Source organism: Oryza glaberrima, chromosome 9, assembly GCF_000147395.1.
Source record: "Oryza glaberrima chromosome 9, OglaRS2, whole genome shotgun sequence".
Lineage (NCBI taxonomy): Eukaryota > Viridiplantae > Streptophyta > Magnoliopsida > Poales > Poaceae > Oryza > Oryza glaberrima.
Window position 1 is genome coordinate 14,007,988 of NC_068334.1, and position 72,089 is coordinate 14,080,076.

The 72,089-nt window shown below is 43.1% G+C and overlaps 5 protein-coding genes across 5 annotated transcripts; 2 read left to right on the forward strand and 3 right to left on the reverse strand.

Moving 5' to 3' along the window:
- Positions 1–6,364: 6,364 nt before the first annotated feature.
- On the forward strand, positions 6,365–10,379 carry LOC127783955 (pentatricopeptide repeat-containing protein At5g61400-like). Its single transcript, XM_052311111.1, has 4 exons — positions 6,365–8,349; positions 8,454–8,556; positions 9,768–10,026; positions 10,122–10,379. Exon 1 carries the CDS (start codon positions 6,386–6,388, stop codon positions 8,219–8,221), a length of 1,836 nt encoding a protein of 611 aa, XP_052167071.1. The 5' UTR covers positions 6,365–6,385; the 3' UTR covers positions 8,222–8,349; positions 8,454–8,556; positions 9,768–10,026; positions 10,122–10,379.
- Positions 10,380–11,175: 796 nt separating this feature from the next.
- LOC127784166 (WRKY transcription factor WRKY76) lies at positions 11,176–12,751 on the reverse strand. The gene is made up of 2 exons (XM_052311361.1): positions 12,377–12,751; positions 11,176–12,265 (listed from the first exon to the last, which is right to left on the reverse strand). The coding sequence occupies exons 1-2, from the start codon at positions 12,539–12,541 to the stop codon at positions 11,447–11,449; spliced, it is 984 nt and encodes a 327-aa protein (XP_052167321.1). The 5' UTR covers positions 12,542–12,751; the 3' UTR covers positions 11,176–11,446.
- A 15,044-nt stretch (positions 12,752–27,795) lies between these two features.
- LOC127784876 (WRKY transcription factor WRKY62) lies at positions 27,796–29,864 on the reverse strand. The gene is made up of 4 exons (XM_052312283.1): positions 29,656–29,864; positions 29,190–29,522; positions 28,973–29,095; positions 27,796–28,445 (listed from the first exon to the last, which is right to left on the reverse strand). The coding sequence occupies exons 1-4, from the start codon at positions 29,737–29,739 to the stop codon at positions 28,029–28,031; spliced, it is 957 nt and encodes a 318-aa protein (XP_052168243.1). The 5' UTR covers positions 29,740–29,864; the 3' UTR covers positions 27,796–28,028.
- Positions 29,865–44,053: 14,189 nt separating this feature from the next.
- LOC127783588 (CBL-interacting protein kinase 16) lies at positions 44,054–45,766 on the reverse strand. The gene has a single exon (XM_052310775.1). The coding sequence runs from the start codon at positions 45,595–45,597 to the stop codon at positions 44,227–44,229; it is 1,371 nt and encodes a 456-aa protein (XP_052166735.1). The 5' UTR covers positions 45,598–45,766; the 3' UTR covers positions 44,054–44,226.
- A 13,525-nt stretch (positions 45,767–59,291) lies between these two features.
- On the forward strand, positions 59,292–62,450 carry LOC127785139 (putative CBL-interacting protein kinase 27). The gene has a single exon (XM_052312560.1). The coding sequence runs from the start codon at positions 60,864–60,866 to the stop codon at positions 62,076–62,078; it is 1,215 nt and encodes a 404-aa protein (XP_052168520.1). The 5' UTR covers positions 59,292–60,863; the 3' UTR covers positions 62,079–62,450.
- Positions 62,451–72,089: the final 9,639 nt, after the last annotated feature.

The following is a 72,089-nucleotide window of genomic DNA, read 5'->3' on the forward strand; positions in this document are numbered from 1 at the left end:
GGGATCTTTTCATGACTAGCATAGGATTTATTCTCTATATGACCATTCCCTTCTGATCTAGAATATTTACTAGTTTTAAATCAAGAAATATATGTTAGAATATTTTGAGACTAGTTTCCATCCTCTCTAACAATTTTTAGTTGAGAAATTGTATATATTAGTGTTATTGACATGAAATTGAAAGCCAACTCGGATGTCACCACCTTTCTCCTTCCTTTCTTTTTGATCATTTACATCTATCAAGTATCACTCCCTACTATATCCCATCGCTGTTCCTCTCGAATTATAATAGGACGAAAAATATGATGATAACATAAATTAATTCTACTTGATGTTAGGCATATGTGAATAGATCGATATATAAACCCACTTAGCCGGCCTTCTCCACATGCGTCGTCAACTGTTTGTAGAACCTAGGAGCTGATCAAGTCAGCTTGTCAAGTGTGGAGACTATAAAGGGAACCTACTAGCTTCTCTTTGTTTTTCTTATTTGGTGCCTAGAATCTTTGCCGTTAAGCATCTCAAAGTTTGATCACAAAATATTTAGAACTGTATACTACCAGACTTCGGAGCTTTCTTGAGGGTAAGAAACCGTCAGAAAATATATTCTCGTACAAAGGTTAACTGTCAGAAATACTCGAAAATAAAAACTCACAGAAAAATGCAATTTTTTCATCAGTTTCCCGACATTAGATGTATCTAATGTTTTTCAGAAAAAAAAGCTTTTATAACATTATAACTATCTATTATTATGTATTTTTGAAAGATTATATCATAATGTATTAATCTATGAAAAGTAAGGGTCAAAATGACGTTGCGAAAACAATAAAATTTTTAAGCTGAATATACATTGTTGTTGCGAAACATGCAAAACCTTTGTCGAATGTACATTATTGACCAGAAAAAGGGTACTCTAACTCTCGTTAAGATCCTACTCTGTATGTGTGGATCTTTTATGGGTAATTTTTACCATTTTTGAGAAGTGCCTAGAGGTACCATATTTTTTAGTATAAAACTTGGTACCTCTAGGCACTAAGTACCTCAAGGTACTAAGTAAAATTCTTAAGGTAATATCTTAAGGACTGTAAAATTTATCATTTAATATCTTAAGAACCGTAAAATTTCTCTTTTTTTATAGTGTTGTTCCATGGTTCAAAGGTCTAAATGATAGGCCAATACAACACTATAAAAGATGTACTGGCCAATACAACACTATAATGTGAAGATCACTGCTCTACAACCCAAACATCCATCCAATCTGCAACCTGCCTCAAGATCACCTTGTCCACTGTTGAAAAAATGGATCGACTTGTTCCAACACTACTGATCCAAGATTTAATTAGATGTGCTGGTTTGATGATGCAGATTGTGACGGAGGTGGAGGTTAACAATTTTTCAGGCCATGGCATTGATCAGATCGTCAGCAGTTGCCAGCTCGGACTGAAAAGCGAACTTGTAAAAAGAGGGGCTCTTTGCTATAGCTGCAGGAACATCACCGAGAGATGGGATGAAATAAAGCACATTTATGCGTGTCCGAGCCAGAACTGAAGATGTAGGGCCTATTTAGATCCCTGGTAAAATTTTTCACCCGGTCATATCGAATATTTAACACATACATGAAGTATTAAATATAAACGCAAAAATAATTAATTACACAGATTATGAATCTTTTAAGTCTAATTACTCTATGATTTGACAATGTGGTGTTACAGTAAATATTTTCTAATGACGAAATAATTAGGCTTAATAAATTCATCTAGCATTAGTTTACGTTTAATACTTTAAATGTGTGTCCATATATATAATGTGACACGCAAAAACTTTACACCTATGGATCTAAACACTCCCTAAGAGCAAGTATAATAGTAGGCTATAAACCGGCTAAATGCTGAGGTGGAGGAGAGAAGAGAGGAGAGAGAGGAGAAGCGAGCTGTAAACTTACAGCCGGTTTGGACACAATAACCAAGAAACTCTGTGAGAGTGACAAGTGGGCCCTGTATTAATTGTGAAGAGCTAACTATTATATGGATAGGCTAAGAGAAGACTACAAATAACCTTATAGTCAACAAATCGGCTATATTAGGGCACCCACAATGGTTATCTATAGGCTCTCTACAAGAGAACCATATCAGCATATTTTCCTACTTGGAAGAGATTAAATGAAGAGAGAGAGCAAAGCTATCTACTAATCTGGAGATAGTCTATAGAGAAAAACGAGGCAATAGATTAAAGAGCTATAGATAACCATGTAGACATACCATTGAAGTGGTTTACTATTAATTTAGTCTATTGCTGAGATGTACATGTTTTATAGATAGCACGTTACTTTACCATTGCGGGTGCTCTTATTAGCCTTGTTCTAAGTAGTAGTATAGCTTCCCGAGATGGAACAGTAACACTTCGTTTTGAGGGCTGAGATAACTTGCACATACACTACACATGGATATGCCAATGGTCTTTTTCCGGTCAACTTCCAAGACCCCCTCTGATTCCCTGCAGCCACTGTAGGCTTTGTAGTTTCAGGAAAGCTGCAGTCTCAAAAGACTAATTAAGTGACAGACCCAAGTGACACTGTGACAGTCTCCTAATTAAGTATTCTGAGTCCAGGTGATCAAGTGACCCATCCATGTCATAGTTTGATTCTTGTTCAGAGCTGTCAGGCTATGATCTTCAGATCACCCAAAAAAAAAAACTTCAACAGAGGTTAATTTAATTAGTTCGCACCCACCCTTGATTTGTTTTTGCCGTTGGCATAATGGTTAGGCCGATCGAATTAGCTATTGCAACCGTCCAAATTAAGGTTTCTTCGCCATCGTAAAGTCAACATCTTTTCTCATGCATGCGATGCGCGAGCCTGCAGTCAATCTATCGTCTCTGATCGAGTCAGAATGATTGGATCGCTGATGTGGAAATTCTGCGGCTGAAAGCGTCGTCACTCGTCAGAGGTCAACTGATCCATCCATCGATCGCTCTGTGTTTGTTTATGCAGCAGGGACGCCAAAAAAAAAAAATGTATAAACGCGATGCAAGAAACGAACGATTCATGTGTTGAATGTTGATCGGCTGATCATCATCAGGTCTAGCTCTATCTCGCTAGCCTGTCGGCACATTCCCGTCCAAATTAATCACGCACGCTGCTGCAATGCTGGTCAATTCAAGTGCCTGATTAGGATACCAAAATTTGTTGTGTTGCAAAAATGAACTCGGTTTGGCCGTCGTCGTCGTGCTGTTTGGTATGCGATTTTTGGAGTTACGCGTCTGAGACGAAAGGAGTACAGAGATTAGTACAGAGAAAGGTTTGACCGGCCGACCTGCCGTCGCAGAGCAAATGGAAAAACTCCAGCCAGTTTTACTCGGTTCGTTCTTGCTACTGTAGTATATTCTTGTTGAATTTGGCGTGAAATAGCAGCGCCTAGAACGTCCATTAGTTACAGTACTACTGGCAAACATGCAGGAATTCCACGCAACAAATTTCGTCCCATATGTAAATATTTTTCCACATTTCTGAAATGTCATTTCATATAAGAGGGGGGTTTTTTTAGAAAAAGAAAATCGTTGGCTTCAGGACTTCTTTGGAACACATTTACAGAAATTAAAATCCATTTTAGGGCTCTTGAAAGGCAGGATTGAAAAAAGAGAGGAAAACATTAGATTTTGATAAAAAAAAGTACAAAATTGATGATTCACTACTACAAACCATCACAATCGTACTGCTGTATCTGTGCCGATTAAGGAAAACCTAGCACTTATAAGTGTTCCGTCCACCCACCTAGCCTGCACCCTCTACACGCAAGAACCAGCACTACTACCACTATCAGTGTTGATTCATTAAAATAATAGACACTACTAATATTAGCATGGTTTATTTAAAAATCGACAAGGATATGTGGGACACATATGCATGTCTTTCAAATAAACCGTCACTGATGGGAATGAGCTGATGTGACTGAAGAGAATTTTTAGGTTGTCCGACCCCATCTCTAGGCAAAGCTATCTATCCCCTCCTGCGTGCTATGCCAATTTCTCTTCTTCATTCGGCTCTCTCCGTCTCACATGTTAGAGCTCTCCCTACCTCCACTGTCTCAGTTGCCGCACCTCCCAACCCTCCTCCGCTCTCTCCCTCTCTATCCCCCCTCCCCCCTTTTCTCTCCATCTCTTCCTTCAGATTGAGTGGGAGGCCAACGACGACTCCGGTCGCTAGGAGATCAGTGATTCCACAACAAGCAACGGCGATGGCCTCAACCTCTCCTCTCACACGGCTTGTAGTGGTTCCATAGCAAGTAGTGGCGATGACAACAACCTTGAGGGTGACAACGATGACAAAGGAGATCGGCCACATCAATGCTTCCAATTTTGTGCTGATGTTCTTCATTTGTTGAATGTATAATATGGCAATGATGGAAGGATTTCGATCTGTAATGTGGTTGCTCTGGTGTTATTGATGATGGTTATTGAATAATTGAATCGATGTGAATAGCTTGTTCTGACGTGGGAAGGACCTTGATGTGTAATGTTGTTAGTTGTTCTTAGAATCGAGTTGATTCTTTAGGTTGACCATTTGTTTTTGGCTTGGGGGAACACATCAGTGCAAGTTTAGTGCTGGTTAGAGAACCACCAGGGATAAGGCTTCCCAATCGGCAATGATGACGTATACTATAGTGGTAATTGCAAAACACATGAAAAATAAAAGGAGTGGTCATTTGAATAGACCGAAGAAAAAGGGGAATCGGATGATATAGATAGATTCAAAGGAAACTTTTGAAAAGTTGGAGCTCCTATAAACTTTCCTTTAAAATTTCTATAGGATTATCCTTTTATATGTGAAATTCAATCACTGGTTTTAAAAGCATTTTTATTAATTTTTTCTATAGGATTAAAATCCTCCAAGTTTTTTTTACATTTTTTCTATAAATCAAAAGGGCCTTAACTTCATTTCATATGAGGTAACAATAAAAATCCTTATATCACTGTTTAACTATTTAGGGATCCAACCCAATAAAAGTCCCTTCCTCTATATTCCAGCGATGAACGTCCTATTTGTTATAACTATGTGCATAGAAACAATTAAGACTGTGAAATAAAGTGAAGGACATGCGAACCTATGACAGGAGGTTATCTGGTATTAGTAAGAGGTGGACAAGGGTGAATATCGTTCCTAGAGAGGAGGTGAACGAGAGTGGAGGCATGTCTTAGAGAGAAGGCAAAGACGAAGTCTACTTACAAGGTGTGGCTATGTAGGAATGCCGTTTGTACTGACATAATGAGATGGCCAGGAAGAGGAGGTGGGCTGCCGAGCGGTGGTTAGGGCAGAGGCGATCCACCGGCTAGGCGGGCCATAATAACAGGCGACATTCGCATAGTAATATCTTGCGAGTAACACATATATGAGTAAGGGATGAAATTTTTTCATGAAGAAAAATTTAAGGCTAATTAGAAAGTCAGATAAACACAACTATATTAAGAATATTATCTTAAGAAGTCGGATTATATGAACCTAGATTGAAAATGCTCACGACACTTCAATAGTACCCCCTCATTCCGAAATGGCTAGTGGGCGAACGTTCGCCGACTAATTATCTAGCGAATCACTCGGATAAGGAGGTTTAGACAAGGCGCGATGGAGCGGTATCCGTTCTTTCTTTTATATTTTTCTTTATTTTTATGCGATTTTCTTGGTAGGTATCAAGCATATATATTCTTCTCTTTCCAATTTTTCCATTTTCCTTTATTTACGTGGTCTTCATTCTACATATCAAGATTTCTTGTTTTTGCTTCTTTTTAGATTCCCTAGTTTTATTAGCGGAAATATTTTTATATGAATTATTCACGTGGAAACTTTCTACATATAAATTTTACATATATAATTAAAATTTCTATATATAGCCTTTTTTATACATGAAGTTTCTTTATATAGACTTTATATATATAAAGTTTATATGCAGAAAGTTTGTTTATATATATAGAAAGTTTTCACGGAAATAATTTGTAAAAACTTTTCTGCTTATAAATTTTATATAGATTTATATATGCAATTAGGAAGTTTAGTTTATAAATTTCAACGGAAATAAAAATATGCTAATCAACACGGGATATTTTTGAAAAAAAAATATAATGTTATTATCAAAACAAACCTAATACCCGAATAAACGCTAATCATGATAGGTATGAGTAGATTTGATTTTTTAACCGAAGATTAAGTGCTAATCATCATTAGACGCGTAATTAGGCGGATAATTAGGATGGAAGCCCCCATCATTCTCCACTATCACGACCGTTTGACCAAATCTAATGAGGTTTTGACTTTTGAGGTTTTGCCCTTCTGATCCGACCGCACTACCCTCTGCCGTTTTGCGTGCGGCGGCCTTCCCTCCCGAAGGCGAACCCTATGCCGCCCTCCCCGCCGCTCCGCCACCTCCTCTCCTTCCGCCGCCGCCCCCTCGCCCCGCGCTTCCTCCTCCTCCCCCGCCGCTTCTCCGCCTCCGCATCCGCCTCGGCGCTGCAGGCCGCCACCCCGCCCCCCTCATCCTCCTCCGCCGCTCGCCTCGCCGCCGCCGTGCACGGTTCCGCCGCGTCCGGGGACTTCGCGCACGCCATCCGTTTGACGAAACACCTCGTCCGTGCCTCCTCCTCCCCAAGCCATCGCCCCGGCGCCGCCGGCGCCGCCGCCGCCGCGGTGCTCGCCTCCACCTCCGCGTCGCCGGCCCCCGCGCTCGGCGTGCTCGTCATCGCGCTCTCCCAGATGGCGCTCCCCGACGAGGCGCTCTCCGTCTTCGGCCGCCTCCGAGAGCTGCCGGCATTGCCGGCCTGCAACGCGATCCTCGGCGGCCTCGTGAAGGCGCACATGCTCGCCCGCGTATGGGAGCTGTTCGACGAAATGCTTGGTCGGGGGATGGTGCCGAGTGTGGTGACTTACAACACGCTCATCAACGCGTGTCGGCATCAGGGCGATGTGGCGAAGGCTTGGGAGGTCTGGGATCAGATGGTAGCTAGACGGATTGATCCAAATGTGGTCACATATACGACAATGATATGTGCACTCTGTGAGGAGGACTGCATTGGTGACGCTGAGGGGCTTTTCCTTGAGATGAAGGAAGCAGGGATGCGGCCTAATCTATACACATACAATGCATTGATGAGCAGCCACTTCAAGAGAGACAACATCAAGCATGCGCTTGTGTTTTATTACGACTTGCTGAAGTGTGGTCTTGTTCCAAATGATGTGATCTTTACCACTCTAATTGACGGTCTCTGTCAGGCGAACAGGATAACCGAAGCAAAGAATATATTTCTGGACATGCCCAGGTATGAGGTTGCTCCAACTGTGCCTGTGTACAACAGTTTGATCCACGGAGCTTTTAGGTCTGGATACGCACAAGAAGCATTAGCATTTTTCCAGGAGATTATTCGCAAAGGGTTGCGCCCGGATGAGTTCACCTGCAGCATAGTTGTAAGAGGCCTCTGTGATGGTGGGCAAATGCAGGTTGCCACCAGGTTTCTTGAAGTAATGCAACAATCTGGTATTGCACTGAATGCGGCTGCTTACAATGTGCTGATTGATGAGTACTGCAAGAGTGGAAATTTGGATGAAGCTCTCGTGACATGCACAAGAATGAGCGAGGTTGGAGTAGAGCCCAATGTGGTGACATACTCCTCCTTGATAGATGGGCACTCGAAGAATGGGGAAATGGAAATAGCAATGGCTATATACACAGAGATGGTAGCTAAAGGGGTCGAACCTAATGTCGTGACATACACTGCTCTGATTCATGGCCATGCCAAGAATGGTGACATGGATGCTGCTTTTTGGTTACAGAAGGAGATGGAAGAGAAAGGCATTTATTCAAACGCAATAACTGTGTCAGTTCTTGTAGATGGTCTGTGCCGAGAAAATAGGGTACAAGATGCAGTCAGATTCATCATGGAATACTCAGGGCAGAAGAAATCTGAGAAAAACCCTTCAATTGCAAACAGTGTGACATATATGACCTTGATATATGGTCTCTATATAGATGGTCAATACAACGAAGCCTGTCACTTCTTCTCTTGTATGAGAGATTCTGGTATGGTGCCTGATAGATTCACTTACACACTCGTGATTCGTGGACTGTGCATGCTTGGCTATGTCTTGAATGCGATGATGCTCTATGCTGATATGGTTAAGGTTGGTGTTAAACCCACAAAATGCGCCATGGTCTGCCCTGATATTTGGTCAAGAGAATAAGTTGACCACCGCATGACCTGAAACTCCGTCACTAATGAAATCCATATGGGAAATAAAGTGTAGATAATATTGAACTCACTGATGACAGATCACAGCCTACAGAAAGTCAACTCAATTATTAGCTTGAGGTTATTGCTATACTATCGATCAATTACCATTTTCATATTTATTCCAATTCTTTTAGCTTATCATATTTTGCTACTTACTGCTGTTTGCTGTTTTGTTTTTGCAGCTAGACATGCGTTGTGTGAGAAGCTGGGAGATGGGAGGAGTTGCCGAACGCGAACAGTTGGTCGGACAAACAGTAGATTGTCCCTCCTGCTGAGTTTTCCAGGGTAAGTGGCCTATTGAAGATATTAATTAGCCATCTCAGCTTGATATTTGCATGTTGTGCTCGATTTGTATGTTAGCCTTTGCCTATTCTTATTCATGAGATTAGGTGCATTGGTTGTTGGCGCTGTTGGATCTTTTTTTTATTTTACCAAAAAAAAACGCTTTAGAATATCTGGACTAGAGGAGTTGACCATCTTCAATTTGCATGTTATAGTCTTTGCCAATTCTTATTCATGAGATATGGTTTATAACATTATGATCCTCATTGTATTTTGTGATGTTTGTTTTATGCGATTGAATGAGCTTTGGGTTGACAGCGTTTAGATAACACAATTCAAAAATTTTGTTGCATATATTTTGCTGCAATTGATGTTTCAACTTCCAATGAGTTCCATCAATCATGTCACTTGAGAGTTAAATGCATGCTCAGTTTAATATTTCTGTTAAATTTACATGCCATGTCTGCTGTAACTATGGTATTCTTTTGGAAATTTAGTCAAGGTAGGATGACTTCTTGCTGGTATACTATGTTGAATGATCTTTAAGTATTTGAGTTATAATTGATGGGGCAAAATGTACTGCATGTAAAACTGGTCCAGAAAACTGGTAGTTGTTCTCTTACTGCTTGGTTAGACTCAAATAGAGCTAGATGATTATCTAGTAAAGAAGAGATAGAGGTCAGATTAGTTAGAGATTAGTTCCTTGATGCCAATTTAGTCCTCCCTATATATAAAGGGACCATATTGGGAATTAACCGATAAAGAATCATGAAGTTAGGTTTAACTTGATCAGAGTTTCCTGGTGATCAGGACAAGCCTTGGGGCTGTGGGGCCGAGTGCTGACAAGTGATCTTCCCTTTGTCCCTGTCTTCTACCCTTACCCGTTCCCTTTGTCCCTGCCTATAACAGAAGTTACAAGCCTGGGGTTTGGGAACATATGCCTGTGATTGCTAGTAATTAGTGTGGTGTGCCTAGCACCAAATGTAAAAGTTCTTTCGTTCATGTTTCATCATGTCACTACTCAGTGCAGTACAACCATTTAAACATGTTGCCTGTAGACTATACATAAATTCCACACTAGGACACTCCACAACTAAAACTTTCGAATTGGATAACTGTGGTTTTTATAGTGCACCCCTGGAATATTCTGAATGGCATTTTAAGATAGATGCATGTCTTCATTTGCTCACAGAGCTGCTGTTTTAAAACTGCAGAAGTGCAGATAGCCAAGATTTTCCCAACTGCCCATCAGAAAAGATATATCATGGATGGTTCGCAGATGATGCCCTTTTCAGGATGTTGCATTTGGTGCAGATCGAAATCTGTGTATATGTATTGTATCTGTCAGTATCTGTCCATACTTGGCCTATTGATCATGCAAGTATGTCTGTGGCATGAGTTCTGGCCTGTTCAAAACTTCAATATGTTTCTTTGGACTATCAGCCAGGCTATTAAAATATTTGATATGCTCTCGTAAGTTTTCACTGTTGCCATTGCTCCTTAGTTTATCAAGTTCTTCACTAATCTTTTGCCTGATATTTACTATGATGCCCTTGGTTTATACGCAGGCTGTGATACACTATCTTCTGCAGAAGGAGTAAGAACTGATCCCATAGTCTGCTGCTGGCAGGCGACACCTCAGGGTTTATATCTGCAAAATTGCAAATGGCTCATGTCTTTTCGAATGACTCTAGCCAGATGTATTCCGTGGCGGCACCTCAGTTTATATGTGCAAAATTGCAAATGGCTCATGCCACATGTATTACCGTGTATTTAACCACTTTATGTTGTCCCAAAAGAAGTGGTAGAAATTCGTGTTTACAGATAGTAAGGGGGTGTTTAGATCCAGGAGTAGAAAGTTTTGGCGTGTCACATCGGATATTATATAGGGTGTCTTATTATATAGGATGTCGCAAGGGGTGTTCGGGCACGAATAAAAAAACTAATTACAGAATCTGTCAGTAAACAGCGAAACGAATTTATTAAACCTAATTAATCTGTCATTAGTAAATATTTACTGTCATTAGCAAATATTTATTGTAGTATCACATTGTCAAATCATGGGGCAATTAGGTTTAAAAGATTCATCTCGCAAATTAGTCGTAATCTGTATAATTAATTATTTTTTAGCCTATATTTAATACTTCATGTAGATGTTCAAACGTTCGATGTGACAGGGTGAAAAATTTTGGGGTGAAGATCTAAAAACTTTGATGTCTAATATATGTAGCTGTCTGGTGTATGCTCAAGCATTTATTGTCTTTTCGATGCTTATGTCTGTTTGTCGAGCATTTGTGCTGCCCTTGCCCTTAGAATTTTACTGATTGGCTGCTCTGGTGATTGAAATCCGATCTGCTGTGCAGGACTAGGGTATTTATCATGGTATTTTATTTAAATTAAACTACTATGAATACTGAATCTGGTACTTTCTTCGGTTTGTGAAATGCTAACCAGGCATTTAGATTTTGGTGGTCACGCTTTGGACATAATGGTTTTAAGTTGGGCCGGGTGGGCTGAGCTCCCACATAAGGAGTGTTCGGCCCAACAATCCCTCCGATGACATTGCGGCCCAATAAGCCCACAAGCGCATAACGAGGACCTTGCAGCCCAAAGAGATAAAGAAGAACATGAGGCCTAATAAGCTCAAGGAGCCTCGCAATTGGGCTCAGGATCGTGAGGCCCGATAGAAGCCCGCAATCTTCTTCCGACGGCCCAAGGACCAACAGGTTATTATGAGAGAGTACAATTCACATCCTAAAAGCAGCAGAAAAGCATTCGGAATTCTTACCCTGTATAAAATTTTCAAATTTGGGGGGAGATTAAGCTCTAATCTCTATTGAAATGCGCCTCTATGTTTTTTCCTGTAAGAAGAATTGGAGAATTGTAAAGGAAGCTAGAATTCGGGCAGCTTCTGGAGGATCGCCGCGGCGAGCGCGCCGGTGAACTTGGGGTCGCTGGTGAGCGCGCTGGCCATCTGCTCCACCAGCGCGGTCCGGAACTCCGGCGACGCGACCTCCCGGCACACCTCCTTGAGGTCCGGCGGCGGCGGCGGATGCGCCGCCTCGACCACCTGCACGGCTCCCCCGTTCTTGGTGAGGTCGAGCGTGATGGTCGGGCCGGAGGAGTTGATGGAGATGGAGCACGGCAGCGAGCCACCGGCCCCCCCCGCCGCCGCCGGGAGCTCGCCGGCGCGCGGAGACGGGTGCGGGTGGTTGTGCTCGCCCTCGTACGTCGCCACCAGCAGCGAGCTGTCCTCCGCGCTCCGCTGCACCTTCTTCTTCACCGGGCACGACGGCGCGAAGGCGCACCGGAAGTAGGCCCTCGGCGACGGGTTGTCGCGCGTCACCTTCTGCCCGTACTTCCGCCATTGGTACCCGTCCTTGACCACCAGGGAGGTGTCCGACGGGTCGATCCGCCTGCACACCCGGCTGACCTTGATCCTCCGGCAGGTGCCATCGTCGGCGGCGAAGCTCTCGGCGTGGTCGGCGTCGCCGCCCTGATGCCTGTTGCTGTTGGCGTCGCAGGAATTCGCCGTCTCCATGCTCTCCCTGCTCCTCTTCTTGCCCGATAACGGCGACACCGGCCGCGGCGGCGAGGCCGAGCCGTCGAGGCCGAGCCGCGCGATTTGGCCGCCGTACAGGCGGGCGATCACCTCGGTCAGCCGCCGATTCTCCTCGCTCATCTGAGTGACCTTCGCCTCGAGGATCATCGCCTGAAGGAATCCCCCCACATTTCCAACGATCAAAACCAAGCAAGAACCGAATCCGCGGGAGCAATCAACCGATCAATCAATCAATCAATCAATCAATCAAGAACACCTCACCTCGTCATTGGTCATCGACTTGGAATCCCCACCGCCGCGGCAGCCGGCCGGCCGGTCAAGCAGCTCGTGCCTCGCCGCCGACGGCTCCCGCACCGGCGACAGCCCGACGCAGAGGTCGAGGCAGACCGGCGAGCAGCCAACGCCGCCGCGCCACGCCGCGTCCATCGACGACGACGACGACCACGAACAGCTCGCGTCTCTCTGCTGCTGTGCTCTGGAGCTCGAGTAATCAAAACAGAAACAGGCCAGCAAAGCCAAGTACAAACACTTGAATGGTTCATGGGGAATCGGTGGCGCTACATATAGGCGGCGAGAACGAGACCGTGTGATCTTTAATTTGCATGGATCTGTGGGAGAAAACTGTAACGCAATTGAGTGGGAAAAACGGGGGCGCGCGCGAGCTGGCTGTCGACGCCCGCCATGACACGGACGCGCCACGCGCGCGTGGCGTCGTCCCGCCCCGGTCAAGACGACGTCACGGAGCGCACGTCACGAATCGCGTATAGGGCATGAGGCCTTACGTCACGAAGCGTACGTCATGCGTAGACGTGTGTATGCTGTGGACGAGATTGGGAGGTGTGAGGAGGTTAGTCACTGGTTAGCAGTTTCAGTTCAGTTCAGCTAATGGACTGTTGATAGTTTTTCCACTTGGGTTGATTCAGGGGTCTACGTCAAGGCCTCAAGGGTATGTGGAGGAGAGATTGGCTAGGTGAGATTGTGAGAATTACCAGGGCCGTACTTAATTACTTATAAATTGAAGACCGCAGTGTTAGAGCAAGTTTGATAATATAGCCAAGTAACCCACTGCTACCTTTCAAAATTAATACATCATCTACAGTCACTTTAATAGTCTACTATACAATAGTTTATATAAACATACATTGAATCATTAATACTTGGCTCATCTCTCACACTACAAATTTATGGTCTGTTTTTTTCTCCCTTTTTCATATGTGCTTGTAGCTAAGCTATATCTTTGCAATTGTACTTGCTCTTAATACCCACGGATGGTTTTGTTGTCTTTACTAAGTAAAAAAAATGATAGTTTTACGTTCGGCACGCGTGTTCACATCATCGCCATGATTATCACAAATACTTACCAAAGTAAAAAAAAAAAAGCATGTTCTTGTTTAGATCGATAAAGGAAGATGAGTGAAACTTTTAAAACAAATTATAATATTCTAAGACATATTAAAATGCCTTTCATGGAATTGAAATCTAAAATTTAGGCCCCTAAATTTTGAGAGCCTAGTATGGTCGAACACGCTACACCTGTCGATATACGGAACTGTAGTACAACTGTACAAGACATTTTTTACCATAGTCTTCTATTTCTGTTATCGCAAAATTACCTATAAGACACTTAAGTATGTGGTATTTCCTCCTAAACATTAAAAAAAACAGGACACAACTCCAAAACTGATAATTTACTTACATGACATTAAAGATATTATTTTATAGCCAAATCGAGGCAGAAACTATATAGAAAAGGACAAGTTTGCTACTCGGACCAACAACATGTAACTCGGCTAGGGCATCGCCCATTTGAATGACATAAGACCATGCACCACACGTGATCCTGGCCTGTGATCTCAAACCTCCACGTCGGAGCCGAGCCGAGATGGCACGGGATTGGGTGGTCTCGCAGGCTGTCAGCGAGCTTGAAGAGGAACCGGTGCAAGCGTCGCGCCTGGGCTCAGGAGCCGCGAAGCCTCGGTTGGAGGAGTCAAAGCCCCGCGCGTCGCCTCGTCCGGTCACCCCGTGCACCTACCCCAAATCTCCATCTCGCTGTGGTCGTCGTCGCCTCGCCAGATCCGCCGCAGTCGTTGTCGCTACTCCCCGCCGCCGCTTCGCCGTCTTTCTTGTCGTCGTCAGATCCGTCGCCACCATTGTTCCCCGCCGTAGGATCCGGCGAGCCCGCGCCCGGATCCGGCGAGCCTGCCGCCGCCAAGCTCGCCACGCCGTCGGCGAGCTCGTCCGTGCTGTCGTGGGGGGAGCAGGACGGCGGCGTCGAGGCCGCATCCGGATCCACTGCGTTGTGGCCCCCATCGCCAGATTCGGCGAGCCCGCCGCCGCCAAGCTCGCCATGCCGTTGGCGAGCTTGTCCGCACCGTCGTGGGGGGAGGAGGACGGCGGCATCGAGCCTGCGTCCGGATCCGCTGCCGAGAACCCGGATCCGCCGCCGAGATGGAGAGCTCGCCGGAGAATGAGAGAGGGGGGAGAGAGAGGTGGCTCGGGTGAGAGGGGGAGAGAAATGGCTCGGGAGATAGAGGGGAGAGAGGGAGAGAGTAAAAAAGTGAGGGGAAGAGGCTGATAGTGAGTCCGCATAGTGTCTAGGGTGCATATGTATTTATTTTGGTTGTTGTAAGGTCCAAAATATAAAGTTTTAATAGGTTTGATAATAACATACAACACAAGGGCTGACATATAAATAGATAGGAGCTGAAATGTAAAATACATTTTGGTGTGGTTTTCACTGTGGGTTGTGTGACCTTTGTGTGGTTCTATCCTACTTGACGTCTTAAGACCACTGTTGCTTGTGGCTTGCATTGTATATGATCTAAAAGAGAAAAGCCACGTGGGAGGGAGAGGGAGAGGGAGAGTGCGCTGTCAGTTACCGGAAAGGGCAAGTTTCAAAGAAATTTCAAAATTCATCAAAATATGTATCGCCTCGCTTTTGTTATCCGTGACCGTCGATAACACCCATTATCATGATAAATGACCAATAATTACTAACAATAATCATGATATAACAAATTTCGCATTTAAACTACACAGTAACATAGCTGGCTCATGCTCATGTGACCTATGAAAACTATTCCGAGTTTACAAAGCTAAGCTATATGATATTACCTGTTAGAGTGCGCAGTTCAACCCACCAATCATAGGCCACCAAGATTATATTGAGCACGTGTTTTATACCACTCGTTATAGCGTGCAACCTAGCCCAGCAACCATGAACACTAGTTACATTGGGTCTGCTGCACAATATGTTTAACTGAGAATACACAACTTTAATTCTCGAGACTACGTAAAACAAAATATTAGTCTACCTTTTAACTTTTTTTTCCCTGTGTAGCATCGCGCTATATTTTAAGTTGTATTTCTGTAAGTTCAAGTATCATTGTGGGGTTAAACGGAACAGACAATTTCTCAATACTATTATAACTATCCAACGTTTTCAATCACCATGAGTCCCTGTCTTTAAATAACGTTGGATAGATGTGTACTTTACCTTTGTTATTAAGAAACAGCTGGATACATATGGACTTGACTCAAAGAAGAACAGATCCTAGATCATTAATCTGTGTACCAGTACCGGTGGGTAAAGAAGGATATATAAAACAAATTCCCTCCCACTTCACCTCTCGACCGGCAAATTAGAAAACTCTGTATTGAAAACCACAAGTTTTTCCACGATTTCGCTTGCCTTTTCTCTTTGATTTGCACGCGCGCGACCACACAAAGAACGCACATGGCACCTATCACCGTGGGCTCCCCCGGCGGTGGCGGCATGTGCCGCATCACAGTCTTTGGCTGGCGTTTTTACATACAGAAAAGGACGCGTTGTTGCTCGTCAATTCGCCATAGAAGTCGTTGTGAATGTTGTTGACAACTAGGGTGTACTATTCTTCTCTGGAATAAATATATTTGAATGTACTTAAAAGTCGAAAGTTTTATTAGTGTACTGGTTCTAGAACTTGGATTGTAGGCTTAAAATCTAGAAGGGTTCGTACACGGTTGGTTAAATTGCCTTGCTCAGCAGATACTATGTGCTTGGTACTATGTGTTTGGTTTCATCTCTTTTTAAGATGATCGATCTACGTTAATACTCTAGGATAATACTCTTCCGTTACAAAATAAGTTTATCTTTACTAATTCCTATCTGTTCTGAAATAAATTCACTTTTTAAGTAATTATTATATTAGAGTTCACAAAAATGGTGGATAAATACATTAGAAATATAGAAATAGATAAAGTAAGGACAACTATATTAAGATCTGATAGAATCAAGGGTATTCTAATTATTTTGTTTTTTTTATATATGTGGTATAGGTGAAAAATGAACATAGACGGAGGTAGTAAATATTTAAATCTTAGCTAGATATTTTCTTTTGAAGATTAAATATTTTGGAAACCACGTGTACCGTGCGAGGAGGCGAAGTAACGACCGAAGACTTAATTAACTGAAGTCATGAGACTAGTAAACACTGTACCGATCAGACCATTAACTAATTGGATGACATCAACGTGATGTCACCCCTCTTGCATCATACTCGTACTACCATACTACTGTGATATCATACAAAAGTCAAGAAGTCGTTTGGTACTCAAAGGACCAAGAAGCATCTTCAATTGCCAAGTCATGACAATTAATCATTGGGGCCAATGGCAAGCTAGGGGTGACATGAATATACTGTAAGTTATTACTAGCAGGAAGAAAATCAGTACTGCCCTTTGCCTGCCCCGTACGCCGTCACCTTTTTTTCGCCGCTTTTTCGTTGGTTTCCTTGTCAGGTGTACACATATATACCGACTGCATTTTTGGGAGCAAGCTCACATGGCGTGGCTGCATGACGTTTCTACCATGGCGTCATCTGCTTGCAGGGGCGGACAGAGGGTGCTCACCAATCTGAGGAGAAAATATTTTAGTTATAATTTATCTATTTTCATCATACATATATGTCTTTAGTGTAAGCTTAGATATTTAACTCGGTTAAAAGTAAAATAAAGACATATATATGATGAAAATAAACGAGTGGTACCCTTAATTTTGTTATAGCTCCACCTCTATCATTATGAGCTGATCATGGCTCGCAACTCACATGTTATCTCCATGGGTCGGCTGGATTTAGTTGTATGATTTGGAAATTTTAAACTTCAAAAATCATAGGAAAATATTTATATATGTACAGAACTATTTTCTACAGAATTTTTACGAACGCTGATGCGTCAAACTGTAACTGAATTTTGATTTTCTATAACTTCCAACTAATTAAATCAAATATTTTTAGATCTCTGTTAATAAAATTGATTTTCAAGTACATGTATCACGGCTTAGCTCATACTCCTTTGCCTTTTATTTAAAAAACAGCAATCTAGGTTTATATACTAATAAAGCAGAAAAAAGTAACAGTTACGGGAAAAAAAGTTAAAGCGGCTAATCCAAAGGTTAAAGCTGCCTAAGTACATATATATACTCCGTCTGTCCCATTGAACAAGGCGTACGCACACACACATTATAAAGTTAAGCTATCGGAATATTTAACCAACAGTTAGTCTAATATAAATTAAATTTTATTTGATGGAAATAATATCATTAAGTGATATTAAGTTAGTATAATTTTGTTGCTACAAATATCGCAGTATACAAGAAATTATATATTAAATAGTTCTCATGTAGTTAAAAAAAACATGGGTTTTGTGTCCATCCGCGTGCATGTAGTTGTAACGTAAAATTAGAAAAAAAAATCGTCATTGAAGCATTCGTAAACATAGTTACGTTTTCTAGTGAGGAAGAATTGAAACCACCGAGATGAAAACCGGCTAATTGATCAAACTGGATAATTAATGGCTACTTGATCACACATGCGCGGTCAAGTCAATAACATTATCACCAACCAACTGATAGAAAGGTCAATAATGACAGGACTTGATTACCTTACCCAATAAACGTTAATGTCATCACCTCTGTGCAAGGATATATATGCAACAATTAAGAATCATTGAAAGTGAGTATAATAGCAGACTATAAGTCAGCTGTAAGCACACGTGAAAAAGAGAAGAGAAGAGAGAAGAAAAGCGAGCTATACAGATTTGTAGCCAGCTATAGTACGGACTTCAATATGTTATGTGTGTATGAGAGATGAGATCATATATTAATGGTTTAGTATATGTTTATAGATAACTATTGTATGAATAAACTATTAGATTAGCTATAAATAATTTGGAGCCAGTAGTTGGCTATACTATTAAACTTGCTCTATGCACCAACTAATTTAAACCAACAAGGACATCTAGATATATAATGAAAAGTTGTTACATTTTAGTACTAAGGTAATTGTAAATTAATATGTTTAACTAGTCTACTTAAGAATTAGTACCATTTTCATAAAAAAATTAGTATCTCTACCTACATGGTATGGATACACATAATAAACCATTTTAATTATGGGCACTAGCATTTGAACCTTTAAATTGGGTAATTGAAGTTATATAGCACAACTCCCATTCACGAATGAATTATTTACCTAAATTGTGGGCGCGCTATGTAAAAGTTAATATTTGTAGTACCTAATTATAAGGGGGAAAATGAGAACTTGAATTCAATTTAATATGCAGCATTATGGGAAATTAGTATCAGGCCCTCATTGAAAGCGGGTCATATATATTGATATTTTTTTATGTGATCCGAATAAAATGGGGTTGCAAGGCTACATAATATTTAAGAAAATAGTTTTAGTAAAACCAAAAGATCTAGACAAACCAGATATCCGTTGCAAACTCATAGAGGTGTACAGAACTAGAAGAAAAACCGCAGAAAGAAAGACATGCAGATTAGTTGTGCACAAAATAATTAATATAATACTCCCTTCGTCCCCAAATTAATTTAAGTATTTTTCAGACTAATAATGAAAAATTGTTATATTTTATAACAGAGATATTAATAAATAACTATGCGCGGATGTCTAGCACACGCAAAGAACCTCGAGAATAAGAAAATAGATAGAAGTATGACTATTATTTATTATTATGAGATTTCCAACTTAATTAGTTCAATATCACCAGAGTCTCGATTGGCCGGATACAGCCAGGATGTAGAGGCCTATATTGTTTTCCATTATCCAAAAAATGGGTATATTTGATAATTTGTTATTATATTGGAGGGTGCAAATTCTCCCTCTTCCAGTGACATATATAGGAGTACCAAATCACCTGACACTGGTGGAGAAACCGTTTATACTCCCGGTTGGTAACCCCCTTTACCGGAACTAAACTGAGGTAGCGGCTGTCCCAGTGTTACCAACGGGACTAGAGAGAAGGTATATTTAGTCCCGGTTGATGTTACCAACCGGGACTAAAGAAAGGTAGTGGCAATCCTAATAGGTCTCCTTTTTTTTTTCATTGTTTTTTTAGCTAGAGTTTAATTCCTGTATTTTCTCCCAAATCGAGTGGGATGCATATCCCAAATCAAAGTAATATCCCAAAACATTCACATCACAAATCTTAAGTTACTTATACACACAAATCAAATACATCACAAATCTTAAAAAATTACACACAAATCAAATATATCACAGATTATACATCTCAGATCCATGCAACGAATTACAAAATTATACATCTCAATGAATCACAAATTGTAAAAAAATAAAGAGAGAGAAAGGATGTAGGCAGCGGCTGCCGCCTGCCGCGCGGCCCTGTCGGCCGCTTGCCATGTGCGGCTCCACCGGGCGCGGACCCGCTGGCCGCCGGCCGCCGGATGGGAGGGGAGGAGGGGGAGGAGAGGGCTAGGGATGGGAGGAGGAAGGGGAGGAGGGGGGAGAGAAGGAGAGGAGAGGAGGAAGGGATCGATCTGTGAGGAGAGGAGAAGATAAGATGCCGGCTGTAGAGGAGAGGATAAGTGTGAGGAGGCTGGTTGTGGTGGAGAGGATAAGGGAGAGGAATTATATACTACGTGTTCAATTTTAGTCCCGGTTGGTAATCGGGACTAAAATGGTGATCTTTATTTCCGGTTTGTGACACCAACCAGAACTAAAGATCCTCGGCCTTCTGACAGGCTACTGACAGGGGTTGGTGTTACCAATCAAGACTAAAGATCATAGAATGGCTGTAAAAAGAACCGGGACTATTGTGGTTTTGGGTCGACCCAGCAAAGATCAGTTTTCCAGTAGCTAGTGTGAGTCACTGAAGTGCGCTAGGATGTCAAATTATATGCTACTCTCAAATTTAATGCCCCAATAAATTCAGCATCTCACTTACACTCCAAGGACTAATTGAAGGCCCATATATAAGTTCTCTTATCTTGATCAAAATTTTCTTAGTACACATAATTTAGTTAGTACTCCGTCCGTTTCATATTATAAGTTGTTTGACTTTTTTTGTCAAATTTTGTTAAGTTTAAATAAGTTTGTAGAAAAATTAGCAACATCTAAAATATCAAATTAATTTCATTATCTTTTCATACTATGTTCGTTTTGTACTATTCCCTCTATCCCATTTTAAGTGTAGCCATGATTTTTCGTGCCCAACTTTGATCGTCCGTTTAATTTAATTTTTTTTAAAAAAAGAATAAAAATATAAGTCACACATAAAGTGTCATTCATGTTTTATCATGTAATAACAATAAAAATACTAATTATAAATTTTTTTTAAATAAGACAGACACTCAAAGTTTAACATGAAAACTCATGATTGTATTTAAAATGGGACGGAGAGAGTATTATATTTTTCTATAAACTTGTTAAATGACTTGTCATATGAAAGGAAGGGAGTACAATAATTGATTGATGAAGATGTCGCCATCTGAGCGTACCGCCGCATGTTTTGACTTATAAAATAAGCACTCAATTTTAACTATATTTATATAGTTTGGTCTTCTCGTTTGCCTCACGTTGATTCCACCTCTGATGCGCGCGATAGAAGATAATTATAAATGGAAATGGTTGTAGCTAGTTTAGTTTTCCCTTCCAGTCTCCCAGATGGTTGGATTAGGATATGGATATATAGGGAATTAATAATGTGAAGACTTCAAAGCTGATTCTACGAAGACTCAATACCACTCTCTCATAATGTCACAAAGTCGCTGAGTAATTTAACCATTTATAAGCTTCGTAGCAAGTTCCTTATTATTCAATTAGCTTAAGGAGAGGAACTCTACCATATTAATATGACGTACGTATCACAATTATTTATGAATGACGTCGTCACCCTTCCGCAGCCATGCGAATAAGATTAGTCAAGGTCAATGTGTAGAGGTAGTATATTTTTTTAACGGTTTCATCACTCATGACAGATCGCCAATTAATAAAAAAGTAAAATTCACAGGCCTTTTGTGGCACCATACTTTTTAATAAAAAACAATCAGGATTTTCACTACGTATATTAAATTGTAATTCCCATATCTTACATTGTAAATTCTATATATTTACACTGTAATTTTTAAATCTTACATATTGTAATTATCAAATTTTCACTGTAATTGTACACAATAAAAAAAATCGAAGTTCAAGTAGTGCATATCTTCCCTTTTTCAGTAATATGCGTAATCAACGAATGACTAAATAAATAGAATTGAACTAAAAGTACCTCTTTTAATTTAGTGTGCTTTAAATTATTCTCACCATCTAGGTGTTTTTTCAGCTAATAACATTGTAATAAATGGTTGTAGATTATGATGAAGTAAATGCTAGATTTTTCATTATCTTAAAAAAACATGTGTAGTTGGTTTTGTTGGTCTTGCCGACACTGACGAATCACGCACAAGCATTAGGGAGAAACTAAAACAAATTAAAGAACATGACACAATATGGATGGTTTGAAATTTTAAATTATTATTTCACCATCTAGGTGTTTTTTAGCTAATAACATTGTAATAAGTAGTTATAGCTTTTGGTGAAGTAAATGCCAGATTTTCAATTATCTAAAAGAACTAAATGTATAGTACTTTGGTTTTGTTGGTCTAGCCGATACTTTGACGAATCAAGCACAAGCATTAGGGAGAAACTAAAACAATTTAAAGCACATGACACAATGGATGGATAGAAATTTGACTGATTTTGGGGAGAAATGTGTCGCTAAAAGTATAGCAAAGCCGAAGAGAAAATGCTGAGTAATAAGCAATAGAATGGAACATTTTTAGTTTTTTTTTTATTTCACAATCCATTAGCAGTCAAATTTTCCAAGTATCATATGGTCATAACTTAGCTAGCTATGAGTACACCCTATTTTCCAAAGGAAATTGTGAGGAGGAATTTAATTACTCTTGCATGTGCACAAAAGTTGCAAGAAAAAAGGATGTCTCCAATATGGTTTTATGTAGCCTAGCTAGTAGGTATGTTTTTCAGAAAGAGACAACTAGGATGATGGTGATGCTCTTAGCTTGTGGAAGAGACGGCCAAGACCAGTCCACGAAGATAGCTCCGTCAACTGGCAAATGAAGTCTTAAAAGGAAAACAAAAGGATGTGTCTCCACTTGGCTCAAAACGATGTTAATCTCCCAACTCTAAAAATGACCTCATCTTGATTTGTCCTTTTCTGTAACTTGACATGGTAAAACGAAGCCGCCCAATATATGGAGTGTATGTGACGCAGTTCGTATGATGTCATAAAAAACAAACTGTTCTAAAAAAAACTGTTTGGTTCAATGTCCATAAGACCAAAAATAAAGTTACAATGCCCACGAACCCGATCAAGCTATACCTCACCTATGTTCACCATCTATGCATCTCTCTCAGTACAAACTTAGGGACCAGCATCAACTTAAACTTGATATAAAGTAGAGTAAATTAAGCAAGTGGCATCCCCTCCTCCGTTTTGTTCTAGCTCCTCCCCTAGAAATTACAGCATGCATTAATCAATATTAAAAATATATATCGCCTTTTGAGATTATGTGTGTCCAACTAATTAAGTGGACATGTTGTTTCATACTATATTTGTATGAAATATATTCATATAAGAACAAAGATAAGAAAGATAAGAATTGTTTATCAAATATAATTAGAAATAACCATCCCATAAGTCACTTATAGTTTGATATTCCACCCTATAAGTTATTTTGTTGCAAATACCCATCCCTACTCAATTTTGTTGCAAAAACCATCTCAATGCGCACATACGCTTAATCAAATAAGCATGTTATTGTTCGTATGGAGCCGCCACAGGCTAAGGTAGCCGAGTCAATCTTATCCAAGTGCTTGTGTTAGATTTATTCTTCATGTTTCATTGTTTTTTTTACATATAGCGAAACTCAGACGACAACGTTTAAGCTCTTATCAACAATTCAAGTTATGTAATCTCAAAAATCAAATTGTTGAGACTATACTTATAGAAGTATTTAATTAAGTTTGGTAGAAACCACATTGACAGCTCATAATTTATGAAAACACGTTGATTCGGTTAAGCATGTAAGTACTAGGGTGGTTTTTCAATAAAACTAAGTAGGAGGCTAGGCATTAGCAACAAAATAAGTTATGAGGTGGAATGTCAAACTTCAAGTGCTTATGGTGTGGTTTTTTAATCTTTTTCAATATAATTTTATAAGTAAATTTCATAAAACCTCACGCATCATGGTCCACATTATATAACTAAGTATTAAGGTTTTAAAGTTTCACAAAACCATATTGTTAACCAATTTAACATGCTCCTACATCAAAATCTCAAAAAAACTACAATTATATGGATATAGTATTTATATGATGGATAAATAAACCATAAATTTGAGATGTAATTGTGAGACTCAAAAGTATGCAGATCAAAATCAAAATGATCAATAGTATAGTTTTGTGAAACTTTATAGCCATAATACCCGACGTTAAGTATTACATGCCAAAACCCTTGTGGTTTTGTACAACTTAAACCATATAATACCTATAGTCAGATGAAATTTAATCTAATTTTATTGAAACTACATGAACACGTAAAAGACCGGAGTAATATGGTACCATATATACTTGGTAGGGTAGACATCAGCCCCTCACCAGATATTTGGAAGTAGTATTATAGAGCTTTTGGTAGTAAAATTAGGGGATTGTCCTAAGTAAAATTGGTGATGTTGGACCTAAAAGTACAACTCTTACATTCTACTTCTCTAGGTACAACGAAAATTTCTATCTAATAGATTTTTAAAATAGAACTAGATTTCATATTTTTTTAGATGATGGATTAAAACGGCCTCTACACCCCACTACTGGAGAACTGATCTTTACTGGTTGGTGCAAAATCCACAATAGTCCCGGTTCGAATAGGAACCGGGACTAAAGATCATTTTTAGCCCTGGTTAAAAAGCCCATGAAACTTTTTGATGTTTAGTCCCGGTTGGTGTTAGCAACCGGGACTAAAGATCAACACTTTAGTCTCGGTTGTTTATACCAACCAGGACGAAAGATTGAAAAGAAAACTGTAGCCGCACGCCACCCCTTACTCGTCCTTATCTCCTCACGGCGAACACGTGACCCTCTCTCTCTCTCTCTCTCTCTCTCTCTCTCTCTCTCTCGTCCGCCCCCTCCCTCCGCCTTATCTCCTCTCCCTCCACTCCCTCCGACCCCTCCACCTCTCCCCCCCCCCCCCCCCGCTCCCTCCTCTCCCTCTCGCCTCCCCCGCCCCCTCGCCGGCGGCACTCGCCCCCTCCTCCTCTCCCTCTAGTCTCCCTCCTCTCCCTCTCGCCTCCCTCCCACGGCGGATTTGGTGGTGGTGACGGCATCTTCGGCAACAGTGGCGGTGTCTCTGGTGGCAGTCGTGGGCGGATCTGGCTGGATCCGAGCCACGGTGGGTACCAGCAGCCGCAACAAGCAGATGGTGGGGCGCGGTGGGGAGAAGAAGAATAGGAGTGGCAGAGAGGATGAGGTGAAGGGGTGGCCGGCCGTGGTGGTGGCAGAGCAGATGCTGCTCTCATGATTTGTGATTGTGTTCATGATTTGTGATTTTGATTTTTTTTTTTGGTTCATGATTGTGTTCGTGGATGAGATCTCATGGGTGATGTTGATGATTAATGTGTTCTTGGATGAATGGATGATGGTATGTGAATCTGTGATCTGTAATATATTTGTTTTTGAGAATTTGTGATGTATTTGATCTGCATTGTGAATATGTGATCTTATATGTGAATCTTTGATTTAGGAAAATCAATATGCAAGCAGTAAAAACAATGAAAAAAAAGAAAAAAAACACACCACCAACCGGGACTAAAGATACCCATCTTTAGTCCTGGATTCGAGGTTCCGGTTTGTAACCCGAGATTAAAAGGAGGTTGCAAATTAGGACTAAAGCAACTTTCTCCAATAGTGCCCAAAGGATGTACATAGCCTATTAGATTTCACATATAACTTATATGTTGGAGTATTTTGTAACCTAAACACACCATGTGGTAATAACAATACTTAACTTATAGTCAAGTCTCCAAAAATAAGTGAGATTGTGCCTGTAGACAAGTGGCCGAGTTGCTGGGATGCATGCCCTGCCTCTTGTGAGAATTTTGCATGCAAGTCAAGAGCAGGCCAGGTCATTGGTTCAAGTCATATCCTCAATAGTTGCAAGGCAACAGGGAATAGTATCGCCACGTACGTAGAGTAGAGACATACGTACTACGACGTGATGAAAACCACGTACGAGAGGACGACGACGACGCCATGACGAGACGACCCGGTGAAAAACGGAGAATCTCTCGATCGATCGCTGAAAAAACGTTGTGCGTGCGTCCGCCCGCGCGTTGCGTGTCTCCGTGACGCATCCCGCAGCACGTCACGCGGAATGACGTCCGTCGCTTTGGCTTTGGTTTTCTCTGATCCCTCCAGAATTTCAAGTTCTCTTCAAGGTCGCCGTCAATTAATTTTCTTTTCTGTTTATTCGGTTAACGGGGAGTTTTCTCTTCTTTGTCAAGTAACCGCGTAGCTTGTAATTAACCAACCGCCAGAGAAAATGTTACATTTTCACATGCGGTTGGTTAATCCAGCCGTCTCTAGAAATGAATTTTTATATGGTTGTTGTCTTCGATAAATATCTGAGTATAGTAAAATGTATACGTACCTAGCTCTTGTGTTTTGTCTTCTCTTTCGGATATGCAAGTTAGATACAGAGAGATTTTTATACAGGTTTGAGTCCTCAAAATAGTAAATCTTACATCATGTTAGGATTGATAAATAAAAATAATATGGTTATAAGGATATGTATGGAAATCATTTGATCTAATAGGCTAAGTCTCGTAGGAGATTCTAATGAGATGGAATGCAGGAGGGTGGTCAGTGGATCAGTCATCAATAACTCCTTGGTTGGTGTATGGCTCGATTAATGATGGATAGTAGGTGAGTTGATTCTAGGCGTGAACCTCACTTGGGACCATATATTTAAACCCTTGGATCACTTCAGTATTTGGGAGGGACATATTTGTAATCCTTAGCATAGTCTTGGCTGAATCCTAATAGGTATTAAAGATCTTTCCAAAGTAGGTCTTGTATTCTTTATCTGTTCGGGTTTCTACCCCCATCTGGGAAATCCTTAAGCTTACCAAACGTCATCTTACGACAATAGTCTCTATAAATGACATTTTCATTTTTAGAGCTTATAACGAGTATCTTAGACCCCTGAACTATGTAAAAACCTAAAACTACAAACTTTGTCGAGAGATACAGTTTTCATATAAAGTTTTTCTTCATCTAACTTTATATGAAAATATATATATCTATATATTTAAAGATAGGAATGTTTAATTTTCAAAGGTGGTTCTCCCATAGAACCGTATCTAAAAAATGATTTTCATATGCAGTTTTAGACCACAGAGCGTACTCACGGGCAAGTCTAGGAGTTTGATGTTTTTTATTAAATGTGAAGGGGTAAAAGAAAATACTACCAAAAGGCTAATATTTGACATGTATTACTCCCTCCGTTTCACAATGTAAGACTTTCTAGCATTGCCCACATTTGTATAGATGCTAATGAATGACATTCATTAGCATCTATACAAATGTGGGCAATGCTATGTGGCACGGAGGAAGTATCACATAGTATTAATTATATAATATATAGCGTATATATTATGTGTTGAATAATGCCTCTTGGGTTGAATACAACCTACTTTTTGTCATTTTCATGCACATACACATCACATATTGTATATATGTTTTTTTATCAAAAATTTTGGGTATTCACATTAATAACCTTGACTTGATATATATGGGCTGCCCTTGGGCGCACTCGCTATTATCTCAAACGGGATTTCCTTTATGATCTGCCTGTAGAAATAAAATTAAAGTATGTGGAAATTTGGTTTTTATTGTGGGTAGTAAATTCTTATCTTTCTACAAAATAGGATACACATGGCCATATTTTACATAGTACTTTCTAAAATGTTAAAATATAATAACTTCTAATGCTTAAAAATTTATCCTAGAAATTGAAACTTCTTCACCTACTCACTTATTTGAACCAATCACAACTATCTAGTTTTCCATCTCTATTAAAATAAACATTATAAATTCTTATATTTATGGATAAAGGGAACAGAGTAGTGTGTTTTATAAGTTTTGTGAGGTTACGGTGTTAAAAGCCTATGGAATGTTTTTAATTTGTTAAGGACATTAATAAAGTTTTGGTGGTATATATTGGTTCCATTTCGATCTTGATGCTAAAATTTTTCCCTACACAATAATTCATATTAAAAGTTGCGACAAATTTATACTAAGATTATAGATTTACGTATTGCAATATTTAATAATTTATACATTATATAAGTTTAGCTCGCTAACAAATAAAAAGTGTGTTCGGGGATCGCTAAATAGAAAAGCAATAAAACTATTAGGCAACTGACGTATAGCAAAAGCGGCATAGGTATATACTCACATTTGCGAATACATGTGTACATATACTTGCAAGCATTTTGGGATATATATACTGCCTACAAACTACAAATCAACGTTCTCAAAGAGAAAAAAAAAAACAACTACAAATGAACAGGAATGTGTGGGATTTGATCCACAACTCTAGCGGCCACGGCGTTGGTCACGGCCTCCACGAACTCGGCGTCGTTCTTGAGCACTTGCACCACCTCCTCCACGAGGTGCCTCCTCAACTCCGGCGAGAGCACCGTGACGAGCTCGCCGGAGACGGCGGCCGCCTCGACGCCGCAGCTCGCGATCGATCCGGACCCTGCTTGGTTCGTCAGGTCGAGTGTGATCGTGCGGCCCGACGAGTTGATGGAGATGGAGCACGGCAGCGGCGACGACGACGACCCCCCGGCGTGCTGGCTCGTAGTGCAGCCGCTGGCGACGAATTCGGTTGTCTGCGTGGACAGGGCATGGTTGTGTTCTCCCTCGTAGGTCGCCACTAGCATTGACCTATCCTCCGCACATCTTTGGAGCTACATATAACATAAAGCCCGAGGTCAAAATTCAGCAATAAACTGAACTCCCTCCGTTCTAAAAAAACCAACATAAGGGTCACATCCCCTTCTATACTGTTTTTATTTTGGAGATGGAGGGCGTACATGTTTTCGGAAATAAAACTTATAATAAAAACTCGATGGATGGGGAAAAATGTATCCCCACAGCCTTTTTTAAGCTAAGAAGAAATCTAAGTCCAAGCCACAAATAACCCGAGATTTTAAGGCTGATACCCCATACACGAGGATCCGTTTACCATGGGTTGTTTAACATATGCTTTTACGGGTAAGCTTGTAACTTTTTTTAACAACTCTGAAAATTCGTCACTCCTAAGAGAGGGAGCTGTCGGTAATTTCGGTTCATTGTAAATTGAAATTTGAAAAATTATATAACCAGAAAGGCAATTAAATTTTTTATTGTAAAATTTGAAACCTCGTGCGCATAGTAAGATTACTCGAAAAAATGCAATCATTTTCTGTTATGTTCATTTCTCTTGCTTCTGTACCTTCTTCTTGACGGGGCAAGACGGCGCGAATGCGCAGCGGAAGTAAGCTCTAGGGTAGGGGTTGTCACGCGTCACCTTCTGCCCGTACTTCCTCCATTGGTACCCATCCTTCACGGTCTCCGCCTGGCGATGCCAGGAAGGGGAAAAGATTCAGTCCAGATCATGCTCGAAATCGAGCGCCATGGCAATGCATTCAAAGTGTTCGATCGAGTTTTACCATGCTGTTGGAGTCGGTGGCGTCGGCGGCGTCGGCGCGCACGCGGACCGTCCTGACCTTGGGCCGTGGCTCCGCGGTCGGCGGCTGCTGTCTCGACGGACATGCCGTCGACGCGGCGGCGGCGGCGACCGCCGGTGCGGCGTCCTCCCTCGCCGCGAAGCTGGTGGACACGCTCGGCGCCCTTGCTGTGGCGGAAGGCGGCGGCGGCGACAGCGACGGCGCCAAGAGCGCGCGCTGGTGGGCGTGGTGACCGGCCAGAATGGCGTCGAGCGCTCGCGTCAGCCGCGCGTTCTCCTCCATCGCCCGCCTCAGCTTCTCCTCAAGATCATCGGCCTGTACACACTCCCCAGCCACCACACCCACGCGCAATCACATCACACATGTTCGAATTAACAACCAACAATCCAAATCAGCCATTGACGACGACACGCAAAGATCGATCGATCATATCGATGGACGGACAGACCGGCGATCGGCTGAAGAGCGGCAAAAGCCCAGCGGCGGCGCTGTCGTCGGTCGGTGACGATGAGCCGTCGCCGTCGTCGTCCATGGCGGCAGCTAAAAGCTAGCTGCCCGGTGGGCGGGAGGAAGTACGGCGTGACAGCAATAGGGCACGTTGCTTATAGTGGCGCCGTACGTCGCCCGTCGCCGAACAGGAGGGGGACCAAAACGTGAACTTTGTGCGAGGATAATGGTGATCCACATATAAATTAAGCCCACAAAGGAGATCTTGGCATTCTCCTCCATTGACTTGACCGATTGTGCTCACTACGACAGCAAGTTGGCATCAGCAGTGACGCGGCTGACGCCCCCGTGCTTACGTGACCGAGCGTCTTACTCATGTGACTCATGGCCTCGTAGGATATCAAAATTCTACTTTTTCTTCTACGGAATTAATGTTTTACCTTCTATTATAAGACTTAAAAAAGACACGAATATTAGAGAAATACCTAATATCAAATAATTAGAAGAGATAAAGCTTTAAATTTAGGTCATCTGGCTCACCACCTTGTAGAGCTAATCGGAAAACCTTTGGACGTTTCTTCCTTCTCTCGAGACTTACTAACTCCGTGTCAAAAAAGACAAATCCTTGCTATATATTTAGGCATGTATTATGTTTAGATACGTAGTCAGGATTTGCCTTTTTTTTAAAAGAGAGGAAGTATCTTTACTGTTCTGTGTGCTGTAAAGATGACAGACAGAAAACTTAATTCATTGACATCGAGCTTACAACGTGATGTCCAATATGTTCTTTTTCGTATATGTTTGTGTCAATACCAAATCAGGATTTAGTTCAATCCCCGCAATACACTTTTAAATGATGACTTTAATCCGGTATGTGGGATGTTAGAGCGGTAAATCTAAGAAGGTTAAGGTGATGTGGATGTACATCATTGATTCTGTACCTGAATATTGGTCACAAGCAAGGGGGCTTTCATAGAATTTTAATGAGATTAAGAATGTGTTGTTGGTTTCGTCCTTTCTAGTGTGTTTTAGTCTTTTAGAGAAATTTGCGGATATATGAGTGTGGTGTTATGTGTTTAGTGCTGTGTTTATATCTGCCGTGTTATAACAAAGGAAAAATCGAACTGAATGAATAAATAAGTGAATGATTTATAATAATTATTTAACGATTATAAAGTTCAAAATTAGATCTAAAATAGTTTTTTAGGAATTTATATATAGAAATATTTTATAATAAAAACTATGTTTAGAAGTTCTGGAGCATACACATTCTATGACTACAATCATTCCATTCCTGAAAACAAAAAGGTCAAGTCTATTTAGACTTTTTCTCCTTGTCTGTTGCTTGTCATTTTTTTTAAGATAACCTGAAGAAAGAGGGCAGAAGAGATTTCATGCTTTATATTAAGAAGAAAAAAATATTTTAACCTAATTTATAAGAGAAATCGGGACTAAGAACCTTACATCTGCACAAATATTAATTGAAAAAAACAATGAAAAACAATGAAAACTCACATAAAGGGAAAACAACAAGTAGCGACACAACTACTAAAACCCGCCACAACTCTTTGTTGCCAAGCTGAACAGAAAACAAACAAGCATCTCCAACTTCCTATAATGGGCAACAGACATAGCAAATACAAACCCCGATTTTGAAGTAAGACCTTCTACGTGAATCCTCTAAGGAGGATAAATCAAAAAGACTGTCAAACACCCATTTGAAACCAGACTAGATTATCACCTGAAAAACAAAGAGTTACTACTCCGATGCCTTCAAGAAGAATAATGACGTCCACAGGGATAGTATTATCTCTAGTCAGAGATCGGGTGAGGCTTTCATCTATTTTCTTAGCATATTTATCTATTGAAAACATAAACATGTTGTGTTTTTCAGTATTTCCATTGGCCTTTAGTAATATGGTCATGTTTGGTTTATGGGACTAATCCATTAGTCCCTAAGAATCTAAACAGAGGTGACTAGGGATAAAAGTGTATATTGGGATTAAAATCCATTAGTACCTCTTGAAGGTACTTATAAGGACTAAAGTGGCAGCCTCTCTCTTCTCTCCCCCTTGGTCCATGTGCTTTTAGTCCCTGGATCAGATTAAAGTTTTTAGTTAGGGACTAATTTTAGTTAGGGAGGATCAAACAGGCCCTATGTTAGGCAATAAAGTATGTTAGGTCAGTTGACTTATTTCGCGTTAGTCTTTTTCTTGGGTTAGAAGAGTCTCGTACATTCCTACGCGCGGGATAGGCCTGAAGAAAAGGAACGGGGAAAACTGTGTTGATCCGCACGAATGGATAGCCACGACCACGTCTTGATGAAAGATCGATATGGATACGCATGCGTGGAACGAACAAAAACAAAACGTGTTGCCAACTAATCGATGCAGAGAAAGACCACTCTGTTACTAATTAATTTGTGCTCTTGTGTTAATCAATTCTCCCAATGTAGTTTCCTCGCGTTTTTGGTATTTCTCCCTAGTTTAGCTAGTAGTACAATACACGTGCATGCAGCACGAGGTTTAATTTCACCGTTTCAGACAAGCAGTACACCTCTGTTTCCCTCTCTTTGACAGTAACCTGAAACACGGATTGACTGTACTCAACGACCATCTCCGTTGGCGTCAACTCAAATCAACAGCTGCACGTGAACGCCGCGCGTGGCACTAATTCACTAAAAGTAGAGGCATTGTCGGCGACAACGTGCGCGTGGACGCAGCCACAGCTGCTGGTTACTACCGCCTTTTTCGCAAGTTCCATTGACGACGAAGTCGACGACTACGCAGGAGAGGCCGTCGACGACTACGCAGGAGAGGCCGTCGTCGTCGGAGAATCCGAGGTACGTGTCCGGCCCGCCTGTCGTTTCGCGACGGCCTCACCCTCGCGTAGGCCCGTAGCCGGAAAATGGCCCGTATTCTCATGGTTCGTTCCGTGAAACAGGGCCCGATCTATTGGTTGGCCCATCAACGCGTGCCTCTCATGCGTTGGCTCACCAACCATGAATTTTTTTTTATTTTTAATTTTTTTTATTAAAATATTTACAAAAGTAATTTTGTGTTTCAAAATTTTACAAAACTAGTTGCCTGCCGCTCTCTGGGAGGGCGATTTTCATGACGTGGTTGACCACCGTTAGCGCACGCCTAACGGCCGTCTATAGGCGGCCTGCCATTTTGTAGGCGGCCCCCTCGCCGCCCTTACGGAGGGCGGTTTACTACTGTGCGTGGGGCCGCCTGCAAAAGGGCGGCGAGGACCCTGGTTTTTTTTTGCAGGCGGCCCCCTTGCCGCCCTTACGAAGGGCAGTTTAGTACTGTGCGGCTGTTTTTTTGCAGGCGGCCCCCTTGCCACCCTTACAGAGGGCGGTTTGGTACTGTGCTGGGTGCCGCCAGCTTTAAGAGCAGCCCCCAGGTGTTTAGTTCGGTGCATTTAGAAAATTTAGTAAATCATCACTTTTAAAATTGTGAAACAAGAAAAAACATTATTAGAATTGAATGGTACGTTGTTTCGGCGGTTTGGAGCCCAACAAGGGGTGTTTTTACACCGAAATATTTAATTGTTACTGTAAAAACTACATAAATCATTGTTTCGAAGTCGAAGGAGGAATAGTTTCAAACTACATAAATCTAACTATTTTGCACTTAAAATTTTACGAAATAGGTATTTTACATAAACCTGATTTTTAGTAGTTAAAATTAGGTAAAGTATCGTTTTGAAACGAACAAAGTACGTGCATTTTGACAAAATTTTAATAATTTAATTTTTCATATAAATTGGAGGGCTATGAGGGGGTTTGTTACCTATAAATTGTAAGTTACGCATAATTCTCGTGTATGTTGAATCATGTACACAATTGAAGGTGGAAGTTATAAAAATATAAGCAGGTACATATAAATTATAATGATACAACGTATCGTGGCGTCAAAGAAACTTTAGAAATCGGAACGATACAGTCACATTAAATTATAATTCGTGACGCATACAACAGCACAACATAGTAATTAAACATTATAATGACAAGATAGCATGGATAAAAGATACAAATTTGTCGGTCCTGACAAATCGAGCCTGAGCTTATCTACCGACCCCTTCCGCGTCGTTCAACATGTATTGCATTTTGATGGTCCTTCTCTCGCTGGTACTCTACCTATGTTTCAGACTCAGTTATCTTTTGGCCATCATATGTAGGATTGACATTGTCGATCCATAAAGTGAATGCACACCTCCTTGGATTGCCCTGAGAAACTGTTGATGAAAAAATCAAACACACCGGCCTGGGAGATCTGTTTAGCTTTTGTGCAGGTCCAAAGATTAATGAGATGCGGGTGTGCCAGTCAGTTTAATCCTGCAACTGACAAGATTTGCAAATAATAGATCAAACAGCCGATCGGCTGACAAGCCGATGGAGTAGTTACAGCCGATAGTCGATAATAGCCGATGCCGATACCAGTCGATAGCGATAGGGTTTAAGCAATTGGCTATATGTCCAATGTAAATAATGATATGAAGGCAACCGGCTGATGATGATGTAATAAAATAACAATATAATCCAGTAGAAACCAATCGACTAGAAACAAAATATAATAAGCACTGATCCGAAGGTTAAAGCATACATCGGCTGGAGGTCCGATGTCATGAAATCCACAAGATTAGATTAAACAGTGAAACCTTTGTCGTCATCGGCTAAATCCAACTTATATGTATATGCAATCCTTATGAGACGATGCAACGTCCAGATAACTCACTGGCTGAAACCCCGATGAAACCCTTATTGGCAATCAATAAGCAGGCTAGAGATTATGGTTCTAAGCACGACTTAGTAGATCAAACTTAACTGATGCAGCACTAAGTATGAAAAGAAACATAATATCTAGACAATCAAGCCGTTGACTGATTTTCAGGGTGGTAGATGCCTAGGCTAATCTAATCTAGCAACGCGATTTAGCCGATACCGGCAGAAACCCTAAAGCGAGAGACAGCCGATAGAGCTAAATTGATATGCTAAGACTAGATTAACAGAGACATGATAAATGGGTAGGCAAATATATCATCCAAACCAGAGCAATCCAAGAGGTCGAATGTACTGATGCAGCCTTGAACGACGCCGATGTAGATGATACAATTGCCTAGGCCGACGGAATATTGGACTTACTCTTCGCCGGAGATCGAACACCGATGCAGCCCCGCGTCAGGTGCCAAGTCCCGCCAGACGATAAAATAAAGTAGAAAAGGTAAAAGGTGGCGATGCGCCGAATTGTATTGATCATGAGGATAGATTACATAGACCCCGGGTGTACATATTTATACCCACGGGTTGATACAAGTCCTTGTCGGACAAGAAAGAAACTTTCCTAAAGATAAAAGGAAAAGATAAAGTCCTTATAGGATACTAAACACACTTTCCTAAAGATAAAAGGAAACTAACAAACTATTCCTAATTAATAGATAACTTGCCATGCCGCATTCTCTTTGAACTCGGTCTCTTCTGGATAAGCTTTCTTTAGTAGATCAATTTCCTTAACCGAATATAGCAAAGAATCCGACAACTAACGACTTGACAACTCTCATCGGCTAATCTCAGGACTTCGAAGCCGATGCTGACTCTAAGCCGATGACTACTCCGGGCTTACCAAATTTCACTGTTAACACATGCCCCCCAGTTTTGGAGTATGAGAATTCATGCTTCAAAATTTTTTGTCTTGATAACTCCAAAACCGATCTTCCTTTGCTTCTTGCAATTGGCTTTCATGAGCCGATACTGATGTGCTCCACCATGCTGAAACTGATGCGCTTGCCCCCCGAGCCAATATTGTTGTTCCTCCATTAAATTCTCCACCGTAACCATGATCTTGGCATTGACTTCTTCATCAGACATGTGGATATAAAATTCGTGGTCCCACCAGGCGTGCCAATTTGTATTGACGAAAAAATCGAACACACCGGCCTGAGAGATCTGCTTAGCTTCTGTGCAGGTCCAAATATTGACGAGATGCGAGCGTGCCAGTCAGTTTGATCCTGCAACTGACAAGATATACAAATAGTAGATCAAAACAGCCGATCGGCTGACAAGCCGATGGAGTAGTTCCAGCCGATAGTCGATAATAGCCGATGCCGATACCAGCCGATAGCGATAGGGTTTAAGCAATCGACTATATGTCCAATATAGATAATGATATAAAGGCAATCGACTGATAATGATGTAATAAAATAACAATATAATCCAGTATAAACCAATCGGCAAATAATGATATGATAAATAAACATCGATCCGAAGGTTAAAGCACACATCGGCTGGAGGTCCGATGTCATAAAATCCGCAAGATTAGATTAAACAGTGAAACCTTTGTTGTCATCGGCTAAATCCAACTTATATATGCAATCCTTATGAGCCGATGCAACGTCCAGATAACTCACCGGCTGAAACCCCGATGAAACCCTTATTGGCAATCAATAAGCAGGCTAGAGATTATGGTTCTAAGCACGACTTAGTAGATCAAAAGAAACATAATATCTAGACAATCAAGCCGTTGACTGAGTTTTCAGGGTGGTAGATGTCTAAGCTAATCTAATCTAGCATATCAATTTAGCTCTATCGGCTGCTTCTCGTTTTAGGGTTTCTGCCGGTATCGGCTAAATCGTGTTGCTAGATTTGATTAGCTTAGACATTTACCACCCTGAAAACTCAGTCAACGGCTTGATTGTATAGATATTATGTTTCTTTTCATACTTAGTGCTGCATCAGTTAAGTTTGATCTACTAAGTCGTGCTTAGAACCATAATCTCTAGCCTGCTTATTGATCGTCAATAAGGGTTTCATCGGGGTTTCAGCCGGTGAGTTATCTGAACGTTGCATCGGCTCATAAGGATTGCATATATAAGTTGGATTTAGCCGATGGCAACAAAGGTTTCACTGTTTAATCTAATCTTGCGGATTTCATGACATCGGACCTCCAGCCGATGTGTGCTTTAACCTTCGGATCGATGTTTATTTATCATATCATTATTTGCCGATTGGTTTCTACTGGATTATATTGTTATTTTATTACATCATTATCAGTCGATTGCCTTTATATCATTATCTATATTGGACATATAGCCGATTGCTTAAACCCTATCGCTATCGGCTGGTATCGGCATCGGCTATTATCGACTATCGGCTAGAACTACTCCATCGGCTAGTCAGCTGATCGGCTGTTTTGATCTACTATTTATATATCTTGTCAGTTGCAGGATCAAACTGACTGGCACGCTCGCATCTCGTCAATATTTGGACCTGCACAGGAGCTAAGCAGATCTCTCAGACCGGTGTGTTCGATTTTTTCGTCAATAGGGGCCCCGCATGGCGGCAGAGGTTGAGTGGTGGTGGATTGTTGGTCTAGCGGCGGTCAGTCACGCTTAGCGGCGGCCGGTCCGGTGCTAGCCTTCTCCTAGGCTTATGTGTTGGCGCTGTCGGTGTGTGGGTGGTAGTATATTTTTTGCTTTTTTCCTGGTTACGATCATCCAGTGTTGTAATCTTGTAATTTTTTTCCTGCTCTATCAATAGAACTTCGCACCGTATCATGCGAGTCGTTCAAAAAAAAACGAGCAGGTTGCGGAACACTCAACCCACATGGAGACGTACGTTAAGACTGAGACATCACCAATTCTCATAGTGAGCGATCCGTTATATCTGTTTCTCGATTGAAGGATGAAAAATCGGATTCGTCGACAAATTACGGGGCTTAAGATGAACTTATTCCTTCCTTGAAACGGACCCGATCTCTTGGTTGGCCCATCAACGCGTGCATCGATCTCCTGTGTTGGCCCACCAACATGCACACGAGTACACGACGCTGCAAGTGAAGCGACGCGAGCGGGGTTGCCGAACACTCAACCCCAAGATGGTACATGCGTCCACATGGAGACGTGCGTACGTACGACTGACGAGACACCACCCGTCCACCCCAACCCCGGCGGCAGAGTGGGCAAGCATGCAAGGTGCAAACGCTTCGCGAAACAAAATCATCGTCGCTTCCGCCGCGATCGCGCGTTGGCTGGGTTGATTAAGCTAAGCTTCAGTTTGCTTGCACTCCATGCGTTATGCTGGAGCCCTCCAGGGCCCGTAGGCTGTAAGGCTGCAAGCTGTACCGCTCTACGTCTACTGCCTGCAGTCACAGTAGTAAAACGTTAAATTAAGCACGAAGCACCGTCTACACGTGGCCAGAAAATCGTGTGCAGTGGTGTCAAAGAAAAAAGAAAAAAAAATTGAATTCGTGTGTGCAGTTCTTAAATTGCAATTCTGAATTGGTTCCGTTTGCTCACTGATTTACCTGGTTATTACGCTACACGCCCGTGCATCGTGAGCTAACCATCGCGTCGTTGTAAATTGCAGAGAAGCAGGCAGGAGCTGGGTATCTGGCTTTCTGCTGGCGGAGAGGAGACTTTCACGTGGGTAGGAGGCTCCAGCATGATACACGTAGCAAGCGAAATGGAATCCATCTGGCTTCCGCTAGAAAATTCCTGATGAAAACGAGGTCCTAGCCATCTCTGCTAAAATAATCACTCGCCAAACGCTAAACCTCTCGTCGCCTCGCGCCAGCGCCCATCGCCGTTGAACCGCTCCGGACCGTCTCCTGCGTGGTGTTCATGATATTTTCGCGGGCTTTGGCATTTCTTATTCTCGCCGGAGGCCATGCCCCGTTTGGCATTTGACTATAATTCGGGTAGTTTTTTAGCCCAAGTAGGCCCATATGCACTTGTCATTCCGTCAACAAGCTCCATAATATACTACTTCATCCGTTTCACCACCCGTTTCAGATTATAAGAGCATTTCCAACAGACTACTCAAATCAGACTCTCTAAATATTCATATAGCTAACTCTCCAATTGATTTAGCAAGTCAAACTCGTTGGTCAGTATTCCAACAAATTCTCCATTTATTCTCTCTATTTTGAGTCTATGACATTGGGACCCATATGCCAGCCTCTACTACCCCTATTCTTCCTCTTCTTTCTTCCCTTCTTCTTCTCCTCCTGTTGGGGCAACCCCGAGCTCCTTCTTGGCCCCCTCTCTCTCTCTGTTGCGGCGACGACGGATAGCAGACAGCGACGACATATCTATGCGGCTGCAAAACAGGCTTGCTGCTGCCCCGCCGTCGTGCCCTCCCTCCCTCACCGGTGTTGGGGGTGGCCAACAACGGCGAATGAGGCGAGCGGCAGGCGGCGCTGACAAGGGTTCAATATGGACAACACGATTTGGCCATGGGAGCGGCGGTGTCGGTCCTGGAAGAGGGGAGGTGATGGGTAGCGGCATGTGAGGATGGTGCTCCAAGAAGACCGTGCGGCTGGTGTTGACGCCATCGCGGAACGAGGTGGTGAGTGCGAAGCCAGCCGCGTCCGGGACGAGCGAGGTGAAGCCAAGGAGCGTGAGGTTGCTCGCCCACGAGATGCGGTGGTAGGAGGTGCCGATCCCCTCTTTCCTCTGCTATCAGCACAACCCATTTCGATGCCGCATGGAGCTCGGGCGGAGGCTTCCCAAGACGATGATGCCTCCCCCTCCTTCCTTCCTGGACTTCGACTGGGATGAGGCGGCAACGGACGAGGGCGTAGGTGGTGGAGGCGGTGACTCGGCGGGTGGGAGGCCTCTCCGTCCGCTGGCAGAAGAGGCGGCGACACAACGGGTGGGCTCCGACGGATCAAAGAGTGTGCAGGGAATTAAAGAGAGAGAGGAGGAGAAGGTGTGGGCCCCACGGATGGCAAGCAGGCTTTGGCTAGCAAAGTTTGTGAGTGAGGGAGCCAGTTTGGCCAACTAGATGACTTGGCCATCCAAATAGCAAGTCTATTGGAGTCCATTTTTAGTTCAAATTTGCCAAATTTTGGCTTTGGAGAATGGGATTGCAACACTATTGGAGATGATCAAAGTCATTTTGACTTTGATCAAAATCACACTACTTTAAATTTAACAAAGTTTATAGATAAATATAGTAATATTTACAATACCAAATTAGTTTATTTAAATTTATAGTTGAATATACTTTCATAATATATTTGTCTTGGGTTGAAAATGTTACTACTGTTTTCTATAAACTTGAAGTAGTTTGATTTCGGCTAAAATCAAAACGATTTATATTCTGAAACGGAAGAAGTATTTGTAAAAAATGGTTCTCCAATAATCAATCTGACCATTTTTTTAATCATTGCATATATTTATACTATCAAACTAACTAGTGGTAGCAAAAAATAATTCTTTCTACTCATAGTAAAACTTATAAAATTAATTATTGAGATTACTCTACTGACAATAGTATTGATAAGTAAAGATACTGTCAATAGGACAATAGAGAGCATATAAATATAATCGTGTAAAATTAACGTGTCTGAATTGAAGAAACATCTCGTGTGGAAGTAAATTTTATTTCTCCGCTCGTGCCACAATGCGGATTAATTATCTAATACTATTATCTATTATGTGATTTATTATGTCATCAGAGTTGAAATTCTCGATTTCGAATCCTAGCTTATATGATTAACATAAAAAAAATGCAACGCACCTCTGTTTCCCGTATGAAAGTATGAGACTGGAAGAAGAGACTAGACATGAGAAATTATACTACTGATGAACTTGTCGTGCATACAACTTAGGTAACACGAAATACGCGTGATTATTCGGTGCTAATTAAGCTCGTCCGGAGATATATATTGGTTGGTATCCTTTAATAATCATCTACCTGCCCTGGGTGTACTTGGCCTAATATAGTACCACAAGTTAGATTAGCAGCCGCATTAGACTGCACAAGCGCACCAGCTCGCACATATCCTGAATCTCCGGCATTATGGGCAGAGTGTATCAGGATAATCCGATCAGCTAACCCTGACAGAGACACGTTCTCTGATTCTTTCTCTCTTTCCCTAAAAACAACCTCGATCAAATCCCCAAAAGCGAGCTCTCTTGCCATGCATCAGCAGCAACCTGCCAAAACGCGTAGGCCCCAGAAAGGCCAGAAACATCTTATCTGAGCTGATTTTTGCTATGCCAATCGCCGCTATATCGCCAGGGAATCGCGTGTCTTTTGTGTGACCTTCCCGAGGTTGATAGAATCGGTGGTGTTTCTGTTCATCTTAAGGGCATGTACAAAGATAGAGTTAGATATGAGCTCTACATTATTTAGAGACTAGCATCCTATAACAGTTAGGGACAATAAATCATTAATGTATCAAAATACTTTTTCTTACTTTTTTTTCCTTTCTTTCACCACCATTCAATAAAATTTGCTCTAATAAATGCTAAGAGTCGACTCTGAGCTGTTGTCATGCATAACAACCATACTCCTTTCTCTTTCTTCCATGTCATCAAATTTACTTGCATGGCAATAGAGAGAGACCACTAATAAACACCGTTTTACATGCCCTAATTGGCGAATGGTCCGGCAATACAGTGTTTGATGGACGATGGAGACATCAGAGACATGTCATGAGTTTTCTCCAACAAAAGCTAGATAAAAATTAAGATTTTCAAGGTATGCTTTTAAAACTGATAAACTGTGTGTTTCGTGAAAAAACTTTCTATATAAAAGTTGCTTTAAAATATCATATTAATCTATTTTTCAAGTTTATAATAATTAAAACTTAAGCAATTATACATTAATACCACCTTATTTTGCGTAAAAAACTTAATTTTCATCTCTATCTTCATTTTCAGGAGAAAAAGTACACCGAAGGAGTAGTAGCTACAACTACAAGATTCTGTAATCGCAGTAACGGCCATCCAGGCATGAGAGTAACTGTTAACTGATCAAGCACTGCATTAGGAGCTGGTTTAGGCAGCTCTCTCCATCTGAAAGGGAGACATGAACTTGAGACACACACACAGTTTCTCTCCTACAAGATTTGCCAACCTGCTGCCGCTTCGATCAGTGTTGTGCACAGCTTCTTACATTTAGTTCTCTCTCGTCAGTATTACCGGTAGCTGCAGTACGCAATTACTGGACTCTTACGTGCGCAATACAATTTAATAGGAAGAATCCAAGCGTCGCACATGCATGTCTTCAGCTAAAGAACGCCAAGATTGCACGGCATGTGGCATGCTCTCTGGCTTTGGCCAATCAGAACCCTGCAGCCTGAAGATGGATTAAGCTTAGCACTTATCCAAACTGGAGAAATGGAGACTTTCAGCGACTAATAACACCCTAGAGTCCGATGCTTAGCTGGAAACTTAGTGCAGTGCGATCACTATCCTACTCACAACAAGCAAGGAAAATGACACGGCAGAATCGAAATTTCAGGAACTGAAACAGCGCAAGTGTGCATAACATGTACATTGGGTGAGAAGAGAAGCTTATCTGTTTTAAGTTTTTTCGGTAAGTTGGGTAATTGTTCACTCCGTGGTTTGTTGGGTCTAAATTTTAGACTGGCATACAACTGCCTGTCTATTTATTCAGAAGTTGGCAGAACTCTAGCTTGGTGAAATTTTCTGAAAATTTAGGACCATTAACCAGTGCACGCAATATATGATGGATTCGGGTCGGTTTTCCAATGGTTGAAGCCATGAAATGTCTCTGCTCTCGACGTCTCCATCGTGCGCGTGGTGGTGTTTCTTGACGGCTCTAGTGGTCACACGGTGACTCGACGAACTAATTCTGAAACAGGATATGCACATCAAACAAAGTCGTTGATTTGTAGAGGTTAAAGCGTAATTAATCCTGAATTCCGATGTAACACGTATGTGTACTCTGACTTGTGTTTTTCTTGGTTACATTTTTCAATTAGTACTGTCAAGTTCAAGAGAGGTTATGTAAAGTGAGGATGAGATTGTCAATCACAAAGTGCTAATGAGCAGGTTATCTGCAAATTGCTTTTCTTTAAAAATAAAAAAAGTTGGACAGATGCCCTTGCTTAAGCAAGCATTTTTTCGTTAGAAATTATTAAGAGGGAATCAATTGCATTATGAGTGACCTAAGCTACTACTAAAGGGCTGTCCCCCTCCGGCTTTTCTGCGCTTTTTTTAAGAGCAATTATGAACTTGTTTGGATTGAATTATTTTTCTATGAAATGTAGTTTTGTTTGCCTGTTATATTCAAAACATTCACTCAAATTATATTATATCTATTTGATGCTGGTTTTGTAAGCAGCCTTTCTTTTCTGAACATTCTCACGATAATACTTCCTCCTTAATTTTATATCATTAGCCATTTTAATTTTTTCTAAGTTAAACTTCTATAAATTGATCAAGAGAAACATAGCAACTCTTATAATATAGCTTTATTATGTCAGAAAACGATAGGCGAACAAACGATAAAAAACAATAGATCAATCACAGAAGACACGAGATTTAACGTGGAAAACCCTCCCAAAACAGGAGAGAAAAACCACGGGCGCCAGCCAGCAAAATATATTCACTATATCTGAGGTGAGTTTACAACGCCGCACGGCGACTTACATACATACATACATACATACATACATACATACATACATACATACATACATACATACATACATACATACATATATATATATATATATATATATATATATATATATATATATATATATATATATATATATATGGAACCCTACGCTCCGGCCCAAGCCTTCCGGCGACGGGCCTCCGCTCCATTATGGCAGAAGCTGGTCTTTATTAAGTGCAAATGAATTTGGATCACAACTTAACATATTACATCTAACATTGAACATATTTCGATGATATGTTTGTTTGGTATTGAAAATATTGCTATTTTGGTCAAATTATAAGAAGTTTAACTTAAAAAATCAAAATATTTTATAATATGAAATGGATGGGGTATAAAAGTACAGTTGTGAGGTCCCCTTCAAAAGAAAATGCAAAATGATCAGAAACATGGCAAATGGAAATGCAGAAGTACAGCTATGAGGTTCCCTTGAAAAAGAAAACCTAAAATGATCATAAACACGGGAAATGGAAACGCCTTTTAATTATAACTTCACATCATGAATGATACATCTTAATCAAATAAAAAAGCAAATCGTACTATGATATATATTTGATATTCCTTCTGTAAGCAGTCTTTCTTTTCTGAACACTATATTTTTCTGAGAGCACAAAGGGGTTTGTTCTTTTCTCATGCTGAAATAAACACAAAAGTACAGCTATTAGGCTCCCCTCAAAAGAGAAGGTACAATGATTAGGAACCTGGAAATGAAAATGCCTTTTATTTATGACTTACATCATGTATGAAACATCTTAATCAAATAAAAAAAATCATTTCGATTCCAACAGGCCCACCAAACCTAAATCAAGCTTTCAGGAGTCCGAAGGATTACTTCCACGGAATTCAAAAGAAGGAAAGGAGAGCAAGGATTGCATGTTTTTTTTTTCCTGAAATCAACACGCCATGATTCATGTTTTTGAGTTTTCCATTTTTGAATTTTCATATGGCAAAGTGCAGGAACTTCAAATGCCATAATCCATTATACTAATCATTAACCCAAATTAGATTGATCAAGTAACAAAACTTTTGTATTTACACATCTCTCGATTTGGCCTGTACATAACCGCGAGCAAAGAAGCTAAAGCTAATACATCCTACAGATTTCACGTCGCGCTGAACGGACGGCTCTGATCACGCCGGCGAGCACTCGACGGTGGCGGCGGCAACGTCGGGCGCCGCCGGCCCGTCGCCCTGCCACGCCCAGACAATGTCGGCGAGCCCCGGCCGCACGTCGACGGCGCAGAACTTGTTGAACTCGAGCTCGTCGCCGGCGTCGTGCGCGAACTCGACCACCGCGACGTCGGCGGCCACCTCGAGCGCCTCGACGGTGACCGCGAGCCGCCCGTTTGCTCCGTCCGCCGTCGCCTCCAACCTCAGCTTCCACCCTTTCCCTCTCGTGGCGCTGTAACCCAGCGATCGCCCCACGGCCTCCAGCTTCTGGATGACGGTGGCCGCCGGCGCGCGCGACGTGAACACCGTGGCGGCCTTCTGCTCGCTCTCGAACATCCCCGACAGGTCGAACCCGGAGGACATGGAGGATATGAGCTGGAACGCGTTGCACGTCCGGGGCGACATGGCGCCGGAGTCGCCGCCGTCGAGGAGGACATCGTCTTCTTCCCATTTCTTGGGGGAGACAGGGGAGGTGGGGACGGGCGGCACGAAGCCCTTCTTGAACCATGGCGTGCGCATGATCTCCGGGATGGAGATGCGCTTGGCCGGGTCGACGACGAGCAGGCGGGCGATGAGGCGGCGCGCGTCGCCGGACACCCACGGCGGCACCTGGTACTCCGCCTTGAAGATCTTCTGGTACATCTTGGCGTAGTTCTCGTGCTGGAACGGGAGGAAGCCGCAGAGGAGCACGTAGAGCACGACGCCGCAGGACCAGAGGTCGGCGCGGGCGCCGTCATAGCCGCGCTTCCGGAGCACCTCGGGCGCGACGTACGCCGGGGTGCCGCACTGCGTGTGGAGGAGGCCGTCCTGTCGCAGCTGCTCGGGCAGCGCGGCGAGGCCGAAGTCGGTGACCTTGAGCCGCCCCTCCTCGTCGAGCAGCAGGTTCTCGGGCTTGAGGTCCCGGTGCGCGACGCCGCGGCCGTGGCAGAACCCGACGGCGGCGACGAGCTGCTGGAAGTACCTCCTCGCGTGCTCCTCGGTGAGCCGCCCGCGCGCCACCTTGGCGAACAGCTCCCCGCCGCGGGCGTACTCCATGACGACGAACACGCGGGCGCGGCTGGCGAGCACCTCGCGGATCCCCACCACGTTGGGGTGGCGCACCATCCGCATGATGGAGATCTCACGCCGCAGCTGCTCCACCATCCCTTCCGTGCGACGGAGCCGCGCCTTGTCGATCACCTTGATCGCCACGCTCTCACCGGACCGGAGGTCACGGCCGTAGTACACCTTGGCGAACGTGCCCTGCCCCAGCAGCCTCCCGAGCTCGTACCGCCCCAGCACCAGCTTCCTCTCCACCTGATCCGCTTCCTCTTCCCGCGCTCTCCTCGCCATGTGTGGTAGTAGTAGCAAGTGTGATCAGTGGTAGTAGTGGTAGGCGGGCAACGGTGTGCGGCTGATTAATATGTGGCGCGCGGCAGCACGTAGGAATGGGGCGGGGGGGCACATGGTTTTGACGCGGGGGACGGACGCGGTTGGTTTTGAGGCGGGCGGCACACGGGATGGAGTGGGGTTTTTTGCGTATTTGTAGCGTGATTGGGGTGTGTGGGCGCGGGGGCGCGGGCCAACGGGAGGCGGGCAGGTGGATGCTGGTTGCTGCGACGTGCGGTGCGGGTGTGGGAGACGGGGGCCGCGCGCGAGAGGGGACAAAAAAACGAAGGTTTGGGCGTTGCGGTGGGAGGCGGGGAGTGGTGGGGCGAAGGGGCCCAATTTTGCTGCTGCCGGTGAGGTTGGAAGGGCGAGGCGCATGTGGCGGTTGATTGGGCCGTTTTGCTTGCCCGTTTGGCGTGACAGACTGATGACTACCTGGAGGGTTGTCGTCTCTCTTCTTCTTCTGCCAAGGGCGATCAACTTGGAAGTTGGAACGTGGAAGGGTGGAACAAGTCAGAGACTGGAGGCAGCTGCCCGCCCCTATGGGAGATCAACACGAGTCAGGTTGAGCTCTTCAGGTGCACCGTACTTCCTCAGACTTGGACCTGGCTGCGACGACTGGTAAGGGTCATGTCTACCGTCCATCAGGGTGGCTCTACACTGAAGCTTCCAACACGAGTTTATAACATAGGGTGTTCACATCAAAATTAGAAGTTTGGTTGAAATCGAAACGATGTGACGGAAAAGTTAGAAGTTTATGTGTGTAGGAAAGTTTTGATGTGATGGAAAAATTAAAAGTTTGAAGAAAAATTTTGCAACTAAACACGGCCATAGAGGATGAGAGTTCTAAACTTCTAACTAGTCCATGTTTGGAACATGGAAATTTAGATGGTTCCTTTTATTTATTTATCATGTGAAGATCATGTGTTCCAAATTGGGTTGAGTTTTGAACAGGGTTTACGATTCTAAGATGGCCTTCCGTTTCGGGCTTTGGCATAATGATGGTTTTCGTGAAATCCGATGGAAAGCCAGTAGATTCCAAACAAATTTCATAAACCAAATTTTGAATACAAATTCCCTAAGTTCACCAATAAGCTCACGAAAACCAATCTACTTTGGCGAAATTCCGAGCAAAATCATCGCAATTTCAATCGGTAACTAGAAAAAGAGGTAAACCAAAATTGTTTTCTTTTTTAGTTTGTTATTCTTTTCTTTATTATTGTAAATTTCAGTAAATACATGGAATATATCAATTTTTTCAAAAAATATAAGATTTTATTTGTTTTTTCTTTTTATCAATTCAAATTTGAATTTGGATGAAACTCATCGAAATCTTGGACGGCTTCTACTTTTGAGCCTCGTCGAAACCTCAAAATTTCGTGGAATTCAACCGATTTTCTCGGAATTGTGACCCCTGGTTTTGAAGTTTCCACTTGAACTCTCACCAATTACTTAAATTAGTGACCTATCTGAGATTTTGAAATTCACCATTTTGCTTCCAAATTTACTATTGTAACCTCAACTCAAAATGCCTAACATATAGAAGTTTATAACAACTAGAAAAAGGATATTTCGTATTGTTAGAAAACTAATGTAGTTGCAACAAGACAACCAATGAGCCAAGATCAAGTGAGCTTTTCAGGACCAAAGGTTGATACAAGATGAGCCTAAGTTGGCATTTCAGCTTGGGTGAGGCTTCACTTGACCATGGTTTTTCTTACTACTGGTTAGCGGAGTTACTACCAATGTGCATGGGTGGAAAAAAAAAAGCTCGTTTAGCTAGCTCGATGGCTTGGTTTGAAAACTGTTCCGATAAATCTGGCTTTTCTTTCAAAATAAAAATTATTCAATTATGAATGAACGTTATTTTCGCCCTACCTCAGCTCGGCTTATTGACAAGAATATGCTCAAATGATTGATAAAAATATAACAAATTATAGATAAATAATTTTGAAGAAACCTCGCTAAAAGGCTGGCCAAGTTATTTTTCACACCACATCAGTAGGCCGAGTAAACCTCACCAAGTTCAATAGAAATTTAAATAATTTTTTTAACTTTTTATTGTGCGGTAACTAGGTTATTTAGTTACCAGGCTTATTATTGGGATACGGTAAATCCTCCTCACCAGGCAAGATAAACTTAATTTGGTGCCGGCTTGATGAAGTTTGATAACACTATTTCAAGAATAAATTAAGTATTCTATGAAAGTATGATTGAAGGTCAAACTTTGCTTAAAATACCAGAGATTATTCTTCAATACTATACTTTGTATGAAAGCTTGAGCATGATTCTTTTTTGTTTTTGAAGAAAAGAGTTGGGGAGGGTCAGAGGGAGAATAGAAAGGAATAGTCGGATCCTTAACCATCCAAGCTCAAGCTCGCTAGGCTCTCGAGATTTAGTAGTCCAGTCTTGACCTCGGTTTGTCTGGAGAGCTCAAGCCAAGCTCGATTTTAGCCAGAGTAAACTGAGGTAAGTAGCTTGTTTTTTTGGCAGCCTTATTTTGTAATCACTCTACAATCTACATGAAGCCATGAAGACATGAAGCTCCCAAACCATGCGACCCTGAGAAGCCATCATACTCACCCAGTCACCCACAAAACCACACATCTTTGGGAAAGTATTTTACTAGTTGTAATTCTATCATAGTATCATGCGACTGGGATCTGATCGTATCCAACCACAATTGTTTATTGGCCATTTGGCCACCATCCTCTGACTATAAATACAGTTAGTCCTTGCTGTCCTCTTTCCGGCCTCTCTAGAATATTTCCCAATTACTACCTTGTAAATACAACTAAGCAAATTCGTACATGTAAAGTCATAAACTGATTACCACAATTGTGATATCAGTTCATAAGCGACAAATTATGTCACATTGTTATGCTACAAAAATATCAACTCAAATAATTCGTTCTGTTGACATCATACATCATGCATGACACGAAGGTGCCATGAGTGAAGTGAGCAATATACAATTTTCTATTGACTCTGGTACAATAAATTGTATGCACTTACCAGTCCACTCAAGAGTTTAAGTTGGTACTAAATTTAATTTGTTTTTATGTAATTATTCTGAATCTGTAGCTTTACGATTTGTTAGCTTGCGTCTATAGTTCTTTGATAAACTATATTAAACTACATGATAAATATATAGTTTTGTGATGAGAAAATTTCATATATATAACACAAACTTTTCACCAATATCAAACAATATCAAGATTCTCTCACCCTCTCAAAAATACCACAAAATTAAACAGAAACATGATGGAAAGTGTTGTTCATATTTTCTATGATAAAAATACCCCTACTCAATGGAGGACGCGCACCTGCGCGCTTGCGCGAGGGAAGATGCCGTGTGCGGCAGGAGGGATGTCGCACACGCTCGTTCTACTAGTCCTTGGTCATCTGCATGATGTTCGTCCATCACCTTTGGGAAGATTCAATAACGTATTCATTAGGGGCTTCATCTCGAGGAGCCATCAGTCGTGCGACACCCACATGACTGGACAAATGGGAAGAGTTAGTTGATCAATGTCGAAGTAGAAGAAATAACCGCATGAGGGCACCCGCAATGGTTATCTATAAGCTCTTTATAAGAGATCCATGTCAATATATTTTTCTACTTGGAAGAGATTAAATGAAGAGAGAGAGCAAAGCTATCTACTAACCTGGAGTTAGTATATAGAGAAAAACGAGGCAATGCATTAGAGAGCTATAGATACCCATGTAGACATACTATTGAGATGGTTTACTATTAATCTAGTCTATTGTTGAGATGTATATGTTTTATAGATAGCACCTTACTTTATCATTGCGGGTGCTCTGAGAGCACATACTATAAGAGGCCACGGTCCAAGTACCATATATCACACTAAAGATTAGATGTTTCATGAGAGGACAAAGCATATTGATATCAAGTACTATTATATTCACGATGTAGTCACGCAAGGTAAGCTAAAGATATACAAGATAGGCACTCATGATAATCATGCTGATATGATGACAAAGTTTGTTCCTGTTGCTAAGTTTGAGCTTTACTCAAGCTTAGTTAGTATAGTGGTTTAGTCCAAGAGGCTATTTGGCACCAAAAGTGTTTTTTTTTTTTGTCTTTGTTGTGTTCAGGGTGAAGAATTGATTCATGCTACAAGAAGGAATTTGTCTCAAGGTGAAGTTTGTTGAGTTGTGATCCAAATTCAATTGCACTTAATAAAGGCAAGCTTCTGCCGGAGCAAAGCGGAGGCCTCCGCCCCTGTGGTATGGATCATCATCCCTTTTAGGGTTTCACCTCATATATATATACCTCTTGTAAGCCGCCATTCGGCGTTGTATCCTCACCCCGATATAGTGAAGATATTTTGCTAACTGGTGCCCGTGGTTTTCTCTCTCCTACTTTGGGAGGGTTTTCCACGTTAAAATCTCGTGTCTTCTGTGATTGATCTATTGTTTTTTCATTTGCTTGTCTATCATTTCCTAGCAGAGTCCATTTTGCATAACCACAAGCGCTCTCGCCGCTTCTATATGTTTATGATTTGGTAGAGAAGAGAAAGAGGAGAAAAAGAAGTGAGGACTCACAAAAGGAGCAGATGATGGGTTGGCGAAATCCGGAGAGTAGGGGTGGTGACGGGTCAGGGCCAATGACCTCTTTCATAACCCATCTTATAGTTATATTTTTAGCAAAAAAAAACTACTATATTTCAGCCCAATCTTTGTTGGCCTAGCTGTTACATTTTGTAGACTGAAAAATCGAACCCATTACACCCCTATCAGAGGGGCAGTTTTGTGTAAGAAATTTATGCTATTTACCATCCTTCTACTCCCGTTCCCATTTAGTTCCGTGGTATTTTTGAGAAAGTGAAAAAGTCTGTGGTATTTTGTACTACTGGTGGAAAGTTTGTACTATTGGTGAAAATCCCCCCCCCCCCCTCCCCCTCTTTTACCTGGATACCGTAACTTACATTTGGTAGTGTTGTTTATCAAAAACACATGTATGTTTTCATCTTTTTGCTTAATTATGCTTACACTTATCAGCTAAAATTTGAATTTTCAACTTTAAATTTAGAGTTGATTTTGGGTTTTTTCGTTAAAGTTTATTTTTCAGCATTTGCTTTTCGATCGCTAAGAACACGCATATAAAAGTTTTATTCACAAATTATTCTTTGTTTGTAAATACACCGTTTCGCTTATTTCACGAATAAGATAAACGATGGGGTCAGAACTTTTTCACAAATTTATTCTAAAGATATTATACTTCATATGCTAATATACGGTTGCTTGACATGACATCCGCAAAGACATTTCTTTACATTAAGAAAAGGAACTTGGCTGCAAAACTATGCCGCAAAACCATGCCTCTCCATGCTCTCCAAAAGTCCAAAGTCACCACTGGGCATGCCGACATGTCCCTTTCTCCCCCCATGCTATCCCAAAAATCCAAAGAATCTACGGGTATCCATCCCGCCGCTTCTGCCGCGGCTCGCATGGGCGTCACGTCTGCGCTCTTTCGTTTCAACTCTCACCATCCGGTGCAGCGCATACACGACGTGTTCCTGTAAAAAGGCACAAACACCACCGGAAACAAATGTCCTTTTTCGCTAGCTCTGAATAATTGAGCCCTCCTACCCGCTCGGCGGCGCCACATCCGGCCGGCCGGCGACGTCGCCGTCGGAGAGGACGTGAATTATTGCTGCACACGCATTCCTCTTCTCTTGTCGTCGTGCATGAGAGCAGATACAATAGCAGACTATAAGCCAGCTACAAATATATTTTAAGAAGATAAAATTAAAGAGAGAGAAGAGCAACGGGCTATATATTTGTAGCCAGCTACAGCACGGACTCCAAGACGCAATATATGTATGATATATGTGACCATATATTAGTAGTGTAGTATATGTTTGTAAGTAACTATTGTATGAATTAGCTATTAAATTGATTATAGATGATTTGGAACTAGTAGTGGCTATACTATTAAATTTGCTCGAAGATTTCTCCGACGGCAACGGTTGTTACCGCCGGTGAGCCGGGCCATTTCTTGTTCGGATGAACTGGCTGTGGTCACCTCCACCGCGGCCACTTGGCGACGCCTGGTTCACGCACGAATATTAGACGTTTAACTTGTGTACTACCACGGAATTAGGAAAAAAATTGTCATTCTGCCATCGTCGAAATGGGAATTCGCCAAAATACAACGGCAATTTTCTCGCGGAATTGGGGATCCTCTGACCTACGGATTTGGGACTGTGTGGTGTGACTTGTTAGCTGCTGGAAAGGAACAGATTGCATTATTGCGAATTTCCCTGTGATTTTGCTCTTTGGACCACGGAATCTGAATCTCTGATAGAGGATGCTGCTGTGCTTTTGCTTAGACCCTTCCAAAGTCAATACTGTAGCAGATCAACACACGCGTCCTATTGTTGCTTAAAACTTCTCATTCAGAACAATCTGAGACAAGAAGCAATCTGGACAGCAGCAGAAACGTTTGCCTTAGAAAGTTTGGAAGCTTGCAGAACCGTTTGCCCGTCTCGGTAACCATGATAACAAGCTGTTATCGATGAAACAGGTGAAATTCAAGCAAAATTTGTAAGCTTGAGTTTTTTTTATAACTTAACCGGTTTATTGATAACCAAGGTAATTGAATGGCTATCCTCACATTTTGAAACATGCTTGCTTGGCAGCTGATTTTAACCATGGCGCGCGAATTGACAAAGTGAGATGTTCAGCTGTCAAAAGTGGAAGATCAACATCTGAAGTTGCTTTCCTCCCTGCACCGCGACAAACAGGATGGATGGATGGCCGCAGGACACAGGAGGACACGCCACTGCCGTCGCCGTCGACGGCCATGAGGTGTCCGGGCCCACATCGCCGGATCAGACAGCGAGCCTCGGCAACACCTGTCCACGGCCCATTGAATTTGCCGCATCAGGCCAGGCAAGGTCATAATGCCAGACAGTTGATTAATTGGGGGAGTAAAGATAACAGTGAGCTTTGCACAAATATAATCTCACTGAGATAATAATAAATGTGGAGTTGGGGACTACTGGAATCGCCTTGCTTCACTTACTACATGGGCCGGCCTGTGGTTTGCGCCAACTTGGCTTAAGTTTAGAGGTGCCAGAAAAAAAAAGTCTTAACCGCCTCAGGTAGAATAAAATGCAGCACAAGTTGCCATCAGAATCTTGTCCCTTTGTACCGACCAGTAGATTGCAATGGGTGGTGAAACTCTTTCTTTGTGCTAGGTCGTGTATATCACAAGTTCACCCGTTAGAACGTGAATTTTTTGAGACAAAATAAACAGATCTATATATCCTAACAAATAGCTCAACATATATTAAAGCACATCATTGAAAAATGACACCATTTATCTCCCTTATGTTTTGATCACAACCCACTTTGTATCAACCATTATGGTGGCGTGGATAAGGGTAAATCAATATTTTCAGGGCTTGTTCATTTAACTCCAGCTCCATCTATCCATTTATGGTGTGTTTGGTTTCTTGCATTTCCCTAGCCTGACTCATCTCTCTTATCCAGGCTAAGTTAAACATGGATGAGGAGATACATATGTAACTGTTTGGTTGTTTGCATTGGTTTAGCTTGGCTGGGATGAGATTTTGTTTAGTTGCTTGCATGAGAGATGGAGATGGCAACTTGGCAAGGAAGATGATAGCGGCAGCTGACTTTTCCACCGGGGCCGACCGAGCTTCGCCAAGCGCTCGTTGTCGCATGCTCCAAATCCAGCGCCTATGAGCCCGCGGGCACCATATCTGGCTCCTGTGAACTTGTCGTGTTGGTTCTACCGTGTTTGAGGCGATGGAGCTCGAGGCTGGCCGCTAGTCCACCATTGGAGAAGACGTCGAACGAGCGGTGACCCCAAAGCATAGTTATTGAGACCAGACCGATCATTAAACCAGCGATGCCATCGGTTCAATGGTTTATTGGTTCAACCGGTTGAATCACTGATTTGAAGCGGTTCAATGTAATGTAAATATATAGTTTATTCCTTCAAAACACAAGGTGTATCCTAGCCTGGTGGTTGGTTGGTTCGCTTCTATGCACGTGATCCTAGGATCGAATCCCACATGCGTACCTTTTTCTCACATTCGGCATCCCAGGCGGTTCAACTCCGGTTTTCTTGGCGGGTTTTCTACAGGGAAGAAGAGATCGCTTGGGAATAGGGAGATGAAATGAGAGGGAGGAGGTGAGTGGACGCCAGACCCCTACCACACGTGTGCACCTGCACTTCATCCCCTTAGCTAGGCCGAGGAGCAAAGAAGAAATTGAGTGTTTCTCTCAGGCCAAGCTTGGAAGCTACTTTTGCATGAACTCGGCCATACTCCAAATGGTAACTAAACAAGCGGACGTCTGCATCTCCCATCCAAGCCAGGGTAGATGCAGGCAACCAAACAGTCTCTTACTCTCTTTTATGCTGGGTTGGAGGAATTGAACCACTTGTGAGTAGGTCGAGTAGCCACCACTAGAACGGTGGTCATGTTGTAGCTTTGCTAGCACCGGCGTCGACGTCATACACTTGAAGGAACTTGATCTTCCCCCTTTCACATTTGACAGAAATAAAGAAGAAAATGACAGAAGAAATCCCATGTGGGATGCCAAGCTTAAGTTCAAGCGCAACACCAATGCTAGCAAAGCTATGTAAAAAATAGTCCAATATAAAATTTGCTCTATTTTTATAAAGAAAGTAAACATTCTGAATTGTTGCATATCTATGATGCACATAATCATTATACCAACAATAAAAGAGAATTATCTTATAGAATATCATTCTTTTTGGAATATACCAAGCCTGTGTGAGGACCAGCATCTTGATTAGCGGTATCAGACACCAATCACCAATAATGAATTCCCCCTTTCATCAGAGGAGCTCTCTGAAGACTGAAGAGTGAAGCCTGCAAACTCTTCACTAATTTTTTTTATCACGAACACGTAAAAAGATTACACGTTAATATATTAGACAAACTCTCTACTAATGACTGAGCGACCAACCACATCAGCATCACCGTGACCCCGTAAAGAGGTCGCCAGCAACACCACGCTGCAACAGCTACAGCTTCGTCAGCTCGTCGCCGGCGCGGTGTCCACACGCCATTTGCGAGCTAGTCGTCGTCTCGTCCACAGCTCTAGCCATAGCCGGTTCCGTCAATGGCGATGTGTACTTCGTCCGGATCAAATCGATCAATAATTGGTTTGAACGGGAAGAATGTTAGCCTGCTGCTAGACTAGTCTCACTGCAAAGAGTTGGGCCGCTGTTCACATCGATCGCTTGGGCGTACGTGTCTCGAACGCCATTTGCTGGCATTCTGTCGCACGCGCAGCGACGGGCTAGCTGCAGGTTGCTTGTGCGTATGGTACGTGTACGTGGAAAAGAGCACGCACTTTTCTTTCCCGCTTAATGATCAGTTTAATTACCAGGTTAAGCGATTAACAGGGCACCGGATGAATCATGAATGTTGATGGGGACGCATCTGAAAGAGGTGGACGGATCACGGGAAAATTAGTTAGCCAAAGAATAAGCAGCACGGTTGCAACTTGCGAGGAGAAAATGTTCTTAATGGGAATTGATGCTAACGAAGAACTGGGGACTTCGGTGACAACTTCTGCATACACCTTTGTTTAGGACTGAAGAGACGAGAGCCATCGCAGCCAAACAATTGATGAACCCTGCTTGGTGTTCCTGTCCAGTTGGCAACTTGCCAGCTTTGTCCGCACTTTATCCGTATGAAAATATAAAGATTTATGGAGTTCTACACAGTGGTTAAAAAAATATGTGAAATCAAATAGAGATGTTTGTAATTGGTTAAAGTGTGAAAGTAGACAGAGAAATTAAATAAGAGATGATTATGATTTATTGAGATGAGAGATTACTATATTTTAGACAAAATTTGAATGATGGAGTTGCTATATCGTAGGACGAAGGGAGTAATGTTTTTTCCCGATTTAAAATTAAGCTTACTTCCCTCTGTTCTGTAATAACCGATTTTGTTGATTACAACTGTATTACTTTGACCATAAAATATTTCTTTAATAATTTTGTTGTGATAAATAAAAGTCGAATGGTTATATTTATGTTACTATATATATGTCGATAATTTAACATACTTTTTAAGTGTTTCCTTTTTTTAAAAAAAACAAACAAGCAGTGTAAGTTTAACGTTAAAAGGTGTAAATGTCAATTATTAAAAACAAGTACAACCTTCATCATATAAAAAGAGGTAGACACGATTATTAAAAAAGTAAATGGATTTAAATAGAAAAGGTTGTGATTAGATGATAAGTGGAGGTGTACGAAGAAATTGAATGGTGAAGAGTCGTGAATAAATGGTTGGAAATAGAATGTTAATGGAGAAGTTGTTATATTTTCAGATAAATATTAAAGATTTAAAAATTATTTTATTTTAGGACGGAGGAATCGTAACATATAAGTAGCCTCGACACAAACGAAAGGTAGCCAGCAATCCAGCAAGCGTCCAATGCTGTGGCATTAGATGGTGCCAGTTCATTACAATACAAGGTGCAAAAACCGGGCGGGAATGGGTCTAGTCTATGTGCCCCCTAATCGAAAGTAATGGTTGACGGAACAAATTAATCACTCGGTGCGGATCACCTAAACAGGTGGAGCTATCAAGTGCTGGATGACAAAGGAAGATGGCTACATGAAACCGAGGCAAAATGGCAAATTAGACTGTTTTGTGGTATAACAATACAAGGAGAACTTAGGAGATCGAATCTTTCTCACTGTTTGCTACAAACTGGCTTTTATTATATAGAGTAATCTACAAACTGATTTTAATTTCATTTTTGTACTACTTACTCTTTATAATAAAAATCTGGTCTAAGACAAAAATTGCTACACACGATACTGAAAGAGTGCGTGCTTCTTTATAAAATATGTTCCTAATACCGGTCTTAATTAATTAATCCTTCCGTTTGCATCTACCTGGCACTATTAAACTTTCAGAGTTTTTTTTTCTTAACAATTCTCGGAAGGTTAAAGTACTATGAATGAATTAAAGATTCATGCTAATACTTTGATAATATTTGTATATTTTAAAGTTTTTATAAATTTATTTAGAAAAAGATGGATGGTGAAAAAGTTTGCCTATATAGTGTCCAGTGCCAAGTATTTGCAAGTAGGGTGAGTAATTCCTTCTAGGCAGCACTAAAACTTTAAGGCAATTTGACTTAAGACACTGCAAACATTGTTATTTAATTTACACCTAGCTGGACAGAGAAAGGCCTTGTAAAGTACTCCCTATGTCTCACAAAGACAATATTTCTTTTTCAGATTCAATGTATTACGATATGTCACATTCAGTTTCAGATTCGTTTCCAGTGGGACGGAGGGAGTAAGTGATTTGCCTTTCGAATTAGACAATGTCTTCCGCTCTGAGAGTATGATATATTTTATAGGCTTGTCCCGTAAACCTTCTTATTCGTCTACGAGATGGTTGTTTACCTCTAAATCAATCTAAATCGGCCTAGAGACTGATTCAGTCTCTAAATTGGCTCTGCTAGCTGATTTTAATCTTTTCTAGACCCATCTTGGTTAGGAACTTTTCTAGATCAGGTGATTGGTGACTTTATTAACACTAAAAATCTTTAGGTGAGCCCGTATTAGTTGAAAAGGCGCTGACACATTCAAAACTATAATTCACTCCCCTACACAATTAAGGGACCAACTTGAACTGATTTAAATGGTTTAATTCCTCATGATCTAACCAAGCGCATGAAAAAGCATGCATATTTGTCACTTCATTGAGATAGAAAGCAAATCCCTAACTCCTAGCTAACACGAATAATTTAAATTGTACTCCGTATACCACTTAAATAGTCACATATATCTACCGGTTGGTCTACCACATGCATGTCGAGCTGGGCTTGTTTGACCGTTGGTGCTGAAGATGGCCATATGGCCCAAGGCCCAATGGCCCGGCCCACGGCACAACTATTTGGCCCGGCCCAAGAATGGCACGACACAACTGTTGTCGGCCCGTACCAGCCCGACCCGATAGTTGGGATGTGTCTGGGCTGATGCCTTGGCATAGTGGGTCGGCCCGACATGGCATGGTCAAAAAAAAGTTAAGGGATCCAAAATAGACTTATTTAGCCATATAAGACACGACCCAAAGAGAAGAGGGATACAAAATAGATTTATTCCAACCATATAAGACACAACCCAAATAGATAAGGGGAAATAGACTTATTCTTTAAAGAAACACGATGTGCTATCGTGCCTTCGGGCCAGCACGGCACGGCCTGAGTCTTATGGGGTCGTGCCTGAAACATGGACAGGCACGCCCTAGCCCGGTGTGTAGGTCGGGTTGTGCTGGCCCGACTGACCACGGCCTAGGCCTAGTCGTGGTCGTGTCAAGCCGGGAAACTTATTTGGCTATCTATAATCATTAGTGCACGTATGAGAGTGAGTGAATGCAAGCACCAACACCAGCTAGAGAGGTTTGCATGCATGGGCAAAACACTGGCAAGCACTTGGGCGGTCAATTTCATCCGTATGGAAATCAAAATGAGTGGCCACCATATATTGGTCCAGTCATTGTGCCTGACAAGAGGTTAATACAACAGGGTCGACGGAGGCACAACAGAATCCAATGTATATGGATGAAACGCAAGGTCGACGAATGGGACATCAACCACATGTTTCAACATGAGATAAGAATCAAGCCAGTTTGTAACTATAACTTATTGTTAGGATAGTTCTCTGACTTTATTTGAGACCTTACTAAACACTATAATATGCTAATATTGGTTTAAACTTGTAGGTGCATCATCAAGCGTACCGCACTGAGGGTATTAACAGTGTGTCACACTACTTTAAGGAGCCTCGGAGTGTCATGTAGACCAAAGCTACAAGTCTAAAATCTAGGTTCTTCACAGTGCAGCTTTAGGAGTAACTTTAATTTTATATTTCAGTCCCTCACACATTTTGTTCAGTACTAATATTTTTTTCCTATTTGAATAGAGGTCCAAAGTTTACGCCGAACACCTAAAATCTAGAAAAAAAAAATATAAACCACCCCTCCCCCTCTCTTCTCTCTCCCCTATCCTCTCCCTCGAGAGAAACCGCGCATCTCCCCTCTTCTTCGCCAGACGCACACGTCTCGTCCTCCTCCGGCCGTCGCGCCTCCCCTTCTCCTTCTCCGGCCGCCGCGCCTTCCCCCCTCCTCCGGCTGACGCCGCCTCTCCTCCTCCTCCTCCTCCTCCAGCAGTTGCGCCTCCCCTCCTACTATGGCTGCCGCTCTTTTTTCCCCATCGGCGGCGCCGCTCGTCTCCTCGATGGCAGGATCCTGCGGCGAGGCGTGGTCGGCGAGCTTCCGTCCTTGTCGCAGAATGGGGTGGCACATGTAGGGCAACGAGCTCGGGGGCGGATCTCGCGACGTCAGCTCTCTCTCCCCACCGGCGTCCCCTCCCTGCAAATCGAGGCGGGAGGCGAATCCTAGTCATCTCCATATAAGGGCATTAGCAGTGCGCCACCCATTTTGCTCAGCCTGTGGCTGCCACATAGGACGAAGACACAAGAAGAATAATACTTGCCACAAATCTCACAGTGCTACGTAGCCTCAAAGAGTAGCCACACAGATAAAAAAATCGTTTCTCTCTCCCTTATCCTCAGTCCGCTCCTCATCCCTGCGCGCTTCTCCATCTCCACCCACACGCCTCGCCCCTTTCTCCTCTCGCCGTGCCTCCCCTTCCTCCTCCGGCGTGGCGGCGATGCCGAGCCACCCAGCTGCGGCGTGGAGCAGCGCGTCGGACGGGCGGCGGCACGAACGGCCCGATCGGCGACGCCGGCGCTGGTCAGCGGGGCGGCTTGAGCGCCTCCCCTCCTCCTCCTCTTCCGGCCGCCGCGGATCGAGGGGCAGCGCGGCCGGCGGTGAGGCTGTTCGAGCGCTTCTCCATCTCCACCCGCGCGCCTCCCCTTCCTCCTCCGGCGCGGCGGTGGTGCCGCGCCACCCAACTGCAGTGTTGAGCGGCGGTGGCGGCCGGCGGGGCGGCCCGAGCGGTGGCGGCGGCGGGGTGGTCGAGCAGCGGCCCGAGCTACGCGGCACCGGGCAGCGGTCTAGGAGCCCCCGGACCGCCGTCCACCACAACCACCCCTTCCATCCCTGCTCCGGCCACCTCCCTCTGCTCTCTCCCCTCCCAGTCCCCTCCAGCGGCGCTCGGCACGGGCCTCACCCTCTCCTCTCCCCAGCGGACGACGGTGGCGATGCCGCCGAGCTCGCCAGATCCACTCTCGGTCGGCGCGACGACGACGATGGTAGTGGTCCATCTTTCCTTCCTCCCTTCTCTCCAGCGAGCTCAGGTGGTGGCCTCGCCGGCGACGACCGCCGCCCCCTTGCACGGGGCCATGCCCTCTCCGCCTCTCCGGCGATGCTCTCCTCTCCCCGGCGGTGTTGGGCGGTGGAAGCGAGGCGGGGTTGGGGCGGTAGGACAACGCGGCCCACGAGTGTGGGCCCCACCTACGAAACAAAGGAGGAACAGGGAGCCACAGTTGGCTCCGCGGTCTTGGGCAAGCCGCGCGGATTGCCGATGTGGGGACGAATATTCGGTTTCTAGAGTGAGGCTGAATGCCACATGAGAGCATCGTGAATGGCCTCATGCACCAGAACTCGAGCAAAGAAAAAGAACGGCTTGGATTTGATCCAATAATAATGGACCAGGCCGGCCCACCAATTATTCCGGCGGGCCCCCACCTACTGCCCTACGACCACTGGCTTTTCCTGACGTGTGGGCAACGCCCCCACTGACAACTGGGCCCCACTCGTCGTCATCCCATCCAAATTGGGATGATCCAATACCGCCACACCAACACCACCCACCAGGCACCAGCCCACAGCCTCGCGGGCCCCAGGATGCCAGGACACACGAAATCTCTTTACCATCCGATTACAGATCGACGGCTGGATGCGCCTCCCTGATCCCCTAACCGTCACGATAATACCCCGCGTGACCGCGCGTCGTCCCCCTCGTTTTCTTCGCGTGCCCGCCGCCGCTGCCGCTCGCTCTCCCCCGGCTGCTCCTCCGCGTGAGGTGCTCGCTACTTGTTGCCCGCCGCTGCTGCTGCGGCCATTGGGGAATGCGGAGCAATGCGGCGGCGCGGGCGCACTGACGACCTCGCCGGCAACCGCAGCCTCCGCGGCGGCCGCAACTGCCACCGCAAGCACGTCGAGGACGGGTAGAGCAGATCGAGAGCGGCAAGGCAGGCAATGGAGTGGAAGGGGGTGCTGGAGGGGAGGTACGAGATGGGACGGGTGCTGGGCCACGGCAACTTCGGGCGGGTGCACGCGGCGCGGGACGTGCGCACGGGGCGCGCCGTGGCGATGAAGGTGGTGTCCAAGGACAAGGTGGAGCGCGCCGGGATGGCGGAGCAGATCAAGCGGGAGATCGCCGTGATGAAGATGGTGTCCCACCCGAGCGTCGTGGAGCTGCACGAGGTGATGGCCACGCGCACCAAGGTGTACCTGGCGCTCGAGCTCGTCCGGGGCGGCGAGCTGTTCGACCGGATCGCCCGCCACGGCCGCGTCGGGGAGGGCGTCGCGCGGAGGTACTTCCGCCAGCTCGTCTCCGCCGTCGACTTCTGCCACGGCCGCGGGGTGTACCACCGCGACCTGAAGCCCGAGAACCTGCTGCTCGACGAGGCCGGGAACCTCAAGGTCGCCGACTTCGGGCTCAGCGCGCTCGCCTGCCACGCGCGCCCCGACGGCCTCCTCCACACCGCCTGCGGCACGCCGGCGTACGTCGCCCCCGAGGTGCTCGCCGGCAACGGCTACGACGGCGCCAAGGCCGACCTCTGGTCCTGCGGCGTCATCCTCTACGTGCTGCTCGCCGGCGCGCTGCCGTTCCAGGACGACAACCTCGTGTGCATGTACCGCAAGATGCGGCGGGGTGACTTCTGCTGCCCGCCGTGGGTGACGACGGACGCCCGGAAGCTCATCAAGACGCTGCTCGACCCCAACCCGGACACCCGCGTCACCGTCGCCGGCCTCCTCGAGACGCCGTGGTTCCGCAAGACGGCGCCCGTCCCGCGCCCCATCATCGCCGACCCCGCGCCGGCGCCGGTGGACCCGCGTGGCAATGCTGGCGACGACAAGGACGAGCCGCCCGAGGTGCTGAACGCCTTCCACCTGATCTCCCTGTCCGAGGGCTTCGACCTGTCGCCGCTGTTCGAGCACGACCCCGCCGCGTCGCCGGGGCGGGCCACGGCGCGCGCGGGCGGCACGCGGTTCGCGACGCGGGAGGCGGCGAGCGGCGTGGTCGCGCGGCTGGAGGCGCTCGCGATGGGCGGCGCACGCGTGGCGCCGTCGTTGCTCATGGTGGACGTCAACAAGGATGGCGGCGACGCCATGGAGTACCGGCCGTTCTTCAGCGAGGAGCTCCGGCCGGCGCTCAAGGACATCGTCTGGTCGCCGGCGGCGACCTGACGACACGGCGGGACGTCGCTGCCGCCATTATTGCGCGTCGTCGAATCGTATCCGTTGCTAATCCATTGGGGTGCATTATTGTCTGGTGCCGAGGTGATGTCTGGCTCGCTCGTTTGTCCCTAGCAACTCGAAGTCGATGGCTGCTGCTGCCAGCCACTGCTGCTGCTAGTGTTGCTGGCTAGCTTGCTGCCGCTGGTGTAGTAGTAGGTCGGTATCTGCGCGCGAGAAAGACAGAAGAATTTGGCGCGATTCTGCGTCGCATTCTGCCCATGCCGATGTGACGGTTTATGAATCAGTGTACATATTTTTCTTCTTCTTTTATTTTTATGCAACCATGTTTTCGTTTTACAAATGCTGAGTCTTTTTACCTTATGCAACCATGTCTCCTTGGTGTGTGAACGGTTCTGAGTGAATTGATGTTATAATTAGCTGTACCTCGTTGAGTAAAGGCCGAATATATATTTCATTATAAAAAAATGTTTTCATCTTATAAATGCTAAGAGTCAGTGTTGACTTGTTGTTAACCATTATAACGATGGTTTCTCTTCTATTTATGATTAGCAAATGTTCTAATATAAAAACTAGGTGTCCCTAATAACGATCATGGTACATCCTTAGGTAGCTGGAAATCATGCTTCCAACTTTTAGAGATGCCTCTATTAATGACCATTCTACATGGAAAATGATTTAGATCGAGACGAAGCGGGCTAAACAAGCTCTATGGTTGTGGGGCTATAGTGGTTGACAGGTGAGCTTGGGAATCTCCGGCCTACTCTCTCCGTCCAAAAAAAAAAAGACAAACCCTGAGTTTCCGTGTCCAACGTTTGATTATCCGTCTTATATGAAATTTTTTTATAATTAGTATTTTCATTGTTGTTAGATGATAAAACATAATTAATACTTTATGCGTGACTTATATTTTTATTTTTTTTTCATAATTTTTTAAATAAGACGGACGGTCAAACATTGGACATGAAAACCCAGGGTTTGTCTTTATTTTACGGAGGGAGTATGTCATCTTTATCAACATCAGCGGCGGCCGTGGCGTCGTTGATCACCAGTGAAGGCGTCTCGCTGACCTCATTTGTTCTTTCTCTTTCCTCACAATAGGTGACGAGGTGCACTTTCTCCGGCCCTCACCATTCTCGGCTGGATAACTGGATCACATCTTTCCTCCGTCTTTTCTCCTCAAGCCACCGTGCCCTATGTATATCATGCTGACACCTTGCAATGGCACTTCTCTCCTCTACCGTGTCATCCGAGCCTACGTGGATACTGCGGGCATGGTGCTGAGACCACATTGTACATTGCCTCTAGGCATTAGCAGTGCGCCACTCATTTTGTAAAGCTTAGGGCTACCACATAGGACGAAGATACAATAAGAATAATACTTACCACAAGTCTCACAGTGCTATATAGCCTTAAACAGGGTCCACACAAATAAAAAAGGTAAATCTAATGGGCGGGTGATCGCGGGGAGTGATCAACCCGCCCCTCCCCCCTATACGCTCCCTCCTCTCCCCCTTCCTCCTCCCCCTCTTCTCTTCCTACTACACCATAAATTTTTTTTAAAAAAATAAAGTTGGAAAAATTTATATTTAGAAATACTATATATATATATATAATATTTGAATACAAATTCAAATTTAAAACGGGTATGTAAACTTTTGACTTATAAATTTTAGGTCTATAAACTAATATTTGAATTCAAATTCAAATTTGAACGGGTATATAAACTTTTGACTTATAAACTTTGGGTCTATAAACTAATATTTGGATTTAAATTCAAATTTGAAACATGTATGTAAACTTTTGACTTATAAACTTTAGGTCTATAAACTAATATTTGAAAATTTTGAAACGGGTATATAAACTTTTGACGTATAAACTTTAGGTCTATAAAATTTAGGTGTATAAACATGTATAAACTTTAGATGTATAGAAATACTATATATAAAAATATTTGAATTCAAATTCAAATTCAAATTCTATTCGGATATATAAACTTTTGACTTTTAAACTTTGGGTCTCTAAACTTTAGATGTATAAAATTGAGGTATACAAACTTTAGGTGTATAAATTTACTAAAATAGGAAAATAATGCGGTGCCAAAAAAGAAAACCACGTGGAGGGAGGGAGGGGGGACCGGCTGATCGCTAGGGGCGATCGATCGCCCCTTAGCAATCTCGAATAAAAAAGTCTTTCTCTCAGCCTTATCCTCAGTGTCACTCCCACCCAGTCTCTTCCTCTGACGCCGCGCCTCCCCTTCCTTCTCCACCCGCGCGCCTTCTTCCTCCGACGCCGCGCCTCCCCTTCCTCCTCGGCCTGCGCGCCTTCTTCCTCCTCCGACGCCGCGCCTCCCCTTCCTCCTCCGGCGCGGCGGCGGTGCCGAGCTACCCAGCTGCTGCGTCGAGCGGCGCGGCGTTGCCGTTGCCAGTGCCGGTGGGGCGGTGGCAGCGGCGGATTTGTCCGACGGCGATGGTGGTGGTGGTGCGGCGGCGGAGGCGGCAGGGTGGAGGTTTGCGAGCTCGAGGATGTGGGACGCGTACGTGGCGCTGCAGACGTGGAGGCGGGAGGCCATCTTCTCCGACCCCAACAACCTCACCACCGACTGGGTGGGCTCTGACGTGTGCAACTACTCCGGCGTGTTCTGCATGCTGCTGCCATGGGATCGCCAGGTGGTCGCCGTCGCTGGCGTGGAGCCGGGCAGATCTGGCATCGGGTGGCGGTGGGGTGGCCAGATCTGGCCTCGGGCAGCGATGGCAAAGGCCTGGCGGATCTGGCATCAGGTGGCGGCCGCGGCGGCGGTCGCTCGACGACACCGGCAGCAGCCCAACGACGACATCGATAGCTCGACAACGGCGGCGGTGGAGGAAGTTTAGTTGGAGACGGCACCGACGTTGGGCGGCGGCGAGGAAGTTTAGTGGGCTGGTCGAGCGGTGACGACGTTGGGCGGCGGGCGGGGCGGCTCGAGCTGTAATGGCGCCAGGCGACTGGGCGGTCGAGCGGCGACGACGCCGGCCAGCGAGCTCCTGTCCTCGTCACCGCCCACCGCCGACGCCTGCGCGAAGCCACTCGCGCGAGGCTCCGCCCTCCACAATGCATTCTCCCTACTTCTCCCTCTTTTTTTCGTTCCAAGAACGGGTAGCCAAGTTTGGCTCCGAGGACCTCTTCTGGCTCCGTGTATAGCCGATGTGGCGTGGAATATTCGATTCTCTCGAACGAGGCTGAACGCCACCTCACCGCACTGTAAACTCCCTTAGGACGCTAGCAATGCAAAGCTACACCAACTGAGTTTTCTTGTAAAAAGGAGGACTCCACATAGGAGAAATCATTAACAACTCGCATATTCCACAGTACAGGGTACCCTTGGCTCCTCGCTAGGACTAACAAGGATTTTTTTTATGGGGACCGTCTCGCAGTGAGGTTCCAGGACCGCGTCGCAGTGGAGCACCCGTGCCCTAACTGAGCACTGAGAAACCATGTAGGGGGCACGACAGAGCGCGACATAGACAGAATCTTTCACTTGGCACCTCGATTCCACGCGCCATGTCACTGCATTATGAAAGTCCTTACAATTTACTCCTTTCATCCCGTAATGAGTTCACTTTTGAGCTCTTTCCATTTGTCCCAAAATAGACTATGCATCGGAGTTTCTGAAAATAGGGAATAATTATAGGAGTAGATAAATTGGTAATTGCATTAGTGTTTGATAAAATAGGGGCATATAGTATTTTTTTTCTTTTGTATTGGTATGTGTGAGATGGGTGAAAAAAAAACTTATTTTAGAACGGAGGTAGTAGGTGAGAATCTAGCATGTTGTGGAAGTTGGAAATTCAGATAGAAACTGTAATTATCAAAAGATCCACAAACGAGGAGTCAATATCCCTTCTCTCCAAGGTGCTCCACTCCCTCCATCCAAAATATAGCAGTTTCATCGCCTATTCTCTCCTATCAAAGTTTTAGAAAAAATGTTACATGGACCAAAAAAAATATTTTGGGATGGTGATTATCAGGCTCATTAGTTGGCCTAATAAGTCAAAGTAAAAGTCGTTAATTTTAAGATACTTTCAACGTAATTTTGTTTTAGCATTGGCTTTTAAATCAATACGAACAAATATATAAAAGTTTTATCTATAAATTAATTTATATTTTTTAATAAACCGTTTTAATTTATTAGAGGATGTGGGTAACCGATGGACTCTATCAATGTTTAGTTCCACGCTAAAATTGGGAGTTTGACTAAAATTAAAAGTTTGAAGAAAAAAGTTAAAAGTTTATATATGTAGGAAAATTCTGATGTGATGGAAAAGGTGAAAGTTTAAGAAAAAGTTAGGACTAGACCAGGCCCAAACAGAAGAACATAAACCAATTATTGCATCGTGCATACGATAGACAGGATGGCAGTTGGAGTGTGGTCACCTACCATTCCTCCAAGGGGCGCACGTACGGTCCGGATCAGCTGCCGCGCGCCGCGCTCGCGACACGTCGTCGGGTTCAGAGGGGGACGGCAGCTCAGCCGGCAGGTACTGGGGTCTGCCCGTCGGATTTGGTCTGGGGCATCTGGGGCCGTACCCCGTAGCCGTAGGGCCATTGCCCATTGCCCATTGATCGAGCTGCGTCGCCTCGCCGGGGTTGGAGTGGGAGATGGAGGTCCCGGATTACGGGAGATGGAGGACAGCGACGTCGCGGCGACACGCAAGCTCGTTGCATTGATGGACCAAGACGCGAACGATGCAGCATGCTGCGCGCAAGCCGTGCAAATCGGCACATGGATGCTGCTGCTGGCAAGCGCAACAATGGCCCGGCGCTGTTAGGTGGGAATCGACGTCACCCGCAGTTGCTATAGCCACTGTAGCTTAACCCTCTCATATCCCGTTCTCTTCTACTCCCTCGATCCCGTATTATACAGAGAGTTACGGTTATTAAGAAAGTAGGTAAAATTAAATATGAAGGAGTTGTAATTGTTCGAGAAGTGGACGTATGTGAGAAAAATAAATGGTGAAGGGTTGTGATTGATTGAGAAGAGAATGATGGTGGAGGAGTTATTATATTTGGGATAAGTCTTAAGTGCTAAAAGTTGTTATATACTTATATTTTGAGACGGATGGAGTAATTGAGAGACCGATTTTCATCTTTATTTTTATTAGTATGCTTTTTAAACTACCCCCTTCTAAAATATAAGTATTTTTGGACTTCGACATAATTTTTGAGATGCTACTTTGACCAATAATATCTATAAAATTAAGATGCTTTAAATAAAAAGAGTTGCATATTGTGATAGTTTGTTTAATGATAAATTTAGTAACATCAATTTTACATGATTGATCTTTTTTTTTTTTTGTTATTAGTAGTCAAAATTACAAATATTTGACTTGGCACTATGCTAAAAATAATTATATTTTGGGACAGAGGGATAATTTATGAGAAAACTTTCTTATATAGAAATTGCTTTAAAATACAAAATATATATTTTAAAATTTTGTAATTACTGAAACTCAATTGATCGTACGTGATTTTCTCGTTTTGTGTGCCTACATTTAATCTTCATCTTAAGCCTTTTCAAACATTGGAATAACGGCCAAGACAATAATAGACACTATTTGACCAATACTGTAGCTGTTCGTTACTGTGTATGACTGACGTGGCACAGATTTTAACCGTTGGTTATCTCAATCCAATGGTGAAAAATGATTCTGACTATTTAAGTTACAGTCCCTGTACTGGAGGTCGGAAGTGTTTTAAGTTACATAGGTTGACTACTTAGTTATCCTAATCAGATAAGGTGCAAAGGATGTTTTATTTCCAAGATATTCTAACCACAGTAAAATCTTGACATTATATATTCCATAACAAGAGATTACACATGGTTTAATTAAACTCTTGGACAATTAGCAGATCATTTCCCATTTAAGAAGAAAGAAACACATAGGTTTGCTTTTGTTTCCAAATCATTAATGACATTGCTGTTTACTGTGGAGTATAACCAAAGCTCTTGGGAGTAAACGATAAATAGTGAATGTAGAGGGGGGAAGAGGGGGGGGGGGGGGGGGGGGCAAATGAATTTTTTTTAATTCAACCTATCCCTTCAATCAGCTGGCCTTTCCAATTCTAGAAGCTAAATATTACCATTGAAGCTACATATTTTTATCCTTGGTTGACCACAACACAAACATTATTTACCACTTCTTGGCAACATATCATATTAAAGAAAGTCAATTGTATAAGAAAACCGTTCAGGTTTTAGTTGATTTTGACCTTCAGAAAACTATAATATCATCTAATACCAACATTGTTCTTACTTCTGCAAAGTATGGTATCAACAAGCAATGGAAATCAATATTCATCTCTCTATTACATGACATGACACTTATATAACCTGACTATTCACAATATTTCTATATACAATTTCAGGCGTGTAAAATTTATAATGACACATTCATCACCTATTTCTTAGAAACGTGATTTCCAGCAACTGAACGAAACTTGATAGTTGATGCCACATGCTTAACATCCTTCATGGTTCTAGGCTAATCTTCACTATTATTCGCTTATGCGTCACTATAGGATGACATATGCTTAGCATAATCCACACAGACTGAATGAGGATTCATTTTACAGTAGATTAACTTGCACAATAACTATAACATTAGATTATATTACTAAAGTTGTAACCATGCACATGGAACCCTCGTTGTGAAGTTCCATTATATATAAATTTGTGTGGAAGGCAAGATAATGTACAGATTCCATTTTGGGTGTGTTTCACGCCAAAATTGGAAGTTTGATTGAAATTGGAACGATGTGATGGAAAAGTTGAAAGTTTGTGTGTGTAGGAAAGTTTTGATGTGATAGAAAAGTTGGAAGTTTGAAGAAAAAGTTTGGAACTAAACTCGGCCTTTATATCTTCAAAACTGATTATGCTCCTACTCTGTTTTTCCCAAATGGGAACACCTTGACTATTATTCCTGAAATGATAGAAAAATGAACATTTAATATCTTCCTGTTACAGAACTTAACATCCAACCCTAAGGACCAGAGGTAAGATAGGAAGGGCAAAAAATAAGAATCATGTCCAAGTACCATGCGGTAAACTACAACCTAAAAATTAAATGCTAATGCAGGAAAAATGTGACAGTTCAGTTTGAGGTAAAAGCATGACCGAGCAGCATTTTGGGCACAACCACACAAGGAGCGCCAGTTATTCTACTATTTATAATAAGCATCTATACAGTAACATAATTCGAAAGCTCCAACCATGATTTTATTGAATAGTCTGTCAATTGTTCAGCAACCTGAATATTCACATTTGAAACAGCGAATGAGCGATGGAGAACCATAGCTACATAAAATTTTTAAGAAAATACACTGAATTATCTTATGCAATGTCAGCTGAAACATTCAGTCACCATACAGTAAATCCAAAGAAATAAGATTCAGAGGTACACAATATAATCCCAATAACTTTAACTTTGGGATACTGCGAATTTATGAACCTCATGATACCACCGCTAATCAACAGTTTAACTTTGGGATGTCGCGAATTTGAGTACAAGTCTATCTGTATATGTGAATCTAGTTTCCCAAAATTTATCCATAGTAATATATTGTCCATGCTTAACACATATATGGAATATCTATGTAAGCAATAATCAGAAGATAAGATAATCCCTCTAACATGATATCAGTCAGGATACATTTTAGAGAATTACCTAAATTGATCATAACTAAATCCAGAACTTCCGTTTTCATAAATACTTGAAATGCAGGCGGACACTCAATGCCCACCTGCCACCGGGAAAATGCTTATAAATGTAAAGTATGAAATGCATATTATTCTGAGTGTAGGTGAGTGTGTCGATGAAATCATATTATTAACCATTGTTCATTGTGCATGAATATATGTGATGCAAAACTATGATCCAAAGTCTGAAGTCCTTAGTGGACTTTTCACGAAAGAAAAAGGATCAGGACAAAGCATGATTTACTATACCTGACAAGCAAACATCTCAAACAACATGGTGAACGACAAACCTGTTCTGAAGCACTTCCAGGAAGAATCATGCTTTACCTGAAACTGCTTGTGCTTGTTGAGTCTTAGAAACAGCAAAGAATCAACTGGTACGTTACATTTTAGTATAGAAAAGATAATGACACCCTGAATTTGTCAAGTTTCTGAACATACAGGAACACAGAAGGTTAATTCAGCCAAGGCATTTTATGACATTTTGCTGAATCAAGATAGTACGAAATCAAATTTCGATTCTAAGGTAGGAAGGCACTCTTATGCTCCCTTTACGGCCATCAAACCACACAAGTATATGCAAAAATGAAAAGATTAATTGTCGAAGCAATAAAAAATAAAAATCCATTTTGCACTGAAGAAAAATGTACTTACTGGACAGGGCATTACCAACAATCCATCTGCTAATCATAAGGCCAATCTGGGAGATGCTCTCTACCATTTTGACCCTATCGCTCCTATCGCACTGCACAAACCCACAAAGGATGCACCCAAAAAAAAAGAGAACTGCTGTCCTACAAAATGGACGAACAAAAAAAATAGAGAGATGGGGATTGGAATCAAGAGACAGAGATCAGTAAGGACGAACAAGCCATATTCGTGAACAGATGACAATCGATGGAGACACGCACATTTGCAGCAGGAAGAGCAGCACAAGCACAATCTTGCAGAACAATTCCGTCCCTGGTGAAGCCGGCGCATATCCAGGTGAGGTACCAGCCACCTCGTCGGCGCCACCGTCGCCAACTGCCGGAGCCGGAGGCTTGGGCGGGGCAGTAGGCAACGTGGGAGCAGGCACACGCAGAGCTCCCGTCGCCGCCAGTGCCCTAGTCCAATCTGGGGAGGGGTAGGGGAGCGATTGGGAGAGGAGCGGCGTGATTTTCATGGCTGAGTCCGAATTCGTCGTCGGCGTCCAGTGGAGAGGGGTGGAGATCGCACGAGTGGGCGGAAAGGGTTGGCGAGCGCACGCGGCAGGAGATGTGAGGAGATCGGAGCAGCAGCACGCGGGAAGAGATTGGGACATCGGGTGCAAGAGAAGGTGGTGAGATTTCTGGCGGCGAGGGCGCGATGTGCACGGGAAGGGGTTGGACCGTGGGAGGAGAGAAGCACTCTGGACCATTGAATTTTTACCAGGATGATCTGAACCGTTGAGTGATGAATGAAAGAATAAGTGAAACTATTTGTTAAACTATAGGGTAGTCTAATTAATATTGTATATGAGAACTGAATTCAGTCTATTTGTTAGTATATTCCAAATCAAGTTCCGGTCGAACATTTTAACCTAAAAAGGTTCCCTAAAAGAAGGAAGTGACTACGGATCGGACGTCATATTTTTAAGCTAAAATCAGACGCCTTCACGCCCACCTTAGCCTCAGCCAACGCATGCTGCATGCAGACACACCAGATGCAGCCCACTGCAAGCATCGGAAGCCATGCATCCATACTAGAAAACAAGTTAGGGTTGGTTTAAGTTTCTTTGAGCAAACTTTTAACTATTTTTTTTCTTAAATTACTTCTCCAATTCATTGTAATTAGATTTTTAAAACATGATCAAACATGGTTATAATCCGATGAAAAAATATTTAGCTTTATTCATGATTTTTTTTAAATGTTGCACTTATTACATTTAAATGTTTCAGCTAGTATTTATTTGATGTTTTACTATTCAATTTGCAAATGTTGTACCTATTATATTTAAATGTTTTAGCTAGTATTCATATGATATTTCACTATTTAATTTGTAAATGCTGCACCTATTATATTTAAATGTTTCAGCTAGTATTCATATGATGTTTCACTATGTAATTTACAAATGTTGCACGTGGTGTTCTTGGAATGTTTTCGCAAGTATTTTATAATGTTTCGATAATTATATATTAGTGTTCATACGTGATATAAAAATATTTCAACAATATCAGGTTTTTATTAATATATTGTATCTCTAATATGATTTTTTTTCACTCATTTGGACTCAGTGTTTCATACAA

Excerpts from the sequence above, each read along its gene's own strand:
- LOC127784876 (XM_052312283.1), bottom strand. The coding sequence starts at position 29,739 with ATGGACGACGACGGCGACGGCTCATCGTCACCGACCGACGACAGCGCC. Across the intron at positions 29,096-29,189 it reads CCACCGACTCCAACAGCATG|GCGGAGACCGTGAAGGATGG; the intron begins GTAAAACTCGAT and ends TGGCATCGCCAG. Across the intron at positions 28,446-28,972 it reads CTTGCCCCGTCAAGAAGAAG|CTCCAAAGATGTGCGGAGGA; the intron begins GTACAGAAGCAA and ends TGTTATATGTAG.
- LOC127783955 (XM_052311111.1), top strand. The coding sequence starts at position 6,386 with ATGCCGCCCTCCCCGCCGCTCCGCCACCTCCTCTCCTTCCGCCGCCGC.
- LOC127784166 (XM_052311361.1), bottom strand. The coding sequence starts at position 12,541 with ATGGACGCGGCGTGGCGCGGCGGCGTTGGCTGCTCGCCGGTCTGCCTC. Across the intron at positions 12,266-12,376 it reads AGTCGATGACCAATGACGAG|GCGATGATCCTCGAGGCGAA; the intron begins GTGAGGTGTTCT and ends GGATTCCTTCAG.
- LOC127785139 (XM_052312560.1), top strand. The coding sequence starts at position 60,864 with ATGGAGTGGAAGGGGGTGCTGGAGGGGAGGTACGAGATGGGACGGGTG.
- LOC127783588 (XM_052310775.1), bottom strand. The coding sequence starts at position 45,597 with ATGGCGAGGAGAGCGCGGGAAGAGGAAGCGGATCAGGTGGAGAGGAAG.